The sequence below is a fragment of the Lactuca sativa genome, chromosome 5, assembly GCF_002870075.4.
Source record: "Lactuca sativa cultivar Salinas chromosome 5, Lsat_Salinas_v11, whole genome shotgun sequence".
NCBI classification, from domain to species: domain Eukaryota; kingdom Viridiplantae; phylum Streptophyta; class Magnoliopsida; order Asterales; family Asteraceae; genus Lactuca; species Lactuca sativa.
In genome coordinates, this window is record NC_056627.2 from 341436407 (window position 1) to 341508495 (window position 72089).

The following is a 72089-nucleotide window of genomic DNA, read 5'->3' on the forward strand; positions in this document are numbered from 1 at the left end:
TCATTATGTGTTCAGGATAAAAGTTCTTTATATACCACTTCAGCTCTAATATTTAAACATCAATGGCTGCTTCTAATCAATCTCAACAAATATATTCAATGCAAACCGCAAATAGCATGGGTTGCCCATCGCATTTACCATTGCTAGTTGTCAAAGAGTATGATCACTGGAAAGTCAGAATGGAGATATTTTTGGTTGGCAAAGAAAAAGGTGAAGAGATATAGAGGTCGGTGAAAGAAGGTCCTCATGTTCCTGTTAGGAAAATGGTCATAGATGTTGTTGCTACTCTTATGGGCCAAGAAGAGCTCTGGCCAACACCTCTAATCGCAAAAGATGTCGAGAAACTCCTTGCATACCAAATTGCTTTTTCCAAAATGGTGTTTGGTGTTCCACCATCTCTCCTTAAGCACCTTAACTTGTGTAAATCCACCAAATATATTTGGGATACACTTCAAGACTTGTTTGAAGGATCAGAAAATATGAAAGAGAAGCATCTGACGCCTGTAGTAAACGACTTCGACACCTTCACTACCATACATGGTGAATCCGTTGCCTCTACATCAAATAGGTACATAATCGTTGTGAATAACATGACTGCACATGGTGTTGTTTGCACTCTGCTTGAGTACAATCTGAAGTTTATCAATAGTCTCGGAAAAGGATGGGGAAATGTTAAATATTGTCTTTAGAGTAATGGATCTCTGAAGAAACTGAAGCTCTACCAACTGTTTGATGAACTGCAAGGCCACAAATAATGTTGTTCAAACAATGAGAGAACTCTCTGGAGGTCCTCCCGCTCTAGTCGGTTTGGTTAATCCACTTATTCAGAACCTATTCGTCTCGGATCCCTTCAGAGCTATTGTGACATCCTTAATTTCAAGACTATGAAATACTGATTTATTTATGCTTATATAAAATCAGAGTATCCTTTTTGAAAAATAATATTGTGGAATTTGTTCCCAAAAACATGATAATGATATTATCAAAACATTTCCAAAGAAATGTATTTATATTAAAAATGTTGGGATGTCATCATGAATACAATACATAAGCATAAATGGAAACAATACATGTCTTACAAACATTTGTAAGGTCTATAATCTATAAATCTATCATCAATCATAACACCTGTGCTCTCGTGCCACTACCTGTGATACAAGAAACTGAGTGGGTCTGGCTTGATAGATTGGTGAACACATAGGATTTTTAATCCACAAAATTATATTCTTTTAATTATATATTTTCATCAAAGCATTCAGCTTGATTACCTATTCCTGTTATCCTCACTTTCTGTCCCTAAAACATCTAATTTTGGGTACCTATTCTAAGGATTATATTCGGATAGACAATAATGTTGCGGGGGATTCCTTAGCACTATATGTCAATAAGGCGACCATGGGGGGTGGAGTACACCTGGTGAACACTAAGTTCAAAAACACATACAGGTTGCGAGCCTACTAGCGTTCCACTGGACTGTCTAGAATAGACGGTGGTCGTCATCTATACTCCATTAAACGCCTAGATCATCTTTAAAGTCAAGGACTCTCATCATCTATTTCATCTTTCATCTCTCATCATCTATATCTTCTTTTATCTACCCATCTCTACCCAATATATTTATAGGTATAAAATACATATACAATTTAAATCAAGTAAAAAATGTATAAATTGTTCATCTAGCATTGATATAGATAATAGGCACATATAGCATGTAATTATCTTAAATACTTTATATCTATGTGTAAGATGAAAGTAACTATGCATTCACTTATTTAAAGTGGATGACTAGAAAGCTGAACAACGCTTCACTTCAGCACTTGGCTTTTCCTTTGATATGACTTGGGTCTAATTATCTCTAAGTCTTAGTTTATTATCTCTCATGACTAATTAATAGTCTATATTTCTCAATAATCCCAATGTCTACTAATCTATACCTGATAAGAGACAACTAGGTAGGATCATATTGGAGGTAGGGTTTATTTGGTATACAAAGTATATTGTTTGGAAGTGCCAATTTAAACACCTCATTAAATCCAACCTCGACATTATCCTCGTAAGTAGATCAATCAGTAATATGAAGTTGAAACACTAAGGATGAGCTATAGAACCGGAAAACCGGACCGGCACTGGATTCAGACTAAAACCGAAACCAGTATAACTGGAAATATCTTAGACAACCCGGTTCTCGGTTCTAAAAATTGGCCTTGTCCGGGTTCCGGGTATTCCGGGTATGGGTCCAATGGTTACGGGTCCAACGGGTTTGAGAACCGCATTAAAAAAAACAAAACCGAATTAAATGCACCAGACCCGGTTTATTAGGCCCTGAACCAGAATTTGAACGGGTAATAAAAAAAGACGTTGTTGTATTGGGGATTTCGATCATTAATCCAGGTTGGGTTTGACGTTGAACAAACGAAGGGTTGCTGTGATCGGCATCGACTATTAGGGCTAATCAATATCGTTTTTCTTGTGTGATTAGTCAGTATCGTTTTTCATGTGTGATCGACGACAAGAGCAAGACTTCTAGAGGGACGTCAAGTAAAGCATTAGCATCTTATTCTTCTCTCTGTGATAGAAATTAAATAAGCATGCAAAGAATTGTAAGAAAAACCTAGACAATTTGAAAAACCAACAAACATTACAATTTAAAAAAGAACCAACCAGGGAGGGTAGTGTTAGCACTTGGAAACATGACGATAAACGAATTAAAAAGGTTGTGTTTAATTTGTTTGTAGTTGGTGGTCTACCTTTTAAGTTTGTAGAAAATGAGGCCTCTATTGAATACACAAACACACTAAACGGGAAGGTGGTTATACCTAGTCGAACAACAATTTCAAAAAATGTGTCACTTTATTATCTAGAAGAAAGAAATAAGTTGGTAACATTCTTATGTAATCCCCTTAACACGGTTCATTTGACCACCGATTTTTGGACAAGTACGAGTAAAAGGGTGCATTATATTGTCATTACCGCACACTTTATTGATAATAATTGGGAGATGCACAAACGGATAATCAACTCTAAAGAATTAGATAGTCAACGGGGGGAAGATATCGGAAAAGAAGTGTTGAAATGTATTCAAGGGTGGGGTATTAAGAATTTCATGACCTGCATGTTTGATAATGCAAGTTCTAATGACAAAGCAATAGAGTTTCTGAAAAACAAATTACCAAACTTGTACAATGAAGGAAAACACTTTCACATTAGGTGTACGGCACACATTATCAATCTAATTGTGAGAGATGGGATGAATAAAAATGACGAGAGTGTTAAATGTTTGCAAGATGCCGTAAGATATATTAGAAAGTCCACACAACAGATTGCTCTATTTAAAAAGTGCATGAAAGGCGTCGTGGTGGAATCAACCAAATTTTTGTGCAACGATTGTCCCACTCGTTGGAACTCAACCTATGAATTATTGAAGATCACAATGGATTTAGAAAAAGCTTTCTACGAGTATGAAATGGAAGGTAATTTTTTTTATTTTCTACATTGTCGCTGATTTTTTAGCCCTATTTAAACTGTCATATCTGCTTCATTAGGAGTCTGTTTGGGCTGATTTTTTTTTAAATTGTAGTTCACTGGTTGGCAATAGTAATAGACTCTTGAAACACCTCATTTACATATGTATTGAGTCACTTACAACCCTCCAAAAATGATATATCAAATCTGTTTTGAATCTATCACAACATTATTGTTGAATTTTTAGTTATCTTTAAACTGTCATATCTACTTCGTCATGAGTCCGTTCGGGTTGATTTTTTTTTAAATTGTAGTTCACTGGTTGATAATAGTTATAGACTTACAGTCCTCCAAAAATGATATATCAAATCCGTTTTGAATATGTCACAACATTATTGCTGAATTTTTAGTTACCCTTAAACTCTCAAATCTACTAAATTATGAGTCCATTCGGGCTGATTTTTTTGAATTGTAGTTCACTGTTTGACAATAGCTATAGACTCCGAAAACACCTTATTTGCATATGTTCGGAGTCATTTATAGCCCACCAAAAATGATATATTAAAGCTTTTTTATAACATTTTTTTGATAGATCGTTCCTTTGCACGAGATATGGCTACCCCCGGGAGTGAAGATTTTGTAACTTATCGAGCAATGGTCTCATTTCTTGAGAAGTTCAGGTTCAAAACAGAATTGGTGTCAACGAGTTCAAAACCATTGGCAAATCGGTTTTTTGGAGAAGTATGTGTCATTTACAAGCATATACGAGTTTGGTCGAAAAACAAACGATTTTCTTCAATTGGGAATGATATGATAGATAAATATGAGAAGTATTGGGGAGATTTTGAAATTTTGAATGACTACATGTACTTTGCGACTATCTTGGATCTGCGAATGAAGACAGAATTTCTTAGACATGCTTTTGAAACATTGATCAAGTACAAGATGCCGGAAAATAAACCCCTTTCCGAATTAGATATTACTGTAAAGGCTATGTCTTTAACAAGGATATTGAAACAAGATTTGAGAACTTTTTTAATGGTTACAATACCAACTCTAATGTACCATATGAAACAGGTGGTAGTCAAGATGCCAAACATATTGATGATGATGACGACTTTGTGGGTGACTAATTTGTTCAATCGGCGAACTCATCGGATTCAAAGGAAACAGAATTAACACGATACTTGAACGAAGGAAAAACCCAAGATGTTAAAGACTTTGATATACTGGTTTGGTGAAAAATAATGCATCTTGTTACCCAATTCTCTCATAGATGGCAAAAGGTATAATTTTAATTACTTATATTTTTTATTATAATGTAGTATAATTTAACATTATATGTTTATGTTATTAGATATTTTGGGCATTCAAATATCCACCGTGGCATCCGAATCCGCTTTTAGTACAAGCAGTCGCATAACTGATAGTTACCGAGCAAACTTGTCCACACCTATAATAGAAGCTTTGGCTTGCACCCAAGATTGGGTAAGGAAATCAAAGAAGCCGATTGTTGAAAACATCGAAGACATATTTAAAGATGATGACATAGCTAAAGGATACAAACAAATTCATTTTATTATCTAATAACAAAACATTGGTTATATGCTCACTTTCATCACTTTCACATTAATTTTTTTTCTGGTATGTATTAGAGTTGGAAGACACCATACGCACCCAAAACGGAAATGGAAAAAGGCCGATAGATATTAACGAGTAGTTATATTCTTTTTATTTTTTTTTGTTGATAAATGATTATTGGTTTGTAAGTGTTTGGTTGGGTTGATTAATGTTTTTGAACTTGAATCAAATGGTGGTAAAGTGATGACGTTACTGTTTGGAATATTTGAATTTATGTGGATAAGAAGATGCATTTGTTTGGTTAATGAAGATTTATACTAAATTGATTGCTTTCATTTTATATGTTAGTATTCTCTATCAACGATATAACATCCCAATTTTCAAGACCAAAAATTTCATTTTGATATAACGATTTAGAAAAAAAACATTTATAAGGAACATCGTCGAGTCACATCATTTCATAAAACCATAGTCACATGTCTCAAAACCATATCATAAAATAGTAAGAATGTCAGAGTACAATCCCAAGAATCTCATAATGTGGAAATCATGTGTGTGTGTGATGCGCTACTACCGTGTCGACTCCTTCCCCTTCGATGAAGAGGTACCTGAAAACTATAAACACAAAGCTTAGTGAGTTCCCCCATCATACCATATACCACATAACTAACATACTGTCGGACGATTCTAGGGTGCCCGACCTACCCTGTCTGGCATTTCTGGAGTGCCGGCCTACCATGTCTGGCAAATTCTGGAGTGCCGACCTACCCTGTTTGGCAATTATGGGGCGCCGACCTACCCTCCGGTTTATCTTATCCATCTACTACTACCACATAATAACATAACATAAACATGCTGTCAGACATATCTAGGGTGCCCGACCTACCAGTCGGTCCTTACGACCGTAACACGGTGACTATTCCCCCTACTACTTACTATTACATAACATCATATCATGCTAGCACATAATCATAACATATAGCAACATACCAGATAATTATCACGAAGACAATTATCTCTACTATGACTCTTACTAGTGGGCTGGCCTTGGTGCCTTAGATCCAGTTCTACTGGAAGGTAACTCACATCAATGTCGTGTTGTAACTAAACTGTCCTCGTTGTTAGGGTCAACTCCTCTCAAACTCCGACACATAACAACCATCCTTAATTACCATTTCATACTCGTAACCCTTTCAAGGTTCAACTCAAGTCAAAGTCAAAGTCAAAGTCAAGGTCAAGGTCAAGGTCAACCCCCTGGTCAAAGTCAACATCTGGTTGACTCAACTCGTCGCGTTGGTCCACCAACTCGTCGAGTTCCCTCCTACATAGTCGGGACTTTTACTCTTGTCTCGTCGAGTTCTTCTTCAAACAGAGTCGGGACCTTTTGCTCATGACTCGCCGAGTTCATCCTTGAACTCGTCGATTCCTGCTTCATATCAGTTGGGACATTTGTCTTGAACTCGCCGAGTTCATCCTTGAACTCGTTGAGTTCTTTGATCTTCAAGTCGATATTCACGTCCATCTTGTTGAGTCCTCTTCTAGACTCAACCAGATTTCTCAGAAACTAGAAAAGGTTGGGGAACCATGACCCGACTCGCCGAGTCCAATGAACGACTCGCCGAGTCTCCCAAAGTCCAAGTCCATACAGTCGATTTTAGTTGGGCTTATAGCATCCAAACCATAGATCTGGCCTCCTAGGGTCGATATAACATGTAAAGTTACAATCTTTATGTGCAGGCATGGGTGTTATGAAGCTAAAACACCAAAACTAAGCCATAAAGGAGTTCTAATGCATGGGATAGGGCCATTGCTTAATAAAGGTGGCAACGTTAAGCTTCCTGAGCTCAAAAGTTCCCAGATCTGAAGTCATTACTCTATTATGCACTCAAATCCCGAGAGCGACTTAGAAATGGCCCAAAATGACAATATGCAAGCCCTAAAGAAGATCTAAGTGATGGAAATCCAAGTTATAAGCTTTATACCTCAACCACGCTAGAAATGCAACCTAAGCTCTAGATCTATTGCCCTCCTCTTGAATCTCCAAGCGTTTCCTTCTTTCTCCAAGCTTCAAATCACTAAAATGGCACAAATAAGCTCAAGAACACTCACAAGCTGATTAGGGTTGCAAGAATAAGGTCTGAGGGTGATGGACGCTGGAGTGGAGGCCATATAAGGTGTTTAAATTGGGTGCAAACCCTAAAATTTAGGGTTTCATTCAGATAGATCTACTCGTCGATTTGGGGCTTCAGACTCGTCGAGTAGACTCTCCCCCCCCCCCCCCCCCCGTCCAAGATTCGCCCTTACTCGATGAGTTTGGGGTCTCAATTTGTCGAGTCCCAATATAAAAAAAATGCAAAACTCATTTAAAATATGTACCGAGAACCGGGCGTTACAACCAAGCATTCATTCAAATTAAAATTCTTAAACTAAAAAAAATACATGACTTTCTTCTATGAGAGTACCTAGTCTAACATTAAAAACAATTCAAATCAAAATTCTTAAACAGTTAAGAGCAAAACAGTACATGCTCCTTGTCCTTGACCATCTTATCTAGTTAACACATCTTCAATCTCTGTACATAAAACAAAAATAAACATATTTAGTATTGAAAAAAATGTTACCAAATAAATAAAAACACATTATTTGGATTTTTGGCACACATACGACAATTTTTAGTAACACTACTTGTACTGTGTCTCGATGGATCGGCCTAAAGTATAGCGAAGCAATACTTACACTTTGCTTGTCTTCGTTTAACCCCATCATCTTCTACTACCCACAACATATATGTTTGCATTTCTACTTAAATAAGATCTTATATCATCCAAATAGCAATCATTATCATGTATTCTCCCCCAAAATATAAAAGCTTTAAAAAAGGGACCGTAAGCACTCACCTTAATGCATGATTTGTGAACTAGAGTCGAGAGTGCAGTTATCTTTGAGAAGCACTTTGAGAAAACACAATCTAGGAATGATCTAAACCGGGGCTGTTTTGGACTTGATTTAAACCCACAAAACAAAACCAAAACTATATTATTGAACTATAAAAACACCACAAAATATTGCAACCCAAGGGACGACACTAAAGGTGGTGGAATGGTGGGCTAATGGTGGTGGTTTACCGGCGGTTGAAGGGGCTGCTCTGGTGGGGAGTTCTAGGCCGAGAAAGAAAGAAATGGAGAAGGAGAGGTGAAGGCTGATGAATTGTGAGGAAATGGGAAGCTAAGGGCTTCCTTTTATAGCATAAGTGAGCTCTCACATGTCCATGCATACCATGCTTTGTTAGAAAGTCAAACACTTAATGTGGCCATACTTTGTCCTTTAGAAGAAGAGTAAACACAAGATGTTAAGGTGGAAGAATAGAGGGGGGAAGGCTACTCACGTGGGCAAGGAGGGTGGGGTGCCCATGGCTGATTTTTATCACCTCTTGCAAGGATGGTGGGCCATGATGATGTCACACATAGCAAAAAGTCCCAAAATTGCTTCTAGATTTGCATGCCAAAATCTCGACACCTAATATTTTTTTTTAAAGTGGCTTATGATATAGTAGAGTTCAAGGATTCCAAAAACCCGAACGGATTAACGAGTTGTAGAACTTCGGGAAATCGTGTTTAAAGTTTCGCATCTAAATGACCCAAAACGCTCGATTTTTCGACTTTTGCAAATATTTTCACTAAAAATATTTCGAGTATAAAATTAAATATTAGACCATAGTTTGAGTCCAATAACGCTCTCAGAATTTCCATATGATGTGTGCAAGTGCCTCAAGGAATAGAAATGATTATAGCGGTTTAAAGAAAGTTAGTGTTATACTGGTTTGGTTTCGTATAACAGTCGTATCTTCTACATACAAACTCCATTTTGGGTGTTCTTTATATTTTCATAAATAGGTGAACATGTACTATGAGACTAGAGTTTTTGCTTCGTTCACAACTGCTTAATACGAAATTTTAGTTTTTCAAACCTATTAACTAGGGTTGCTGTTTGAGCTGTTTGATTCGTTTGTGATTTTACACATTTGGAAGTAAGATGCCATGGTATCTTATAATAGTTGTGATGACACTATATATTATTCAAAATATGCATTAAAGCTAATAGGTCAGATTACAAAGAGGTACACGGTGAACTGACTGTCTACAGTTTTAGACCTAAATTTTGGGATGTCATACTAAGATTGATAGACTACATAATTCTATTGATATGATTGAATCTAAAGAACAAATGACCCACAATTTTCGTCATCCTTGGTCTAAAGCACCTGGTCTTGAAAGCGAGTCTCCGAAACCTATTTCTAATACCCTGAAAGAACTTTAAAATTTGACATTTATGGGAGACATTTTGAACCATACTTATTCGGATATTGTTGCCTTACCATTGTCATCCCTTTAAGAGACTTCAAACAAATATCAGTCACTAATTTCTGACTTCAAACCAATCACTATTACATGTCATGATCCCATGCAACTTCCACCTCTAATATCCATTGGCCCGAATTAGTCTTCAAAAATTCCACATGGCACTGGGGGTACTAGAGTATATCTTCCCAACTTTGGTCCTCTAAAAAATTGCGTTGTTGAGGAAATCATTCATGAGACATGCGGACATGACTCGGATCAACCTAACTTATTTCGGGTGTCCATTGATAGTGATGTTGATAAATAAATCAGACGTGATGACGACTCTTCGTCCATCAGACGTGATGACGACTCTTCATCCATTTCGTCTATTCCACACTCTAGAGTTGTCTCAAAGTCCACATTAGCTCGAATTAAGCCATGTTTCAACAATCCATTTGTAGGAAAATATTCTAAGTCATCATATGACTGTAGGAAGAAGCCCTGGTTAAACAAGAAGGATAATGTTCATATGGAGATTGGGGCTCAAAAGGCTCTTGAACAAAGAAACTATGTCTAAACAAAGCTCTAGGTTCCTTGAGAAATCAGATAAGAAAGTGTCACAAAAAGTAGTTAGTTCCGCTACGAGGAATCACAATTCATTCATGCCGGTTAAAATAATTAATAGACCATATATTCCTGTTAGCTCGAATATTCCTACTTCTACAAAGAAACATTCTGCAAATATGTTAATATTGACTCATCACCAAAGAATAGTAAGGGGTTGTTTGTTTACCTCTTAATGCCTCTTAAAAACAGAGATATCTGAATTATTTCCATTAAGAGTGTTTTGCAGCATCTAATTGTTTGCCTCTTAATTTTTCAAAAGGCTCTTAATATTTCAGATGTGAGTATGCATTTGAAAAGAAAAAAGAGGCTCGCGTATTTCACTTTTCTTAACCTATCCTCTTCAGTCTTCACCCTCTTCTCTTTTTCTTGCAGCCATAAAAAATACCCGCATCCATCCTCTCTGTTGCACTTCACAGAGGACCATTGTCTGCCGTTGCACGCACCACCTCTGTCGCAGGTCATCGTCGACCCCACCGCCCCCTTCCTCCCACTCCGTTCTGCCTTCCTCTGGCTAGAGACGCTGCCTTTCTTCCCCTCGCACACCGACCGCCGCTGCCTACTCCTTCCCCTCAATCACAGTGAAATTTTTACTGTTTCTTTTACAAAAACATGGAACCAGTTTTAACAAATAACAATTTCTGATGATTTCGTTTATTCATATTGTTTCTTAATTCTTATGTAAATTTCTAGGTAGAAAACATGAGATTGCAAGGTTCCCAAATTATAAAAATGTTGTTTATTATTTCCATTGTCAAAAGATTAAAGGATACAACCTCTAAAGTGTTTTTTATAAATGTGCTTAGTTTTCACATAATTGTTTGAAGGTACTTGGTGTGTTGATTGTGTATGCAGGACTATTGGATTTTGTACAATGAATTCTGCACATGAGGTGTTCGATGGAATGCTCGAGAGAAGTTATGTATGTTATGGTGAAAAAATTATAACTATACATATGGATATGATTTGTGTGTGTGCTTTGATATTAATTTTAGTTTCAATTGACAAAAAATTGCTTATATATATTATTAGATTTCGAAACATGTCAATTTTATATGTATTTCAAGTTGTTTTTGTTAGGAAGGTAAAATGGTTATTTTTATCATTTGACACAGAAATTCAGATGTTCCAAACAAACAACATTTTATAAATTCAGACCCTCTTAGAAATTCAGATCTCTTAAAAATTCAGATCCTCCCAAAGAGCCCCTAAACTCTCTTCGAAAAGTGTCCTCTCCAGTATTTACTGCCACCTCAAATGGAAAAAAATTTAAGCAAAAAAAAATCTCCAAATGTGCCTACAAGAGATGTGAATAAAGGAAAAGATACTCATAACTTTTATGTTCGGAACCCCACAAAAGGTCCAAATCTGAAATGTGAATGGAAGGCTAAAGGGAATGGAAATTCAACCGAGCAATTTGCCATTCTGCATACTCAAAATCAAAAACGACTTGGTACAATTTCAAGCCATTCTATAATCCAAATCATGAATTCAGACCACTAAACCTTTCAATTTGATTTCTTACAGCTTTGTTTTTGTGTCGTGATTATGTTGCTTAATAGTGTTTCTTTTCCCATGAATTCTGCAAACGAATTTGGTTTCTAATGAAATTGCCACTCTTCTAATGATAAGAACATTGGTATGGACCCTTTGAATATGGAGCAGAATTTTGTACATGATGATGTTCCCCATTAACTTTACTTAAAACGAGCACATACAATGTTATCAATCTTTTGATTGAAAAGACAGAAGATGTCTATCAATGGAGTTAACTAAAGCATTTTATATATTTTTTTTCTTATTGGAAATCTTGTGTTTACTAATCTTAAAAGTTCATACTTTGTTAGAATATGATATTTTTTTATCCTTGTAGTTTCTCAATGTTTGTTGCCATTAATTACACATTGATGTTTGACTTTGACTGCTACAATATAGAATGTAGAATGTTGTTGCTTTTTCTGAAGTTGTCAAAGTTTGTTGTCATTTATGGAGGTTTGGTGTTTGGATGCCTCCTGCTTCTAATTCATATAGATATCTCAACATTCATTGGCTTCTGAAACATAGTAGACCTATTCAAGACTCAAACCTCATACGGAAGTAAAGGAGAAAATCACAAAAGTTGGTGGGCTGAATTTTGACCTTCAATGTCAAATATGTTGTTTTTTAACTTTGAAATCTTTAAGAAATACTAAAAGAACTAATCAAACAGGAAGGTGAGAGATATTATAGACACAATTCAAACAAGTGAAAACCTCAAGTTTCTCTGATAAAGATTCAATTTCATAAACTATCATCTTAGCCATCTCTTCATCTATGTCAACATTTTTTTGACAAAACTGACAAAAACAAGGTAACCACTTATGATCTTAGCCATCTCTTCATAAACAATCCTTGAATCCTTTGTATGTTGCTACAACCTAGTAGTTCAAACTTCAAACTTGAAAGCATGTGAATCTTATTGTTCATGATTAACAACAATTGCAATAAATAGCAAACTACTTACATTTATTTGTTTACCTTCAATAATGATTAACATTCTCTACAAACAACTATTTTTCTCTAGTCCTCTTGTTCCAAGTTCATCGTATGGAATCTGCAAGATCACTCCCACTACATACACTAACAAAACTAACCCATGAATGTACATATGAACATAACTTTCCATGCAGATCAATCGTAAAAGCAAACGAGTTTTGTACCATAATTCAAGATGTTAACAACTTTTGAAAAGCAGTGAAGTATGTAAAACTCATGGAAGTTTTGTGTAGGCTAAAAATCAATGGACAGATAGGTACTTTTAAATTTTAAACTTTTCTAAAAGGGAAATATTGTAACTTTATGAAAAGTGTTGTAGTATTTAAACATCTTATACTTTTTTTTTGCTTGTTGATCAACTCATCAAGTTCACGGAGAGCAAGGAACAAGCATGAAAGAAAACAAAGAGTCAATTTTGATGAGTTGATAGGATGCTCAATTTTTTGGCACATTGGATCTTAATTTAGTTTTAGTTGTAGTTTAATTTTGGGTTTTGGTTGATTTGAGTGAGGTATTTTTGGTTTAGATGATGAAGGAGAAAAAGACGAGGACAATTTAGTCATTTCACTTGGACTTCACGGACATTTTGCAACACCATCAGCAGTTGGTACAAACCTTACAACAAAACTATACTTTTTTGACCACTTGTGCAACAAATGAAATATCTAGATGAAAACCATAACTTTTGAAATATCAAAAGGACGAAATACTATTGTCTGTCCCCTGGGGTATCCAAAAAATATCATTTTCCAGGTAAATACTCTGCAACATGAAATTGCAATAAATATAATATGTGGGTCAGGGTGATAGAAGTTGGAGGGCAAAAAAGACATTTACATGTCACTGGTTTTTGATAGTCATGTACTCTGATGTTAACTAAGACAACATACTGCCTCTCCTCTCTGTGTATGTTGAATCATATGAATAAGATCCCATGAAAAATGGCCAAACCTAGAATAACATGTCATTAACAGATTTAGTTAAAACTAGCCAAAAGGGTAAATGTGTAAATTGTACCAAAATATAAAAGCCTCTTTTTCGCAAGTGTTCCACTCCCTCATCGAATATTCACTTTTTTAATGCATCTGGATCCGTGACTCAGCCTTCATAATCCAAAAAGCTTGACCTCTGAATAACAAAAGAGCAACTTGCTTATTCTGTTTACATTGAATATAGACAATGCACTATTTTTTTACCAAAAAGAGCAGCGTACTTACATTTCTTTACCAATAGAAGCAATGTATTTATACTTTGTTCTTTATCCATAATAGCAGCATACTTATATACTTTTACCTGTAATAGCAACATATTTTTATTTCCCTACTAAAATGAGCAAAATGTACTTTATTTGTTACATATTGCTAACTATTGGTAAAGAGATCCAAGTATGTTGCCCGTTTTTATAAGTTTAACATCTAGGTGACGACCCAGGTACCAAACATGTTATGAAAACTATGACAATAACACTTTAAGAAAATACAAGACATAGAGGATCAAAATTAAAAAAATCAGCTACACTCATGGGCCAAAATTTAAATATTACTAAAATAAGCTAGATAAATCACTCTTATATTGTTATTTAAATACTGTTACAAAATCATTGATATTCAGTAATGAAAAATATCCTTTAAGTACTAATAGTAGAATAAAATTATGTATTAAAGTATTAACATTTGATCCAGTAACAAAAATTGCCACCAGAAAGAATGAGATGAAATCCATAATTTCTTAACATTATTGGTTTGGCTAAAATAAATAGTAACAACAATAAGTTGCTTGTTCAAGCTTCACAGCTGAATGAAGAGGCTCTTGCAAAAAAAAAATGAAGTTTTTTAACAGTATTCTCATATATAATATGTTTATTCACAAAAGGGAATTGATTATTACCTCATCAGAGATACAAAAGTAAACACCAGCACCCTCTTAACATCGTATTAAGTGTGTGTTAATATGTTAGATTTTGAATGTATAATGTCATAAGGAAAAGTATCATCCTCCTTAATAAATGAAGGTTTTTTGACACTTGTCATTCTCTCATGAGATTTGACACGTATCATATATATGATATTAAATTGTAATAAATACGTTTCTTTCTTTCTTATTTTAAAGTTGTATATTAAAAAATATTTTATTTTTATACTTTAAGTTTAATCATTTTTTAAATCAACCCGTATAATATACGGTCTCACACCTAGTGTTATATTTAAAAGTACAATCTTAAAAGTAAATAAGTGAAAGATCTATCCAATTATTGCACAGTTAGCTTTTTTCTTATTAGAAGATTCTTGCTTATTAGGATATTACACAAATAAAAGAAAATAAGTTGTTTATTGCATTTAGCACTAAATATAACTTACACTTTAAGAAAATCCATGACATCAGGAGACAAGGGTGATGGTTGTTACTTTTCCCTAAAAAGCATGAAAGATTAACTCAAATCAAAGAAACTCATGTTATTGGGGATGTTTAAGTCTGTTAATGTGATATCAAGACATAGTAGATTTTTGAAAATTAAAATGTTTCTAACACCATGATCACGGATGTTTTTATTTTCTTAAAAAGCATGCTACTGAAACACTAATTGGAAAATGGAATGAAAAGAGTTTTTTAAAATGAGCAACAAAAACAGATGCAATTAGACTACCTGTGCATTATAAGCAAGCCTCTTCTGCTGATGAAACCAGATAACAGGGCTTGTCTTCAAGAGACAGAAAAAAAAATTAAAAAAGAGTACTTACATTTGTTAAAATAATTCTTTAGCCGGATGTTGTGCTTAAATTCCATCCTACAAATGCAACAAAATTTTTGCATTCACTTTAACTGATGACTACAAACCACAATTTCCAACACGTGTTTACTTCCCACATCAAACATATACAGGAATAGTTTTCATGGAACGACATAAATTTTGTTGAAATTTCATCATTCTCCTTGAAAATGGAAATGGAAGAGATGAAGATGACAGGGACATAATAGTCATTTTCATAAATTTAACATCCAGGTGACGAACCAGGTACCAAAAGCATTATGAAACCATGTAAATAAAGATCAAAATTGAAAAAAAAAAAAACAACCCTTTTAGACCTAAACCACCAACCTGACAATAAGAACATGTTGTTTTAACTGTAGCAAGAAACTCCTCCACTATAGAAGTAAAGAGGAACCTGAAATTAGTAGATCACATTTGAAAATTCATAAATATATTTTGCCTTCTGGCATAAACAAATGCATATGAAAACCTCATAGATGTTAATAACAATGAAAACAAAATCAAATTATAGCACAAAAGACTGTAACTTAAAGGACAAAACTAACCTTTCTCAGATAGCCATGGATTTGAATTTTGAGCTTTAGCTTTTTTAAGGTATCCATGTCTATTATGTCAAAAAGAAAGTATTATCTTACTACAATAACAAACAATCTAATAGAACATACATACATTACAAAAAACTAAAATAATACTTCAGAGGAATAGATCATTTCCATAAATAGTGAAGAGCCTTGTTTGATCAACTTCAAACCCCCACTGATCCTCTCTGTGGCGTATTGAGTTGGATGAACTAAAAATATGTTACCAATAGAAGCAATGTATTTATACTTTGTTCTTTATCCATAATAGCAGCATACTTATATACTTTTACCTGTAATAGCAACATATTTTTAGTTCCCTACTAAAATGAGCAAAATGCACTTTATTTGTTACATATTGCTAATTATCGGTAAAGAGATCCAAGTATGTTGCCATTTTTATAAATTTAACATCTAGGTGACTACTAAACCTGTTATGAAACCATGAAATCAGTAGCAAAAATTCAGAAAAGTATATGTTACTACTATAATAAACAATCTAATAGAACATAAATACATTACAAAATACTAAAACAGTACTGTAGAGGAATAGGACATTTCCATAAATTTCTTGATCAACTTCAAATATTTTGAATATAAAACGCTATAAATGTTAACCAAAATGAAACAAGTTCAGATTTTTAAAATACAAATCTAACTAGGTTAGATTTTTAAAATGCAATGTCTTGGTAGGAAAAAAATTATATGCACAATGTCTTAATAGGAAAACAGTAGAAAGTACAATTAACTTAAAGGAAAAATAGTTGTCAAAAATATTGAACTATAATTGGCACAACCGGAATCAAACAAACTTAATATTATGAAGGCAAAAGGTCTAGATTTCTATATGCTCTTCTTGACTGCTCCAGTTATCCTATCAAATAACCACAAATTAGTAGATGAAATACATAAATTAAGATTTGTTAGGCAGCTTACAATCTTCAGAAATTCATATAACATGGGGAAGAATCTATGTGTTGATAAGTGTCGCAGATTAGATTAGATGACCCTAATAATAACCATACAAATACAAAGCGATTTCACTGCTTACATAGGTAAACTTTTTCGAAAATTAAAAATTAAAATTGGTGTCCACTTGTATAACATATTATAGAAACATCATCAAAGGGTGATGATTGTTACTTCCCTAAAGCGCACCGATTCATATGGCAAACAAATCAGTAATATAAGAATGGGTAGAAATCATGAAAGATTAAAAACTCAAATCAAAGAAACTCATGTTATTGGAGATACATGTTTAAGAAAATGATACAAACTTTAACCCCGGTTTCTGATGGAAGAGATGCAATTGATAAGAAATGATTAACCATCATACCATTATCAAACCCCCACAGAAGGAATCTCTGACAAAAAGCTCATCAGCAATTGAAATGTCAAAGTGATTGATTAGCAACTAATATCACAAATTTAAGCGTTTGAAAAATATGGCTTTGTGCAGAAATCATGTTGAAAAATATTGATTAGCAACTAATAGCAACTAATTCACATCATCCAGACCTGCAAGATCAAGATTGGGCATTAATTTCAGTTTACTACATTTGCAGCATAAAGAAAGATGATTTATGTCAATGTTTTATATTCAGTTTTAGTGTAGAAAGCCTAACTAATGTGAGGATGATGAGGAAATCCAGTGACTAGCTTCAAAGGATAATCTGTCACCAAAAGAGAAATATGTCAAGGTTTCATATTCAAGCAATATCTAATGTTTGATAATGAACCCAACAAGTAAACACTCCACTTTCATGTCTTCAATTTCTTTGGAAGATCAACATTGTACCCGTGTTCTACCACTAACATATCAACAAAATAAGTAACGATGGTGTTAAATGTAGAGCAAAAGAAGAGGGTGTATTTACATTAGAATGTGTATATGAATATGAAATCCAGAGTTGATAAAAAACACAACCATGGAACAACAAAAATGTACACTGATTTAGGCAAATGTCTCTTGATTTGATGACTGAAACAAACTAATATCAAATCCTAACCTTCGTGAGTGTCCTTCAAAACATAATCCCCAAATGTGTGAAACATATCAACTATTCATGTCTTATTTTTACAGCTTCTCCTATTAAACTAATTTCGTTTCGAGTTTTCAGAAAGTGGACCACATAGATGCATTCAACAATTCACACATTGAATCCAAATATTTGATATGCAATATAAAACTTTTAGGTGTCTCGCTCGCTGATTCTAAAATATGCCACATTCTAAAGTAGTTGGTTATGTACAATAAATCTGTTTCGCGTGTAATTATGAAATTCAAATATTTATATTCAATATTTTTTACATCATAATAAAATTTATATAATTAAGGAGTGAAAAAACCTCTCTGATGATCCATCGTGGACCAAAAGAAAAAAAAAAGATCCACAAACATATTGATACCTAGGATCTGCATGTCAATTGAAGAAACAACAAAAAGGCCTGCACATTCATTATAATTAAAGACTTACATGTAACTAACTTAAATGGAAGAATGAGAAACAATGCACTTACATGTAACTAACAGGATGATCAAAGGCTTCATGGTCTGAAAAGGATACACATACACATATGTACACATATGCTGCATACAAGTTCAACTTCTTTATTGAAAAACTGGAACCATGCATGTTGATACAAAATCAGGTTGATAAGCTGCATGGGAAAGTAAATAAATACTGTTAAACTCTTACAACTGTGTGTAACTTTCATGCAGTATAAGCGTATAAGTAGGTGAAAAACTTACAGATGGTTATAGTTTCTATGCATCAGTAATAACATTGTTCTAACTGCTCCTTTGTCACCTACTTGAATGAAAAAAAAAACATTTCTCAGAAAAAACTACTAAACAAGTCACTTAATAGAAAAGCATTGTAACACTTGATGAATGTTGTGAACATCTAAACAAATAAATTTATACCTCAACATTTGGTTGTCAAACATCTGATGCATACAACATTCACAATTTGAACTTGTAGAGTCTGTAGGGGCCAAGTCATGTATAATTAATTAGTTTCTTGTCTACAAACTATGCATCTGTTAGATGGACCTCTTCTTTATAATCTAATAAAATTCAAAAGAGACCGATTTCAATTAAAAAGTCCAAACAATAAAGACAAAGTTTTTTTTAAATGAATTACAGCAGGAGTGGGGGAGAAAGTCCAAAAATATATATTATTTTTAATCACAAAAGAGATTTGATTATTACCTCATCAGTTGTACAATGGTAAAAACTGTGGGATAAGTAATTCTGACTTGGTCTTTTGTTGACCTTGTCTAAAGGAATAAGTGGTGTAGCTGCCACCATTTTAGGAGGACACGTTTTTACAGTTTTTTAGCTTAGCAGTTTTTCCCTTTTGCTTATTATTTAAAGCCTTGTAAGTCTCTTGTTTTTGATAAAGAAATTGAATAAGAAGAAAAGCTGGAATCTTTCCCTGCAACTCTGTTTTTCCTTATTTGGGCATACTCTTTTGATCAGTAACAGGCCCTGCACCAACACTTGGTATCAGAGCTTTCTAGCTTATGCCCAAATACATAAGGTACGACAACATGACAGGTTCCAGTCAACAAGTACCAAGAGATAACGGTGGGGTGTCGTTCCAATGTCCATTGTTGACTTCAACAAACTATACAACGTGGGCAATCAAGATGGAGGCTATCATGGATGCTCAAGGTGTTTGGGAATCCATAGAACCAACAGTCGGGGTGATTGTTGACGAGAAGAAGAACAAGATGGCACGAGCCTACATCTTCCAAGCAATACCGGAGGACATTCTCATGCAGGTAGCAAAGAAGAAAACCGCAAAAGAGATGTGGGAATCGTTGAAAATCCGTTACCTGGGGGCAGATAGAGTGCAAAAGGCGAGGTTACACTCACTCAAGAGTGAGTTTGATGCACTGAGGATGAAAGGAGAGACCATAGATGAATTCGCAGGAAAGTTAAGTGGTATTAACTCAAAATACATCAGTCTTGGTGCAACAATGGAAGACAGCACTTTGGTGAGAAAGTTGCTTGATTCTGTCCCAGAAAAATTTCTACAGCTTGTGGCCTCGATTGAACAGTATTCAGACTTGGATACAATGCCATTTGAAGAAGCTATTGGCAGACTCAAGGCCTATGAAGATCGACTACGAGTTCGGGGTGAAAACTCGAATGCTGAAGCGGGTTTGTTGCTGACTCGATCTGAAGGGCAAATGGGTCAAAAATCACAAAAGGGCTCTCCTAGTGCAGCAGGAAGAGGTCGTGGATCTTCTAATGAAAGGGGAGGTCGAGAAGGTTATCGAGGAAGAGGCTCAAGAGGTAGAGGCGGCCGAGGAAATCAACAATCATTCCGAGATACAAGTAATGGTCGAGGAAAGGGAAGAGATAAAAGTCACATAAAATGTTTTAATTGTGACTTGTTTGGACACTTTGCATCGGAGTGCCCAAATCCCAAGAAAAAAGAAGCTGATGTTAATCTCACACAGGTACAGGATGTAGAACATGCGCTATTGTTAACTGTATGGGGTGAAGATACAGATGAATTGGTGTTGCTCAATGAAGACAAAGTTTTCCCAGCAACAAAAGGGAATGAGAAGGACACATGGTACTTAGACAATGGGGCCAGTAACCACATGACAGGGGTGCGAGAATACTTTGCAGAACTTGATGAAAGAATAACAGGGCAAGTGAGATTTGGGGACGGATCCAAAGTACAAATCAAAGGAAGAGGAACAATTCTGTTGGAGTGTAAAAACGGGGAGCAACAGATAATATCTGAAGTATATTACATCCCTGCCTTGAAGAGTAATATACTTAGTCTTGGTCAAATGACAGAAGTGGGGTACATAATTGAGATGATCCATGAATTTTTGAGAGTTCATGATGAAAGAAATCGGCTGATCATGAAGGTACAACGCTCGAGAAACCGGTTGTACAAGATCGTGCTCCATACGTCACAACCAATATGTCTAAGTGCAAGTTTGGATGATGTTGTTTGGCTTTGGCATGCAAGGCTGGGGCATATAAATTTTCCCTTGATTGAGTCCATGGTAGAAAAAGAGCTGGTGATTGGAGTGCCGAGAATCAACCATCCCACACAAGTTTGTGAAGGATGTCTAGTCGCAAAACAAACACGACAACCGTTCCCAAAAGAAACTCAATGGCAAGCAATGAATCCTCTAGAATTGGTACATGCAGACCTCTGTGGCCCAATAACACCCCAAACTATAGGAGGTAATCAATATTTCCTCCTCATAGTAGATGATTGTAGCAGATATATGTGGGTGACGATGATCAGAACCAAAAGTCAAGCATTTGATGCGTTCAAGAAGTTCAAGACTCGTGTAGAAGCTGAAGGGAAGTTCAAACTAAAAATGTTGCGCACAGACCGAGGAGGTGAATTCACGTCTAAAGAATTCAATGATTATTGCAACCAGGAGGGAATTAAAAGACAATTGACAACGCCCTACTCCCCACAACAGAACGGGGTAGTAGAGCGTCGGAATCGAACAATTCTTGAAGCCACCAGGTCCTTATTGAAAGCAATGGATGTCCCAGAAACACTTTGGGGGGAAGCCGTTCGCCACGCGGTTCAGATACTTAATAGAGTGCCAACAAAAGGAGTCAAGAATATGACCCCATATGAAGCTATGCAGGGGAAGAAACCAACACTCGAACACTATAAAGTGTTTGGTTGTGTTGCTCATGTAAGAGTGCCATCGAATCAGCTCACAAAATTGAGTGATAGAAGTGAGAAGATGATTTATCTAGGAAACGAGGAGGGAACAAAAGGCTATCGCCTGTACTGCCCTAATCGGAAGAGAATTTGGGTATCCCGTGATGTTATATTTGAAGAGAAAAAGAAAGGGGATTGGGCTAAGCCCCAATCTCAAGGCCCAATTTTAAATGATTGGGTCAGATTTCCTAGTGAAGGTATGGCCCAAGAATGTGTGGTGGGGAACGATCCAATACAAGGGGAGATGGCAAGCCCTAATTCACAATCCAGTGAAAGCCACTCACAACCGACATCTCCTGGTCAATCACAAATTGGCAACGAAAGGGGTGAATCACCAAACTCATTTGCGGGCATCGGATCTCCATCCTCAGACGAAGGACTTAGTGCAGACAGAGAAACATACGATGACACACCAGTTCGTGGCTTTCGGTCCTTGGCTGATATATACGAGGAAACGCAAGCCCTACAAGAAGATTCAGAAGTTTTAATGTATGCTGGAGAAGAACCCACTACCTATGAAGAAGCCTCGAGTGAAGAAGAATGGATAAAAGCAATGAAACAGGAGTTGGAATCCATTGAAAAGAATGATACTTGGAAGTTGACTCACCTTCCTAAAGGTCAAAAAGCAATAGGTTTGAAGTGGGTCTTTAAATTAAAGAAAGATGCTGAAGGAAACGTGACCAAATACAAAGCCAGAATAGTCGCCAAGGGATATGTACAAAAAAAGGGTATCGATTTCGATGAGGTTTTTGCGCCGGTAGCACGTCTGGAAACAATACGGGCGCTGTTGGCCTTGGCAGCAAGTGGAGGATGGAAAGTTCACCATTTGGACGTGAAATCGGCATTTTTAAATGGGTTCTTACAGGAGGAAGTATATGTTACACAACCAACTGGATTTGTCATTGAAGGAAAAGAGAACATGGTGTACAGGTTGAACAAGGCACTCTATGGTCTCCGTCAGGCTCCGAGAGCTTGGAATGATAGACTTGACAAAACTTTGAAAGAGATGGGATTCAAGAGATGTCCACAGGAGTATGCTGTGTACAAACTCCATAAGTCAAACCAAGTCTTGATAGTTGGAGTTTACGTGGATGATCTGATCGTAACAGGAACAAATGAAGAGCTGGTGAATGAGTTCAAAAAACGAATGCTGAATATCTTTGACATGAGTGACTTGGGAATTCTGTCCTACTACTTGGGGATAGAAGTTCACCAAAGCAAAGATGGTATCACAATAAGTCAAACAGGGTATGCTAAGAAGATTCTTAAAATAGCAGGAATGGGAGAGTGTAACCCAAGTCAATACCCAATGGAACCACGTATACGCTTATCAAAGGATGAAGATGGAGTGCCGGTTAATGCTACCGAGTACCGACGACTTATTGGCAGCCTTCGTTACCTCATACACTCAAGACCAAATCTTAGCTATTCAGTGGGAGTAGTAAGCAGGTACATGGAATCACCAAGGGAGAGTCATTTGAAGGCAGTCAAACATATTTTAAGGTACATAAGAGGAACAACCAACTTTGGTTTAGTGTACAAGAAAGGCGGAGATGGAAAGCTTATTGGATTCAGTGATAGCAGCTATGGAATGGACATTGATGGTAGGAAGGGTACAACAGGAATGATTTTCTACTTATCAGGAAATCCAATTACTTGGTCATCCCAGAAGCAACAAACGGTGGCTCTAAGTTCGTGTGAGGCGGAATTTATGGCTGCAGCAGCCACAGCATGTCAAGCTTTATGGCTAAGGAGTTTACTAAAAGAGTTGATTGGCTTGAAAGAAGAAAGTGTCAGGATGTATGTAGACAACAAATCTGCCATAGCCCTTATGCAAAATCCAGTCTTTCACGGAAGGAGCAAGCATATTGATACTAAATTCCATTTCATACGCGGATGTATTGAAAGGAATCAAATTGAAGTGAAGCACATTAGTGGTGAAGAACAGAGAGCAAACCCCTTGACAAAAGCCCTGCCTAGACTCAAGTTTATAGAGATGAGGCATCTCTTGGGAGTTGTGAAGCTTGAAGACAAAAATCAGAATTAAAGGGGAGCCTGTGGGATAAGTAATTCTAACTTGGTCTTTTGTTGACCTTGTCTAAAGGAATAAGTTGTGTAGCTGCCACCATTTTAGGAGGACACGTTTTTACAGTTTTTTAGCTTAGCAGTTTTTCCCTTTTGCTTATTATTTAAAGCCTTGTAAGTCTCTTGTTTTTGATAAAGAAATTGAATAAGAAGAAAAGCTGAAATCTTTCCCTGCAACTCTGTTTTTCCTTATTTGGGCATACTCTTTTGATCAGTAACAGGCCCTGCACCAACAAAAACTGACATCCTCATTATACTGACCACTTGTTTTTAATATTTCAACCCACAAAAGACCACACCATTTGGCATTTCCCTTCCCTGATGTCCTAATTTGCTACATAAAAGCACACTTCTAAAAAAATAAAAAATAAAAGAATCAATCAAATAACAATAATCTTTTGTAACGAATTACTAGGCGTACTCTGTTACATAATCCTAAAACACTACAGAATATAAAGTAGGTCTCAGTTATGCCATGTCATCCAACAATTTCAAGTTATCCTACACGAATGAAATTGCATTAATCATGTCATAAAGAAGCATTAGTTTTGCCATGATGTGATTAAGTACAATAAAGAAATCATTATCATGAACTTAATTCCGAAAAAACAAAAAAAATTGAGTTTCTTACTCTTTGATAAAATCCAGCTGAGCGACCAACCATAGTATGCCAATATGATCTGGTTGGACCTTTCATAAATGTGTGCCAAAGGAAGATAAGATACATATAATTGAAATAAGCATGGACAATAAATATTACAACAAAATAATGTTGAAACAATTGGCAAATACTTAATTTCAGGACTTCCACTAGAAAAAAAACATTTACAATTGGGCTTCCATGGGAAACTATAGTCCCCTAACTAGTAAAATAATTAAAATTATAACGCTATAACTTAAAATATAATGCTATGATTGATTAAAGTTTCAAAATGCAAAGCAATTTCACTGCTTCATTAGGTAAAAAATTTAGCATATAATGTCATCATAATAAGCAGCAAAAAAAAATGAAAGTACGATGCTATAAATGGGTGGATTATTAAAAGTATAATTTCACAATAAGAAGACACTTGGAAGTACAATGGTATGTATAATGGGGTAGAAGTTTCAAAGCATTAAGAAAAAAGATGAAAGGCTATAATTGGGTAGACATGTAAAAGTATCTATAATGGCCTACTAAAGAAAATAGCTATCTGTGCTAAAAAGAGATAAGTTCCACTTAGGAAAAGAAAAAAAATTCTATTTTGGTAGACTTTAACAGAAAAAAAAAAAAAAAGCACAGGTAAATTAAGAGATAGAAACCTCTGTTGTCCACTTGTATAACAAATTGTAGCAACAATCATCATCTGGTTTTGGTGGACGAAAAGAAAAGAAAAAGGTGATGGATTGGTTGTTACTTCCTTCAACTTCTCTTCAAGAACAACATTGTACACTTGTTCTACCACTTCCATAACAATAAAATCAGTAACTATGGTGTGGAATGTAGAGCAAAACATTAAGATGAAATCTAGAGTTGATAAAAAAAACAACCATGAAACAACAAAAATGTATGTTGATTTAGGCAATTGTCTCTAAATTTGAAAAATTGAACAAACTAATATCAAAATCCTAACCTTCATGAGTGTTCTCCAAAATAAGGACCAAATATGAAAAAATCAGCTACACTCACTGAACAAAAATCTTATATTACTCTAAAAGGATTAATAATCATTCTATATTATTACGGAATCATTGATATTAGATAACAAAAGTTATGTATTAAGTAGTTATAGTAAAACAAAATTACCTATTAAAGTAGTAAGATATGATCTGGTAACAAAGATTGCAATACCTGATAGCATTTCTTGTACAGATCAGAGATGAAATCCATACTTTATTGGCGTAAAGGAAAAAAGTTACTGAATAGGAAAGCATTGTAACAGATAAATTTATACCTCAACATTTAATTGTCGAACATCTCATGCTCAATTTGAACTTATGGAGCCTGTAGGAATGAAGTGTATAATTAGTTTCTTGTCTACAAGCTATGCATCTATTAGATGGACCTCTTCTTTGTAACCTTATATTCAAAAGACTGATTTCAATTATAAATTAAGCAAATAACAATGCACTTTCTTACCTTGGCATCATATATGGTCATTTAGCTTTTTTTTGACTGCTCCATTTATCCTACCAAATAACCACAAATTAGTAATTGAAATACATAAATTAAGATTCGTTTACGATCTTCAGAAATTCATATCATGATTCAACTTGATAAACAAACCAACAAACAACAATATGTTAAACCTAACACAATTAGTAAAATGCAAATCAATGAAAGAAAAACAAGAAAAAGCATTATTAGGTGCTGAATTCTTTCATGATCTTCATAAAAAGGCTGACAGAATCAAACTTGCAATTTTGTCTCTAAATCTAATTGCAATTTCCTTCACCATTGTATTTGTATCTTTCAAGTTTTACATTAAAGATTAGTTTATTATATCTTACCCATGAATATAATCTTTAAGCACCCTCCAGGTATGAAGCCAAACCATGCATCCTTCTTCTTCATCAATTACACAAAATCTTAGAAATGTTAACTATAAAATTGCAATTTTGAATTTGTGTCCCATTGACATCAGTCTAATGCATGCCAAAAGCAGAAGAGAAGAGAATAAGGATTATTATATTTATACATAACATACGTTTGCACTTCATCTTTGTAGTACACACACAAATGACACCAACAGGGTATGATGGTTGATCATCGGATGTATATTTCATCTTAGGAACATCCACATCTGAAACAGGAACATCATTCATTAATATTGGTTTAAATACAAGAAATACTAAAGTAGTTTCATTTTTCCTATTATAGAATTGTGCTTGAAAAAATCTACCCAGTTATAGCAATGTCATAAAGATACAAAGCAATTTCCATTGTATGATTGGATAGATTTTTCAAAGTATTAAAAAGAAAAATTAAAATTACAACGCTATAAATTCATGGAATTTTCATAATGCAATGCTGCCCTTATAAGGAAAAGTGTACATTACAATGTTGTAACATAAAGAAATGGAAGTACAATGCTATAATGAACAAACTCTAGAAAACTCGCCTCAGATCATCCTACTTTCAGTGATTGCTTATTATATATACAATCCTACTTTCATTTCATCTTATTACAACATTCTACTTTCAAATCTACCAAGTTTTAGCAAATCCATACAAATAGCTTAATTAGGTAAACTTTTTTTAGAGCATAATGTACTATTAAGAAAAGAATAATCAAAATATGATGCTATAAACAGGGTCATAGACTCAATCATGAGTTTTATTTAAATGCCAATTTCCTGGAGATAATACACAAGCATGAGTTTTAGGAACATAGGGGTATTTCTGGAAACACAAAAAACAGGGTCATAGACAGAAAGCCATAAACACCCAACACCCTTATTTGAGATTCAATGGAAAGCTAAATAAGAACATAAAAAGCATCAAGTGTTTTATAGTTTTAAGGGTAAAAACTTACATGTTGACACTTTGATTCTCAGGGGACCTTCTTTTCCTTTTCTCCACCATAACATAAGTTCTTTATTTGGTTTCTAAAACCTTTTCTTGTTGCAGAGTAATGAATGGAATTTGACAAACAAGTTGAAATTAAGAAAAACAATCAATCTCAGATTAATGTATGGAAGTGGTTCAGAAAATATTTTTGAAATGAATAGAATTTCTCAAATGAATTGGTATTTGTCATGTGTATGATTGATGCAAAAGACATAAAACATGAGAATATATAACTGGAATGCAGAAGCAATTAGACTACCTGTGCATTATTATTAGCCTCTTCTGTTAATGAAACCAGATAACATAACAGGGCTTCTCTCCAATGTCTTGAGCTGCACATACCATAACCTTTTTATTTTTCAAAGAGACTATTAAACAATGAAAAGAGAGCACTTACATTTGTTAAATAATTCTTTAGCTGGATTTTGTGCTTAATTCCATCCTACATATATGCAACAAAATTATTGCATTGGCTTTGATTGATGACTAGAAGCCACAATTTCCAACATATGTTTCATTACCACATCAAACCTGCCAAGAAAAACATACCAACTGTGTCAGAATCATTGATATTAATATAATTTACTAAAGTATTATATGATCCAATAACAAAAATTGCCACCAAAAAGAAAGAGATGAAATCCATACTTTTTTCAAATAATCGGTTCGAATGAAATAAAGATAACCATAAGATGCTTGTTCAAGCATATCACAGCTGAATGAAGAGGTTCCTACAAAAAAACAGGAAATTTTTAAACAATATTCGCATATATAATGATTTTATACACCAAATAGACTTGATTATCACCCCATCAGATATATAAAAGTAAACATCAGCATCGTTAAGAAGAAGAAGCAGGGGTAAATGATTCATGTTAAAAAGATCCACAAACTTGTTGATACTTAGGATCCATGGCAGTTGAAGAAACAACAAAAAGGCCTGCACATTCATTTGGCTATTAAACAAGTTACTTAATAGGAAAGGAAAGCATTATAACATGTGATGAATGTTGTGAACATCTATAAACAGATTTGGTTGTGGAAGTGGAACATCTCATGTATTTTAATTTAATTGGAAAGGAAACATAACTTAATTAAACAGAAACACACAACTTTTAGTTAGAACCAAAGTACACTTCTATTTCTAATTGAGTTAGAAACACAAACAATAAATTATCTTTCCCTAATTGAATTTCTAATAATTCAATAAGTTGTTTAATATTTTAATTTGGTTTGTGATTATTTACTTCTCTCTACATAATTTAATCCGGCAACATTTTTACCCTCAAAACAAAGCAAAACAACTCTTTAGGTTAATTAAGACATTACATCAAACAACAAAGAAATACTTTTTTTGGGTTTCAAAAATATTCAAATTTTAGCGACATCACCACTTGCTTGACCAGTCATCTTCGTTTGATGGATGCTTTCATGCTTTGGATTCAATTTGATAACAAAAATTCAAAAAACCAACAAAGAAAAAAATAGATGGAGGAGAAAGAGAAAGAAACCCAGAGCGAAAAAAGATCTGTGTTTTTTTCTTGATCGATGATGACCTTGAACCAAACTGACCGATGAATCCAGTAACGAAGAAAAGAGACCTGAAGAATATTGGCCTATTGAAAATACCTAACAAAAACAAATATAAAATCAATGATACAAAAAAAAGGAATCAAGAACGTTACCTAAGAGACGAAGAGGGAAACGCAGAGGATTATTGAACGCGGGAAAATGAAAAAATGAGGAAGCGGTGGTGTCGCTAGAAGAAAAAGAGGAGAAGGTTGTGCCTCCAAATAAAACCCTCTTCTTCTTCTTCTTCTTCTTCAAAGAAACATGTCTCCGGTGGTGTTTGGAGAACAGTCGGATGAGTGAAGAAGGTATATATTAAGCGCCAATACATCGACCCAACCCTTTCGACTTCCGAATTCCAACGGTTCTTTTTTATAAAACCTTTCCAAAATTACGATACTAACAAACAAAACTTTTCCATTTATCTTAAGCCACATAACCCCTCCCCTAACTTTTGACTCTTACCATTTTAAACTATAAATTTATCCTTTATTGCAAAATTGGTACCTTACTTTCTCATTTTACATTTTAACACAATTTTTTTTTATCTAATTTGGTCCAAACTTTTTTTAGAAAAATATCCAAATATCTTTTACAACTTTCTTTATATATATATATTTCTTAAAACTTAGCTTTTTTTAGTTATTTTGTTACAACAATTAAATCATTTTTATAAAACTAGTTATTTTACTAAAAAAATGATTTGTGTTGTATGTATGTTTCTAAAATTCCTTTATTATTATAAATTATATTTTGTTAATTCGTTTCTTGTATTTACAAAAAAAATATTATTTTTACAAATTCTTAATATTTTTTTATCAAATCGTTTTATAAAGTAGTTTTTTTTAAAGTTATCTTTTACAAAGATTTAGATCTTCTCTGATGCATGTATTTTAAGATTTTTCCTGTATTTACAAATATATTTTTTCAAAAATCCACTTCTATTTTTTTGCATATTCATTTTTATGCAATTGTAGTTATAAAAATATGTTAAAAAGTTCTATCTTTTTAACATATTTGTTTATAAATAAATAAATAAATAAATAAACTAAAAGTGCACCATAAGCAATGCACTTTCATGATATAACTTAATGTGTATAGTAAATTACAATTATGTCTTGTTTGTTGCACATGTTAAATTTTCTACAACGTATATTATACATCATGCAATTTCCTTTGTTTTACAATTTTTGACCAATTTCTTTTCAAATTTTTGCAAACCCGGGTTATTTCTAGTGGCATCATCGGAAGGGTTCCGAGTGGACTTGGGAGCCGGAGTCTGAGATGCGCGAGCAGTACCCTAGTTATTTCCAGAAGATGACTTCGAGGGCGAAGTCTGATTCTAGTGAGGGAGAATTGTAACATCCCTATATCAGGTGTACCTTATCAACCCTTGTTCTTTTGGTAATTGTCAAGTTTGGTCCTTTATTAAAGAAAAGGTGGTAAGTGAGTACGCGGGGCGTACGCGTGTGTACGCTCAGTGTGCTCATGTGCGTGTTTTTGACGCGGAAGCCACCTAGTACGTTGCGCGTACCAAAGGGTACCCTGGTCGTACTAGGCCTAGAGTGAAAACCCTAATTAAGGGTGTGTCTATATTTAAAGGACATGATGGCCTCATTTTTGGCCACCACTCCCATACCTCAACCCTCTCAAACCCTAATTTCTCGTCCCTTGAGCTTGTGTGTCCATTTGTGAGCTATTAAGTGCTCTTGTGGTTTCTTTGGAGTGAAGAAGGAACTTTGAAGAGGAAGGAGTGGGGGTCCAGGCTTTGGATTTGAGCTTATATGTGTTGGAGCTTCAGTTAGAGGTATAAAGCTCAAAGCTTTCTCATCCTTTTGATTTGTGCTTTATGTGGTCCATTTTAGGGTTTTTGGTCCCAAAGCTTGAAGCTTTATGAGTTGTTGAAACTCCAGAGCCTAATATTTGTCCCTTAGAGTGTTTTAATGGAGTGGTTTCATAAAAATGGAGTCTTGGACGTCAAAACCACCCCATGCATAAGATATGAGCATTCTTGAGAATAGAAAAGCGAGAGTTTTGGTGTTTGTGACTTTTTCAGCCATGCAAAGGCTTAAAGTCACAGACTTTATGGAGTGTGACCCTTTATGGAGTCCAAATCTAAGATTTGAGCTAAGGTCATAACGAATTAAGACCAAATGAGTAGGAAGAGAAAAAAACGGGGTGTACGTTGAGCGTAATCCCAATACACGCAGCGTATGGTTGAGAATCCTCGATGCATGCATGGCGAAGGAGTACGCCCAGCGTAGAGGGCTTGTACGCGCGGCGTATGCGCTGCCGTTGACTTTTAGGGTTTGGTCAATTTATGGACTATTACGGCCATGGAAGGGTAAAATGGTCTTTTATCCTTTTGTGAGTTTGTAGAAGGGTTTAGTCTAGCTTCTTTGAGAGTGGTTATTAATTAGAGATAATTATCGTATGTGTTAGGCGGAGGATAGACCGGTGATTTGAATTCGAGGTTATCCGATTTCTTACGAGGTGAGTCTTCTCACTATACTTACCTAGAGTGGTAACTTTGTATATGACTGAAGGGTCTTATGTGTTTATATTGAGTATTGTGATATCCTGCATTATGTCTTTGTGATTTATGTTGTGTATTATTCTGAGCTTACTGAGTTAGGACCGGAGGGTCCACCCGAGTTGTAGGACCAAAGGGTTCCGTTGAGACACATTTACCATAGGGTCTTATTTGAGTATAGCCATGAGAGGCTAATTGTTCTGATGCCATGCAACCCAAATGGACCATATGCCAAATCGGATCAATTACATACCAATTATAGTTATGGACTTAGACACTAATCCAACATCAACATATCTTCAAGTTCAGTATGTGCTATGTTCCTTTGGTCTTTGGGTATGTTTACCCTCAATAAAGGTGGTGTGGAATTTTTGTTCATAGTCGGCTCAGGTTTTGGTAGCATTCAGGATCACCTTGGAAGTCTTCATGAGATGGTTGTGCATTGGTGGAATCTATTCAGTCTCAACCAAGGTATGGGGTCTTGTTCCAATCATTCATGGGGATATCTTCTTTTAGTGATTGAGTTTTGCCGTTTGATAGAACTCCGGTATTTCTCTCCTTTTTTGGATAATGTTATGGGGTAATTCATTATATGTATTTCCTAGAGGGGTGTATGCTACTGGACAAAATAGAATTGGAGCACTTGGTTCGAATTATATGCATGGTTCTTTTGAGGTTATGGCCTTTGAATTGGATCAAGAATATGTCCATTTATCCTATTATCGGGTCGTGTGTGGCCATGATTTCGTCATATTTTGCGTTGATAGCAGCGTGTTTTGTGAAAGGAATTGTGTGTGGTTAGACCATGGCGGGATAAACGTGTTGTAAGACTGTGGGGTGTGTAACATCCCGAGTTCAGGAGTGCAAGTTCAGGGTTCAAAGTGAAATTGTGAATGGTCAACTCGACGAGTTCATGGGTGGACTCGGCGAGTAGGGTTGCAATTCTGGTCGCGTGTTAAGTGGCCAACTCGGCGAGTTGGTGCTGTATGGAGAAAGCCCTAATCTCGGGAGTTGTGCCCTATATAAAGAACATAACACCTCTTCCCCAGCCTCTCTACCTTCCCTTTGAGTTCCAGAAACCCTAGATTCGCGTGATCGAGCTTTCCTTGGTAAGAGATTAGAGCCTTGGAGGAAGGAATCTTGGAAGGAAATTGAAGAGCAAGAAGATTGGAGCAAGGGGCTTTGCATGGATTTGGTTCATTCTTCAGTTGGACCTTTCTCTTGAGGTAATAATCTATTGCTTAAGCTCCTTAATCCTTTGTTGCTTGAATTTTTGGGGCATTTCTAGAGTTATTTCGGGTTTGGGGGTTGGATCTGAGGTTGCTACCTCAGATCTGGACTTGAGATGGTCCAGAAGATCATAAAGTCCCTGTTCTTAAGTTGTGGGTGAAGCTTTCTTGTCCCAAACCCTAGCCTAAGAGTGGGTATGGCTTAGATCTCTTTGGATTCACGTAAAGTTTGCCACTTTACGTGATGGGTGGCTTGTAGGAGAGTAGATCTATGGATTGGAGCCTTGCATGGCTTGGAAAGCCACTGTATGGATTAAGAACTAGAGATACTCGTCGAGTCACGTGGGTGAACTCGGCGAGTTGGATGAAGATGGGCAGGAACTCGACGAGTTGGAAGAACAACTCGGCGAGTAGGTTGAATGTTTCCTTGGACTCAGCGAGTCTGTTCTTGGACTCGGCGAGTTTGGTCGTGGAGTCCTAACCTTTTTGGGTTGAGTTGTGAATCGGTGAGTCGAGGGACGACTCGATGAGTTGAGTGGGAAAGGACTTAGAGTTTGTTGGACTCGACGAGTCTTGGGGCGACTCGGCGAGTTGAGTCGCGAATTGGGAGTTCTGAGTATAGGGACTCGACGAGTCAGCGGGTTGACTCAGCGAGGAGAGTCAGTCAGGAAGGTTAACTTTGTCTGAGGACTTTGACTTTGACCAATGGTTGACCGGTTGACTTCCAGGGGTATTTTGGTAATTATTGGTATTTATTGAGTTAAGTCTTTTGGTATTGATCAGTGGTGGAGTTCGTATCGGAAGTTAGAGCAACATGATCTTATCTGTTTAGTTAGCAGTTGCGAGGTGAGTTATCCTCACTATATCGACAGTGTCTACGGCACCAAGGCCGACCCTTTATCGGATTGTAATCCGGGTATCGTTGTTATGTTATTGTTTTGCTATTTTGCATCCTGGTAGTTAGGATGGTATATGTTAGAGACCTGGTTAAGGTCGGTGTCCTGGTATATAGGATGATGCTATGCTAGTGACCGGTTAGGTCGGTATCCTGGTTAGGATGATGTTATGTTATGTGATCTGCTAGATCGGTTTGATTGGATGTGAAATGTTATATGATTATATGTTTATGTGCACATGGTTTTTGGATTGGGGTTGGGTTGAGGCGGGACCTGCTTTGTGCTGTAGGCCAACACACCCAGGGCGGACCGGTTATCCCGAAGGCCCAGCGAGCGTTCCGGATAGGTTGTAGGCCCTAAGAGGGCGGACTAGACGTGTCGAGGCTCGGAGAGTGGACCAGGCCGACTGAAGGCCCGGTGCGGGCGGACAAGTCATACTGTAGACTCAGAGAGTGGACCAGGTGGATTGAAGGTCTGGTGCGGGCGGACCAATCACACTATAGACTCGATGTATATGGCTAGACTTGGAGGGTGGACCAGGTGGACTGTAGGCCGGTGAGGCGGACCAGTCACACAGTAGACCGGAAGTGCATGGTTGTTCTGTATCGATTATATGATATGGTTATGTTTTTATGGCGTTGGTATTTGGGGGTATCTCACTAAGCTTTTGGGCTTACAGTTGTGGTTTAAATGTTTCAGGTACTTCAGGAGACCGTGGCAAGGCAAAGACATGATCGTACCGCTCCTCGAGTTTTTATGTGATTACGATGTGGTTTCTAGGAAATACTCTGATAATAAATGTATTGAAAACCTTTTTGTAATAACTTTATGAAATTGGGTTGTTTTTGAAAAGTTAAAATTGGTTGGAATTTTTAGAGTGTTACAAGGTGGCCATAGCATTCACTGGATTAACAGATAGTATGGAAGTGTTGTAAGTCTGCAATGGGAACGTAGCATTCACCAGATTGAGGTAGACCATCGTTGGGGTTGTCGTAAGTATAAAGCAGGATCAGCTCGTGCCTTGGGCAAGGCGGACAGTGGGGTCGGAGAGCATATCTTTGTTATGGGAATAGGACCATTAGGGTCCGAGACGGGTTGGGTTTGTGTAGCTTTCATTGGGTGAGACCCGTGGGTAATGCCCGTATGATTACGGAAATGCAAGTGAAACCTGGTAGAGATCGATTAAGTCGATGAATTGGATTATGGTTTTAGTAGGATGATTATGTGGCTAGGGAGTGGCATAAAGTGGTGCACAGGCTAGAATAGCCTTATCTGTTGGACTCTCATGAACCTGGTGGCTAGACCAGGTGCGAGACTGGCAGTCTCAACGGTGGTTTAGGGATTTTATATCCCGCTTTAGGGAATGGTTGTCGTGAATCATAAGAGTTCGGGTGAAACGCAAGTGTAAATCCTTGGATCTCAGGTTATGGGTTATGTACCAAGTTGGCTATTGGTTGAGATTCGCATCGGGAATCGTTAGTGTATAAGTGCAAAATGTATCTCAACAAGTTATGGATTTAGGAATCTGTATGTCGGGTTATCAATTGGAAGGTTCAGGGTTAAAAGGATGTTTCAGTTATGATGGTAGGAGGAGACCCTTATGATTGTGTTTCAGAATGATTCTACCTGTGCGGAGGTCAGGCGAGTTATAAGGCTTCGAAATGTCTCCACTCATGGCTCCATCAATCCTTCTGTTACATCCGATCATAACATCCTGACAACTTGTCGCCATCGAATCAGATACGTAAAGTGAACACTACCAAAATATTGTAGTCTTACCTCATGTCCGATCTCTAGCGACCTAAGTAGTTAATATCGGCGATTTCCAGGTGATTTCCAGGTGGGATATCGGTTATCGGTACTTTTCAAAATAGCGGTGTCAAATATCGGTCCAAATTATCGGACTGCAAATATCGGTGATATTTATCGATATTTAACCGATATTTACCGATATTTCCAGGCGATTTCCAGATGGGATATCGGTTAAGTAATTTTACGTGCTATTTTTTAGTGTTAAGTCATGGCCTTAAGTCTTATGGACTTAACTTAACTCAACCTGTTATTATGTTAAGTACTTAATTGTTAGTCTTAGGTCATAGACTTATGTTTTAAGTATTAACCGATCTTATTGTTATGTTAATTGTTACATACTTAAGTGTTAACTTACTAGTTTCTATAGGTTTGATCATGTTGATGTGTTAAATACATAATTCTTAAATGATGATGATGATGATACTAGAGTTGATGTTGATGATCTAGATAAAATAATTGGATGCCTTGGTTTATGTGGACTTGGAGGAAGATTCCATGGCTTACGTAAGATTATGTTTCGAACATTGACAGTTTTGAATTTTGAATTTTTATATTACTTTTATATATGTTTTATGTTTATATATATTAATTAAGCATGATATAAAAAACACCGATATCCCACCGCGATAACCTATATCCCAAATATCGTCCCTTGACCGATATTTGATTTTGGACCGCTATAACTGCCTAGCTAGCGACCTACCGTTTCCTGATTCCAATCATGTTGTGGTCTGCCCTCTATCTTGCGAACTTGATTACCCTGACCTAATCATCTGAAAGAATCTGTGAATGCTACGAATCATTCCGCAGTCTCACAACACTTCCCACACCATCAGCCCACTAGTGAATGCTACAACTACCCCCGCAGTCTTATAACACTTCCCATACTATCTGATCGTTTGTGAATGCTACGGCTACCCCTGCAGTCTTACAACACTTTCGCTTTAACACAACCGCAGCCCGATGCCTTACCCTCAATCTATCAATCCAATTACCCTTAGAGTCTAACACACACACGACCGAACACCCGAATTGAATTCAATTCATGACTGGAACCCCAAACTGATTCCCCAAATTCTGATATCAAGTACCAAGAAGACGTATTTCTCATGCTGGGGAGTTTTACCGAACCCCCAACTCACACAACCCTCAAACCAAACAGCCACTTGGGCCGCCTTCCTCCCTAACGGAAATGCGAAACTTATCCCAGTTCCAAAACCGCTCCTGCTTCTGAATCCCGAGATAATTATCCCCCACTTAGATTCGACTAAGTCTTCACAATACATGAAAGTGGGAGAATTCCCAATCGTTCTCACTTTCCAACGATCGATCCGATGATAACCAACTCTTTCCAACTAGTGCTCCATTTCCATCCAATCCCAAATGATCACACGCTTCTAACAACTAGATGAACACTTCTTGAATCTCAGTGAAACCGACAATCCCTAATGCTTGAATGATCCCACACTCAAATCTTGAAGGCCAAAAGATAGATGCTCCAACTAATACCTCAGCAACGAGTTACTTCCCTTGGCGCTTTCATCTACCAATCAATAACGGTTATGAAAAATCACTTAATCCTAAAAATGTTGAATAATCATCCTGTAAGACCCTGTCCGCAGACCTCCCACATAATACCCATCTTCCCAAAGTGCTCCAAACAAACCTCCCGCTCTCGGGCTCTAGAAATCATGTCATTCAGGGTCTCTCACCCTGACTCACTCACCAGCTCAGTCGTCCACAGCTGAACTACGGTAGCTGAAGTAACCTCTACCCTAAACCGGGCTACCAACTACTCCCAAGACATAGTCTCTAATCCCAAAAGCGCAATAGATCGCACAATCAATCCTTACCGCCCGATACAAGAGATCCAAGGCAAATCGGATCTTAGATCTTATGGGTAAGGATGGTAATCGCGTACACCTCACAAGATACCCATGCCACATCGACCCACCCGAGCTCACCAGCGCTGAAATACTGTCGCCAACCCCTGCGACCAACTGACCCTGAGCTGGAATACAACCTAATCCTGGGTCACAAGCTTGCTCACTCCTTCGAGCTATAAAAAAAGGTACAATACTTGCCCTAGAAAACGACATTCCAATCCATCAATTAACCATTCTACTTCCAGCTACAAAGCTCCATTTGATCATAATCATCACTCCCTTCCGGAATCCCCGCGACTCGAATCCCGACCTCGAACAAAACCCCTAAAGCCTCAAATCCAAAAACTCCCGCACCACCCTCTTCCGCTCATCCCGCGGAATGTAACGAGTACGGAGCATCTCCCTGATCTCAAGTAACTGCAGCTCTCTGATCATCAGAATATATTCTAAGTCATCATCTGACTCTAGGAAGAAGCCCTGTTTAAACAAGAAGAATATTGTTCATATGAAGATTGAGGGTAAGAAGGCTCTTGAAAAAGAAACTATGGCTAAACAAAGCCCTAAGTTCCTTGAGAAATCATATAAGAAAGTGTCACAAAAAGTAGGTAGTTTAGCTACTAGGAATCACAATTCATTCATGCCAGTTAAAATATTTAAGAGCCCATCTATTCTTGTTAGCTCGGATATTCCTACTTCCACAAAGAAACATTCTGCAAATATGTTAATATTGAGTCATCACCAAAAAATAGTAACTATCTTCGAAAAGTGTCATCTCCAGTATTTACTGCCACCTCGAATGGAAAAAAATTTAAGCAAAAACAATCTCCAAATGTGCCTACAAGAGATATGAATAAGGGAAAAGATACTCATAACTTTTATGTTCGGAACCCCTTAAAAGGTCCAAATATGAAATGTGAATGGAAGGCTAAAGAGAATGGAAATTTAACCAAACAATCTGTCATTCTGCATACTCAAAATCATAAATGATCTGGTACAATTTCATGCCATTCTGTAATCAAGATCATGAATTTAGAGTTCAGACCACTAAACCTTTCAATTTGATTTCTTACAGCTTTGTTTCTATGCCATGATTATGTTGCTTAACATTGTTTCTTTTCCCGTGAAATCTATAGACGAATTCGGTTTCTAATGAAATTGCCACTCTTCTAATGATAAGAACATTGTTATGGACCCTTTGAATATGGAGCAAAATCTTTGTACATCATGATGTTCCCCATTAACTTTACTTAAAACGAGCACATACAATGTTATCAATCTTTTGAGTGAAATGACAGAAAATGTCTATTAATCGAGTTAACTACAACATTTTACATTTTTTTTCTTATTCGAAATCTTGTGTTGACTAATCTTAAAAGTTCATACTTTGTTAGGCCAAGCAATGTCATAAATTTTTCACCGGATGTATGTTGAGGTGGCTCCTTTATCGTTGGTAAACACCTGGCCGCAACAAGATTTTTACCGTCGGGTTTCTACCCGTGGCAAACGTGAGGCAAATGATGGTATTTGTCTTTCTCTCTCTACCCTCTCTCTTTTTTACCAACGGTTAATCCTCGTAGTTTCTCAAAGTTCTTTGCCATTAATTACACATTGATGTTTGACTTTGACTGCTACAATATAGAATGTTGTTGCTTTTTCTGAAGTTGTCAAAGTTTGTTGTCATTTATGGAGGTTTAGTGTTTGGATGCCTCCTGCTCTTAATTCATATAGATATCTCAACATTCATTGGCTTCTGAAACATAGTAGACCTATTCAAGACTCAAACCTATACCGAAGTAAAGGAGCAAAGCACAAAAGTTTGTGGGCTAAATTTTGACCTTCAGTGTCAAATTTAACTTTGAAATCCTTTAAAAATACTACAAGAACTAATCAAACAGGAATGTGAGAGATATTATAGACACAATTCAAACAAGTTAAGAACCTCAAGTTTCGCTGATAAAGATTCAATTTCATAAACTATCATCTTAGCCATCTCTTCATCTATGTCAACATTTTTTTTGACAAAACTGACAAAAACAAGGTAACCACTTGTCAAACAGATTCAAGGAAACCATAAACAGCTACAACCTAGTAGTTCAAAGCATGTATGTGAATCTTGTTGTTCATGATTAACAACAATTGCAATAAATAGCAAACTACTTACATTTATTTGTTTACCATAGCATCCTACATACAAGTCATGATTATTAAACTTTCAACAAGCCATTAACATAAACCATCAATAATGATTAACATTCTCAACAAACAGCTCTTTTTCTCTAGTCCTCTTATTCCAAGTTCATCGTATGGATGCTGCAAGATCACTCCCACTACATACACTAACAAAACTAACCCATGAATGTACATATGACCATAACTTTTCATGCAAATCAATTGTAAAAACCAAAAGTAAACGAGTTTTTGTACCATAATTCAAGATGTTAAATGTTTTTAGAAGCAATGAAGTATGTAAAACCCATGGAAGTGTTGTGTAAGCTAAAAATCAATGGAAATATAGGTACTTTTAAAATTTGAACTTTTCTAAAAGAGAAATAATGTAACTTTCATGAAAAGTGTTGTAGTATTTAAACATCTTATACTTTTGTTTGCTTGTTGAGCAACTCATCAAGTTCAGGGAGAGCAAGGAACAAGAATGAAAGAAAACAAAGAGTCAATTTTGATGAGTTGATAGGATGCTCGATATATTGTATTTCTTCATCTACTCAATCTCCTTCATCTTAACCAAACCAAAGTTGATCAAAACCCAAAAACTAAATACTCTGCAACATGAAATTGCAATAAATATAATATGTGGGTCAGGGTGATAAAAGTTGGAGGGCAAAATAGACATTTACCTGTCAAAATGGTCATTTTCATAAATTTAACATGAAAATGAAAGAGATGAACAAGACATTGGCAAGATGGTCATTTTCATAAATTTAACATCTAGGTGACGACCTAGGTACCAAGAGCGTTATGAAACCATAAAATAAGAACCAAAATTGCAATGTCTAAGTATGTTAAATTTTCATAGGGCATTGTTAACCAAAAAAAAATTCAAAAGTACAACGTTCATATATTTTGAATATAAAATGCTATAAATGTTAGCCAAAGTGAAACAAGTTCAGATTTTCAAAATACAAGTCTTACTAGATTAGTTTTTGAAAATGCAATTTCTTAATAGAAAAACAGTTGAAAGTACAATACAATGTTGGATTTAGAAAATACAATAACTTGAAGGAAAAATAGTTGTCAAAAAAATTGAACTATAATGCTGTAATTGGCAACCAAGTTCAAACAAGTTTGATGTTTTAACGGGAAAATGTCTTGATAGGTTAGATTTTTAAAATGAAATGTCGTAATAAGAAAAAGTAAAAAGTAAAAAGTCTTCACAGGTTAATATGAAATTTATAAAACTATAATGGGCAACCAAAAACAAACATGTTTAGTTTTTTCAAGTATAGTGACTTGATAGGAAAATAATAAAATTACAATGTCTTAAAAGGTTTTATTATCAAAGTATAATGCTTTAATAGAAGGCTTTATATCTTCGCATCTAAATAGCATTCAATTACAATATAAAAACTCATGAGGAAATATGGAAAGGATTTTATATTCTTTCTCATAAAATTGCAACTTGTGTCCTATTGACATCAGTCTCAATCTAAATTCTAATGCATTCCAAAATCAAAAGAGACGAGAGAAAGGATTATTATACGTTTAGACTACATACTGTTGATAAATAACCTGAAGGTGAAATCCATAAATGAAGCGTGTTTTTCATTTCTGCCAATATTTTAAGTTACTCTGTATCGTATGCAATTATGAAATTCAAATATTTATATTCAATGCTTTTTACATCATAACAAAAATGATAATTAAGGAGTGAAAAAACCTCTCTGATGATCCATCGTGGACCAAAAAAAAAAAACATCCACAAACATGTTGATACCTAGGATCTGCATGTCAATTGAAGAAACAACAAAAAGGCCTGCACATTCATTATAATCAAAGACTTACATGTAACTAACAGGATGATCAAAGGCTTCATGTGTGCAAGTTCAAGTTCTTAATTGGAAAAACCCTAAACCCTAAACTAAAAGTTCAAGTTCTTTATTGGATAAATACACATACACATATGGTTTGAAAAGGATACACACCATGTTGATACAAAATCAGGTTGATAAGTTGCATGGGAAAGTAAATAAATACTGTTAAACTCTTACAACTGTGTGCAACTTTCATGCAGTATAAGTGTATAACTAGGTGAAAAACTTACAGTTGAGATGGGTATAGTTTCTATAGGTGAAAAGCTCCTTTGTCACCTACTTAAAAGAAAAATAAACATTTCTCAGAAAAACCTAGTAACATTACATTGCTAAATTGGCTAGTAAACAAGTCACTTAACCACACACCTAATAGAACGTGAATAAGCCTTAATGATTGAAAAATACAATAAATTTATCATACCCAACATATCATATACTCTGTTACATAATCGTGGAGCATATTAGGTCTCAAATCCACCATCATCTCATCCACCAATTTCAAGTTGTTCTACATGAATGAAAATGCATTGCCTATTAAGTTAAAAAGAAACAGCAGTTTTGTATGCATGATGTGATTAGGTACAATAAGGAAATCATTATCATGAACTTAATTCAGACAGAAGATGAAATTTGATAAAATCCAACTAAGCCACCATAGTACACCAATATCATCTGGTTGGACCTTTCATATATGTGTGAATTTGATGGATACAACTTAATTTCAAGACTTCCACCAGCAACATTTGCAGTCAGGTTTCTATCCCCTAACCATGTAGGAAAAGGAATAAGTTCCACTTAAGGTAAGAAAAGATTAAACTTTGGTAGACTTGAAAAGAGAAGGAAAAAAATACACATTTGGTATCCACTTGTATACCATATTGTAGCAACATCATCTTGTTTTGGTGAGCTAAAAGAAAAGGGTAATGGTTGTTACTTCCCTAAAAAGCACCAATTCATATAGCAAATAAATCAGTAATCAAAGAATGGGTAGAAATCATGAAAGATTAAAAACTCAAATCAAAGAAACTCATGTTATTGGAGATAGATGCTTAAGTCTGTTATTACGATAACAAGATAGACTTAGCAAAAAGTTCTAAAATGTGATTCAACAAAAGGATTTGAAGTTACCTGAATAATAAGCTTAGAAAATGATACAACCTTTACCCCCAGTGGTTGATGAGTTCTTGAAGGTTGTAGCTTCATTTCAATAAAGAATCTTATCAGTGCAACCAATAAGAAATGAAGCAAATGATTAACCATCATACCACTATCAAAATATGTCAAGGTGTCATATTCAATCAATGTAACCTGTAAAAGTAAACCTTCCATTTTCATGTCTTCAATTTCTTTGGAAAATCGACACTCAACAAAATCAGTAACTATGGTGTGAAATGTAGAGCAAAAGAAGAGGGTTTACATTAAGCACGTGTATATGAATATGAAATCTAGAGTTGATAAAAAACACAGCAATGAAACAACAAAAACATACATTGACTTAGACATTTGTCTCTCCATTTGATGGTTGAACAAACTAATATATCATATCCTAACCTTCGTGAGTGTCATTCAAAACATAATTCTCATATAAAATATTTTATTCACAAAAGAGAACTGATTATAACCTCATCAGAGATACGAAGGTAAACACCAACACCCTCTTTATATTAATTGACCGCTTGATTTTAACATTTCAGCCCACCAAAGACCACATCATGTGGCATTTCCCTTCCCTGATCTCCCATTTTCGCTAAATAAAATCACACATTTTAAATAAATAAAAGACTTGAATAAATAACAAATATCTTTTGTAAAGAATTACCAGCCATACTAAATAAGTGCTGAAGGCCTTTTCATTGCAATATTCAACATCTTCTTCTTTTTTTTTATTGATTCTACATGAAGCATGTTAATCCCATACTTTCCTGAAGATAGATAATACACAAGCATGAGTTTGGAACAAAGGGGTATTTCTGGAAATACACAAATAGGGTCATAGACTTGTATCTTTTGTAATCAGTGGATAGAAGGCGGTAATTTGATAAAGGCATAATAACCCAACACCCTTATTGGAACTCAAAGTGTACCTTTTAACATTAACACAAAAGCTAAATAAGAACATAAAAAGCATCAAGTGTTTTATAGTTTTAAGGGTAAAAACATACATGCTAAGACTTTGATTCTCAGGGGAACTTCTTTACCTTTTCTCCACCATAACATAAGCTCTTTATTTGGTTTCTAAAACCTTTTCTTGTTGCAGAGTAATGAATGGAATATGTCAAAGGAATTGGTATTTGTCATGTGTATGATTGACAGGAAATCAAAAGGATTTCAATTCCATTCTTGTGTTGTTTTGTGTTTATTTTGCAAATCTATCAAAAGAATTGAAGTGAAACACCCTTTAGTGGTTCTTTTATAAAATATTATAATTGCTAATTACCGAAAAAGATTTTATACTATATACACATCAAACATAAATACTCCAAATTCATAAACATTAAACAAAAAAAATATGACACTAATGGTGAAACAATTGGCATTTACTTACACATCTGTTGGATAGAACATAACAGGGGTTGTCTTCAATGTCTTGAGCTGCACATACCATAACCTTTTTATTTTTCAAAGAGACTATTAAACAAGGAAAAGAGAGCACTTACATTGGTTAAATAAATCTTTGAGCTTAATTCCATCCTACATATATATATGCAGCAAAATTATTGCATTGGCTTTGATTGATGACTAGAAGCCACAATTTCCAACATATGTTTCATTACCACATCAAACCTTCCAAGAAAAGCATACCAACTGTGTCAGAATCATTGATATTCGATAATGAAGTTTATCCATTAATAGTAAAACAAAATTATCTATTGAAGTATTGATATATGATCCAGTAACAAAAACTGCCACCACAAAGAATGAGATGAAATCCATATATTCTTAGCATAATTGGTTTGGCAGAAATAAAAGGTAATAATAAGATGCTTATGCTTGTTCAAGAATATCACAGCTGAATGAAGAGGTTCCTGCAAAAAAAAAAATTGAAGTTTTATTGCAATATTCTCATGTATTGATATTTTTATTCACAAAAGAGAATTGATTATTAGCTCATCAGAGATATGAAAGTAGTACACACCATCGCCCTCTTTATATTGAACACTTGTCACCATGTGGCATTCCCTTCCCTGATGTTCCAATTCGATAAATATAAGGACACCTTTTTAAATAGATAAAAGAATTGACTGAATAACAAATATATTGTGTGAAAAACTACCAGGCAAACTAAAAAAGTGTTGAAGGCGTTTTCCGTAAATTTATACTCTGTTACATAATCCTGGAACAATGGCATAATACAACAGGTCTCGGTTACGCCATGTCATCCAACAAATTCAATACAGTGTAAAGTTTTAATTTGTTCCCCATTAAGTCAAATAGAAACAGCAGTTTTGCCATGATGTGATCAAGTACAATAAAGTTATCATTATCATGAACTTAATTTGGAAACAACATAAAGTTTGAGTTTCTTACTCCAACTGAGCCACCATAGTTTGCCAATATGATGTGGTTGGACTTTTCATAGATTGTTGGTGTGCCAAAGGAAGATAAGATTTATGTAACTGAAATAAAGCATGGGGAACAAATTAATGGTGACACAATTGGCATTTACTTACACATCTGATGGATGGAACTTAATTAATGTGAATGTGACTCAACAAAAGGTTTTGAAGTTACCTGAGCAATAAGTTCAGAAAATCATACACTTAACCTTTAACCCCACCCAGTTGTTGATGGAAGAGATGGGATCAAGCTCATCTAGCCCTTCAACCACCTATAATATTATATTATCATTCAATATGAGAATTTGAAGGTTGTAGCATCATTTCAGTAAAGAATCTTATTAGTGCAATTCATAAGATATGAAACAAATGATTAACCATCATACCCCACTATCAAAACAACAGAAGTTAAAAATTAAGTGAGTTCATAACAAACGCCCTCCCATAATATAACCTAAAATGACAGAGGATCTGCCTTAATTCCCAAAATACCCCTGCTGTCTTACTAACTTTGTAGTGCTCTCGTGGTTGTCTGTGGTCCCCTCTCCCATTGGAATCTTTTTGTGCCTTTTGTCTCTGATAGGTGAATTGCACAATAGTTATCTGTGACAAAAAGATCAGCAAATAAAATGTCAAAGTGATTGATTAGACACTAATAAAAAACTTAACCATTTGAAACTTACTATATGCAATGTCTGTGTGGCACACAAAATCTGGCTTGTACACATCATCCGGACCTGATTGGCATTAACTGCAGTTTCATACATTTGCAGCATAAACAAAGACAATTTATCTCAAGTTTTTATATTCAGTTTTAGTGAGTAAGTACCAAAATTGAAAAAAAAAACAGCTACACTCATGGACCAAAATTCAAAAAATACTTATAAAAAGATAGATAAATCATGCATATAGTGTTACAGAATCAGTGATATTCTGTAACACTTGTGTCTAAGGAGGGTAAAAAAGTAATTTCATCCAATTCGGCGTATTATATTAAACTTTAATAACTACTTCATTTTGAACTAACTTACTGTCCTATAAGAAAATGGATATGATCCCAAATATAACTCCATGTTGTTTCTTTTCAAAACAGAAAGAGTGTTTCTGTATGCATGAATGGCATGGTTTATCCTATACAAAAAGGCACAACTTCTCAGAAGAATATAGAGCACAAAAACTTAGAGAGCAGAGTAAAATATACATTCGGTCCCTGATTGTATACCTAATTTATGAATTTGGGTCCTTATTTGAGGTTCTGGTAACATTTCTGGTCCCTGTTCCAAGTAAATTGGCTATTTTTTGCAAATTTGGTCCTAAAATTGTTGTCATTTTAGTAGGAGAAACAAAGACCAAAAAAGTTATCAACCTCAAAAAAAAAAAAAAAAAAAAAAAAAAAAAAAAATCAGCTACATTCAGGGACCAAAACTTAAAAAATACTTTAAAAAAATAGATAAATCATTTATATAGTGTATTTAATTACTGTTACAAAATCATTGATATTCAATAATGAAAATTATCTATTAAAATATTAATATATGATCAAGTAAAAAAAATTGCCGCCGGAAAAAACGAGATGAAATCCAAACCTTTTTAAGATGATTGGTTTGGTTGATAGAAAATGTAACAATAAGATGCTTGTTCAAGCATATCACAGCTGAATGAAGAGGTTCCTGCAAAAAAATGATTTTCTTTTTGAACAATATTCTCATATATAATATTTTTAATCACAAAAAAGATTTGATTATTACCTCATCAGTTATACAAAGGTAACTACTGACATCCTCTTTATATTGACCACTTGTTTTTAATATTTCAGCCTTTGGCATTTCCCTTCCCTGATGTCCTAATTTGCTACATAAAAGCACACTTTTAAAAAAATAAAAGAATCAACCAAATAACAAGAATCTTTTGTAACGAATTACTAGGCATACTCTGTTACATAATCCTGAAACACTACAGAATATATAGTAGGTCTCAGTTATTCCATGTCATCCAACAATTTCTAGTTATCCTACACGAATGAAAATACAGTAATCAAGTCATAAAGAAGCAGCAGTTTTGCCATGATGTGATTGAGTACAATAAAGAAATCACTATCATGAACACTACACAATAAAAAGCACCGATTCATATAGCAAATAAATCAGTAATCAAATAGCAGAAATGATCATTTGAACCTTCCTTATGACCCCAAAAATCAAATTTCAATCTCTAAAATCCTGCAGCAAGAAAATTACAAACATAAGTCCAAATATTTTTGTAGCAAAGACAATCAAAAAACTGTTTCACATATGCAAACGCATCCAAGTGTATTTTAAAATAATTGGAAAGGAAACATAACTTAATTAAACAGAAACATACAGCTTTATGCACAACTCTTCGTTAGAACCACAACACACTTCTGAGTTAAAAATACAAACAAATACGTTATCTTTCCCTAAGTGAATCTCTAATAACCCAATGAGTTATTTAGTATTTTATTTTGGCCTGTGATTATTTACTTATCTCTACATAATTTAATCCAGTAACATTTTTACCCTCAAAACAAAGTAAAACAACTCTTTAACTTAATTCAGAGATTTCATCAAACACCTAAACTGCACAGAAAAACAATCTACAACTAAACCGTACTTTTTTGAATTCAAAACTATTTAATTTACCGACATCGCCGCTTCCATGACCAATCATCTTTCGTTTGATGGATGCTTTCATGTTTTGGATTCAATTTGACGACAAAAATCCAATAAACCAACAAAGAAAAAAAAAAGATGGAGGAGAAAGAGAAAGAAACCCAGAGCGAAAAAAGATCTGTGCTCTTTTTCTTGATCGATGATGACCTTGAACCAAACTGACCGATGAATCCAGTAATGAAGAAGAGAGACCTGAAGAATCATGGCCTATTGAAAATACCTAACAATAACAAAATTAAAATCAATAATACAAATAAAGGAATCATGAACGTTACCTAAGAGACGAAGAGGGAAACGCAAAGGATTCTTGAACGCGGGAACAGAAGAAGAAAAGAGGAGAAGGTGGTGCCTCCAAATAAAACCCTCTTCTTCTTCAAGGAAACATGTCTCCTGTGGTGTTTGGAGAACAGACAGATGAGTGAAGAAGGTATATATTAAGCGCCAATACACCGACCCAATCCTTTCGACTTCCGAATTCCAACGGTTCTTTTCTATAAAATCTTTCCAAAAAAATAACATAACGTCTTCCTAAATTACGATACTAACAAACAAAACTTTTCCATTTATCTTAAGCCACATGACCCTTAACTTTGACTTTTGCCATTTAAAATGTAAATTTATCCTTTATTGCAAAATTGGTACCTTACTCTCTCATTTTACATTTTAACCATTTTTTTTATCTAATTTGGTCCAAACTTCTTTTAGAAAGATTTACAAATATTTTTTACAACTTTCTTTTTATATATATTTCTTAAAACTTAGCTTTTTAGTTATTTTGTTACAACTATTAAATCATTTTTATAAAATTAGTTATTTTACTTAAAAAATTATTTGTGTTGTATGCATGTTTCTAAAGTTCCTTTATTATTATAAATTATATTTCTTTTAATTCGTTTCTTTTATTTTACAAAAAATAATTTTTACAATTTTTTAATATTTTTTTTATCAAATCGTTTTTATAAAAGTAGTTTTTTTAAGTTATTTTTTACAAAGATTTAGATCTTCTCTTTGATACATGTATTTTAAGATTTTCCCCGTATTTACAAATATATTTTTTCAAAAATCAACTTCTACTTTTTTACATATTCATTTTATGTATGTGTAGTTGTAAAAAGGGAGAATTTTGTATATACCCTTACTAAACAACTAAATATCGTATTTGTCCGGCCTAAAATCTAAATATCATATTTGCCCTTATTAATGTTTTATAATATCATATATACCCAAATGTATTTTTTTGTTAATTTTTATAGATTTATAATCCTTTTTTATAACCTTGAATCATTATAATTGACAATAAATATGAAATGGAAAATAATGTCCTTACTTGTAAATTCCAATACCACAGCTACTTACGATTGTTGCTTCTTATCTCACCTTAATTCTTATCGTTCCTTCCCTGTTATTACTTCCGATCGCAGCTTGCTTCCCCTGTAATTCACATCATGCTCATGCATAAGGTAAACAAAATGTGATTTATTATTTTTAATCATTTGGAATGCGAATTTCATTTTTAGGGTTCTTAGTCTCAGTTGTTCAAATTCTTTTTACAATTAGCTTAGTTATGTTGTATTTGAGAGCTTAGTTATGTTGGCTTTCATTGATTCGTCCTCTTGTTCATCCAGGTTATGCAATTGTTCATCTGATGTGCTTAATGTCCCAAGCTTGACAATTCTCATTAATCTCTTCGTGTTCCAGACTGATACGTTTTCGGGATTTAGAATATGGAGGTGATCAATTATTATCCCCTGTTCTTTTTCATCGTTTCTTGATGCCAACTGGTTGGGGTTGTAATCTTCCACTCCCTATCATTTTACCAAATTTTGATGGAAAGACAACTTCCCTAAAATTTAGAGGTAAGTGAGCACCTGCGTTTTGAAGCCTATGGAGTTCTGCAAGTGTCTTATCTTCTTCTATTTTATTGTTTTGGATTTCAGCCAATGGTGGGCATGAGAGTCAAGCACTTAAAGTGCATGCAACATCATTTGCCTCTTTCAAAGTAACCATATTTACTTTAATACTGCAACTGAAAAAAAGATAGTTGCTTTCTATATCTATTCATATTGTAACCGGTTGCATAAGGTTGATTGGATATTTATACATTTTAAATAGTTCTCTGGAAATGATAATCCTTCTATTCTTATTTCTTTTGCCACCACAAGCTCCAACTTTTCTGACATCTGAAGCTTCATCAGTCGGGGGTTTTTATGATGTTAATAGACGTGGGCAGGTCTTACTTGCCACTGCAAATGAATCAACTATTGTGCCTTTTGTTAGTGGACAGGTAAGTTCTTAATGTCATTTCATCATTAACCAATTTCACTATTTTATTACTATTAAAATCTTAATTTGATGTGTTAAACAACCTCGAGCTTGCTATCAATCTTGCAAAAAGAGGAAACCTACCTGGTGCATCATTGTCCAATTACCTGATGTGTATTGCTTGTGTGCAGCAACAAGGGAGAATAAGAGGTCGCTCCTTTGTATTAAGAGCTTGCAATAGGGAAGAAGCCAAGATGCGATAGGGAAGCCCAACGAATTTGTGATTGTAATGAGCCTCAACACATGTAACTGATCATGAGGAATTAAATGAATTAAACCTCGTCTGAAGGCAAATGAATTATAACTGTGATTTGTAAAGGAAGGGCGATATTGTCCATTTGATTGTTGTTTTTAGTTTTAATGATTTAAGGTTATAAAAAAGGATTATAAATCAATAAAAACTAGATTTGGGTATATATGATATTATAAAACATTAAGAAGGGCAAATACGATACCTTAAGGAATGCACTTTCATGCTATAACTAAATGTAACCCACCTTTTATCGTAAATTACAATTATGTCTTGTTTGTTGCACATGTTATATTTTTCACAACGTATATTATACATCATGCAATTTCCTTTTTTTACAATTTTGGACCAATTATTTTTTTTCAAATTTTTTCCAAACCTTATTTTTTACAAATTTTCCATAACATGTAACAAAAGAATTTAGCATTTGACAAAATTTTAGACACATTTGATAGTAATTTCAAGCAAAAGGGGATGATATTAATAGTTTCTAATTAACTTTTTCTTTATACACACAAAATTTTATCATTATACACAGATAATATTACTAGTTACAACTTATTATATAATCAACATATTAAATCATTTCTAAAACAAATAGATTTGATTAATTCTATTTTTTATTATTAAAAACTTAAATTTATTGATAATTTTGTTTATCCATAGTTTCTATTAATGTTTTAGGTTGCATATTATAATGTTTAAATAAACTAATATTTGGCTTCTATTTAACATGTATAACTAATTATGTTCGTAATTTTATTTTCTCTATATAATCACCAAAATAACCATATGAAATACCTACATATTTACTTTCAACCAAATTTTAAAGCGATTCTCAACATGACCACTTTGTATGATTTCGAACTGAAATGCTCTTGTATGTATTTGTAGTAATCTTTACATTTTAATTAATTTGTTTTAGATTTCATAGAACATCATTTTAAAACTAAACATTAAACACAAAACATGTATTCAAATAAACATCAGTTCAAAAACCTAAGATGTTTGTATGTTACACGTTCTTCATAATATTTGTGTGTAACGTCGACACTATGGCATAGAGCAATCAACGATGGAACTTTGTACGGTCATAAGTCAACATTTCTAAAAACGACATACAAAATCCCCCACACAACACACTGATGTGGTACCCTTACAATACTACTACGTATTTGAAGCTCTCATGTGACATTCGTAGGTTAGCACTAAATTGTAACATCCTGAAAATCAGGTATATTTATTATCTCTTGAAATTTTATCAAAAATGACACATTTGGTCCCTTGAAGAAAAAGTCTCTCCGATTTGGTCGTATGCAGGGCATACATATGAGTGTGTGCCGCGTACTCATGCAGTGTGCATGATCACGGGTGGCCAGCTAGTACGTGGGGTGTACATGTGGTACGTCGAGCATACTAGCCCAGACTCCAAACCCGAATTTCATGGGTTACTCCCTACATAAAGAACATTAAGTCCTTTTTTGGTCACCCTTATCAGCCTCCAAACCTTCCCTAAACCCTAATCCCGAGTTTGAGTGTTTGTGTGAGCCTTGCAAATTCATTTGGGTGTTTTTGGTGCATTTAGTTGAAGAAGGAAGCTTGAGAAGAAGAAGTGGGTGTTAGCAAGCTTGTAGATCCAAAAAGCTCCCCTCTTGTGCAACATTTTCAAATATAAAGTTTGTACCTTGACAAGTCTTTCATTAGATCTCTATGTTTGAATTTTAAAGAGTTTTGTCCCCAAAGATTGGACCTTTATGAGTTTGGGCCACTCCAGGGGTTTGTAGTTGTCCTTTCATGTATTATGGGACTTGTGGATTCATAAAAATGGTAGCTTGATCACCTCTTTTGGTTCATGCATGAGCAAAATAGATTAGAATATGTTGGGAGTTTATGAATGTTGCTTTGGGACTTTTTTCTAGACATGCACATGCTTAAAGTTGATGACTTTATGATTTTAGACGTCTTAGAATGGTCGGATCTATGTTTGGGAGTAATTGTCTTAAGGGTTTAAGACACAAGTTGGTAGAAATGGGAACAGACGGAGTACGTTGGGCGTACTCCTAGGCCCTGGCTACACCCCGCATAGTCGGTCCCAACCTCGTCATTTCACTGATCCGGTAGTTCGAGTGCTAGGTATTCATGTCGTCGGTATCAGGTGAGTCTCCTCACTTATTCTTACAAGTGTAGTAGGATAGTTCTATTTATGATGACCAGTTGGTTCTAGCCGTTATGGTTATGTTATGCTATTTATATGTGACCGAGGCTGCTGATAGCCAACCAGAGTTGTTGATAACCCACAAGACGTGTTGTTAGCTCGCTGGGACTGCTGATAGTCCTCAAGGTTGCGAATAACCCCTAGTTGTTGCTTTTATGTTGTGATATATTGTATGTGGTATCCTGGGGAACTCACTAAACTTTGTGCTTACAGTTTTTGATTTATATGTGGCAGGTACTTCACAGGATCGCGGGAAGGCGAATGTCTGATTGTACACACGGGCTGGGAGATTTACTACTGGGACATGTTTATGAACTCTGATAATTATGATACTAGTTGTTTTAGGATAACTATGTATTTGATAACTTGGTTGTGAAACTTTGATTTTGGTAATTTAAAAATGAAAATTTTGATCTAAAATCTGAGGTGTTACAATTCGGTATCAGAGCCCTGGTTTGAGGGATTTGGATGAACCTCTAGGTGATTTCAAACTCAAACTAAGGATCTAAAATTTTTTAAAAACTTAACAAGAAGTGAAAATTTTTACATGAGGAAAACTCAGAAAAGCAGTGTGTGCAATCAACCAGCGTTTGAGCGGTAGTTTCCCAAAATACCACAATTTATATTATAAGTAGTGCATAGTAAATATATCTATACTATGAGCTGATAGAATTGCATGCTAGTTAGTGGTAGGCTAAGGAATCTTGCGGGAATAGGATGATAAAGTTACTTGATTTGTGATTCCTTAGCCTAGGAGTTCGTTCTTCTGAGATTGAATTTGTCCTTACTACTTGCTTTGTGTATACTACATAGTTATACATAGTTAGGGTTTCATAGCCTTAGAATGTCTGATTTAGCCTTTCTTCCTGTTCCTTGTTTGGTTGTGGGTTTGGGGAAGAATCATTTATTCGAATGTCTATTGAGTCTCTTATTATGTACAATTGGCATACGCGAAGCAAATGGCGAGGGCAGCGGAGATCTTATGAAGGAGAGCAGTATTGAGAGCACTCTAGAATTAGAATGTAGATGCTTAGTGGTGACAAACACCACGTATCAGACATTGGCTTAGCTGCAGGCCAATTCCAGGAGGAAAGATATTGAGATGGAGACTCAAACTAGGGAGGAAAGGGAGACCCAGGGGAGAGATAGGAGGCATGTGCAGTCGCAGCCAGCGACTAAGCGACCCAATCCCACGGATCAGAGAATCGGAGGCCCGAAAGGCTGCACTTGCAGGAAGTGCGACAAGGGACACGAGGGACCATGTAGTTCGGGGTAGCTTGCTACCTGTGTGGCAAGGAGAGGCATTTGGCTAGGTATTTCCCCAAGGGATTTCAGGTTTGTTTCAGCTGCAACCAGAAGGGCCACGTGAAGGCAGATTGTCCACAGTTTGCATCTAACAGCATTTCTGAATATTTTTGGAATCTTCCTCCAAGTCTGGAAGTTTTATTGGGTTAGTTGTGCATTAGTAGGATGTGTTCAGTTTCAATCAAGGTGCACGATCTTGTTTCGATTGTTCATGAGGATGTTTCTGATGATGGTTAAGGTCCGTTTAACATGATTATGAGGACTTCAAATGGATTGGATAAGATATCATGAGAACACTTGGTTTGGCTTTCAGGCATGGTTCTCATCTAATTTATTGCTTTCTGGTTAGATCAAGCGTTCAACCATCTATCTTATTTTTGGTCACGCGCAATCATGTGTTCGTCTGATGATGTGTTGGTGGCAGCCTGGTCTGTGGGAATGTTGTTTGTTTCAGAATGGTATAACTCTTATGGTTTATTATATGTGTTGAGTGAGATATTTATTGGGTTCCTGTAGATCGATGGGATGATGGTTGTGTGCCTATAGTCCCACTCCCACTGGGTGTTGGCCAGGAGTCTTCATATTTGTGGTTGGGTGATGGAAAGAATGGTGAGGAACCGGGACTTCTCATTCCAGTGGTCGGATGGGGTCACGGCAAGTCGTGAACCAACATGGATTGCACTTACATGAGTTGGGACGGCAACGGTGTCACGGAGACCCGTGTGTTTGGTTCGTTAGTCTTTGGCATAGTTGGGGTATTTGAGCAGTATGGAGATGCTATTGATGGCTGAATAGCAGACAAGTTTGATCGCACTAGGATCGATTCTGAAACAATATATGTAGGATCTTTACCCGATGTGATCATATCTCTTTGGTCTTTATTTTATAACGAAATTTTAGTTTTCTAAACCCTAAGAAATACATCTATTTTGCCCAAAAATCTCATTTAGAGACTAAAAAATTATTCAATATGTTTGAAACCAGGCTCTCCAACTCAAATCAAGCATCACAACTTTATCTATTTGTCTTGAAGTGGGTAAGACCAACGTGACATGCCAATTAATGTCTATGTGATTTTATGTCGTTAATTGTACAAGAATTATGGTCACGGCTTAAAAACTTCAAATTGTGTCTAGATCAACATCAAAACATAATAGATGCTACAAAAGCTTATTTTAGTAGGATATTCTCATCCGATCCGGATTTCGCAAAACATCAAGCAATGTCATTTAAGTTTGAAAAATAAAAAAGTAAATGGCTGTCTGATTCCATTACCTAGAACAAAGAAAACATTTATAAAAAAATCTTGAACTGAAATCTGGTTTCTGGAAAATGTAGACATAAAAGTACTAAAAAAATGTTAAGATAGTTATATACACAATAACTAACATATCAAACGTTTGGACCAATCTTGTCCTAGAATTACTAGCATTTAAAGTAAGAGAAATTGAAATACAAGAAGCATGAGAAGAGAGAGGTTCAAAGTGACATTTTTGACTGAATAAGAAAACTGTTTTAAATACGATAAGATACGATACATAACAAGAACAATCCGACTCTCTGCCTAGAAACATAAACACCCACGGGCAACATTTTTGTACAGTCACAGTCACAGTCACGTCACAGTGTGTAACACTCATTTTTACACCCTTATAAATTTAGGAAACCCGTGTAGCCCCCTCGACTATGTATAAAACTACAGCATTTACAGTTTCTTCTAGTACATTTGCAAATCTAGGCTCATATATAATATAGCCTCAACCAACCACTATTTTCAGACAGAAAGGTGTATAGCTCTCAAACTAGCCTCTCAGTTAATTAGCTGTACATCTCTTCCTATGGAATCATGCTCCTAAGCACCATGTGACAACTGGGCTGCAATCCTCCTTTCTGCAATTGTCAATTTCACCAAAATTTTAAATTCTATTTACTCCAAAAGTTTTAGGTCAACATTTTGACTTTTAGAAACATAACATACCTCCAGCAGCAACAAGCTTCTCTACACGAGCAACGATATGTTTCCCATACGTGTATTTCTTCAGTGCATTCAGATGAACTTTGATTCGTGTCAGTATGTGCTCACGTTCTTGATCACTACAAGTTTCCAGTACCTTTTGCACCACGTAATTTGCAAACTGATCTTTCATCATCGCCTGAATCACATAATTACATTAACACCCTGTTTCTTGTTTTTCATCAACTGTTTCTTGTCTGGATATAAAAGATAATGTTTAAAAACTATCTTTTAGGAAAACAAACCTGAAGAGGCTCGTTTTCATCAGTAGTGCCAAGCATCTCATTCACAAGGAGTTGGCGTTCACTAGCATCACCAAAAGTCAAACATTTCTCAACAACATTTGATGCAAATTTCTGTTGACTCATCTGAACAATCTTTCCAGCCAACTCATGGATTATGATCGAACGCTCATATGGCTTTCCATGTTCCAATACATGCTGTGCTCCAAACACAAAATCCAAATATTTTATAAACAAAATATCATATAGAAAAATGAAATATTAGAATCAAAATAAGACCTATTTTGTATTCTGCACCTGTACAACATAATTTCCATACTGATCTTGTGCAAGCATGCTTACACATGCAAGAATCTCAGTCATCACCTTGTTTTGTGTTTCTTGATCCTCACAATGCTCGAGTACCCTCTGCAAAAACATAAATAAGAGTACATGTTTTTCTATTTCTTGTATTTAGCTTTTAAAAAGTTGAGTGAAAACAACTAAAAGAACAGAGTATCAACCTGGATGACACGACACCCATATGGATGGGTGGAAAGGGTGACAACTTGATCAAAGAAAGTGGTGATGATGAATTGAATATGTTGTTCAGGAACACATTCAATGCACTTTTGAATAACATGGTTTCCATTCTGATCACGTACACATCGCATGATATGTCCATCAAGTTCTTCCACCATTTTGATCTTTTGGTCCAAGTCAACAACCTCAATTGCCTAAAAAAGTCAAAACATTTAGACAAATTCAAGGACAAAAACTCATGTCAATTACCATTTACCAAATGAAAACGATAATTTACCTTCTGGATTACACGACAACCATACATCTGAAGGCTGAGTGTCAACACATGCCCTAAAAGCTTTCCAGCCAATTCTCTTCTTTGGGTTGGCATTCCATGCTCAAAGAACTGAAATAACAAAAGTCAATCCAAAAATAGAAAAAAGTCAACTCTGTTCCATCATGGGTCCCATCTTGAACGATATTATTATACCTTCTGAATCACATAGTTTCCAAAAACATCAGTCATCAGTGTAAGTGCCTGTGGAAAGATCTCTTGGAAAACCATGTTTTTTTCTTCTGTAGTTGCAGTTTCAAGTTTCTGTTGAATGAAACGACTCCCATACTGATCCGCACTGCTCATTCAAAACAATATCAACTTTTAATATAGTATTTAAAAACATCTACTCATTTTCATTTATAAACTTATATACATATATTTATATACAGATGTATACCTGAATTCAACTACATGCCCAGTGATTTCAGAAAGCTCAAAGGACTTAGTCTTATTGCTCTTAAATTCTTCAAGCAAAGAAGAAGCAAAGCTATTATCACCACCATCAAGATGCCAAGGCCCCATAACACCACCACCACCACCACCTAAGTTCCTCATCTGAGGGGAGAATCGTGCATTGAGTTCACCGAGTCGAATCGGGCTACCCGGCCCCCGAGGCGAGTTCGGAACCGGGCTTATCAATGGACTCCCGGGATACGATAATCCCATTCCATACCCGTGATTCCCATAATACCCATGGTGGTTTGGACTTGCAGACTTTCCACCAAACGGATACTGTGACTTCTGTGGTGATGATAAGCTTCCAAGATATGCTTTTTGAAGCAAATCCGTATACGAATTGCCTAAATAACTGTTCCTATCGAGACCCGGATCATTCAGAGCAGCTATCTGAGCTGCATATTCGGTTGTTCTCAGATACTGAAGATACATCGGGTCGATAAAAGGCGTGTTTCCCCCGATTCTGCTCTGTGATTCCATTCCGAACCTTGATTCCATTCCTGGGAAAGCCATGGCGGAGGCCGCGGCGGCAGCATTTTCAAAAAGTGGCGGGAGGTTCAAATTGCCGACTTGACCGGACACCATTTGTGACGAATTGGTGGTGTACGCGGTTGTACCATAGTTGGAATACGCTGGATCCCAGCCTCCATAGATGTTATTAGAGGATCCATCAACATACAGATTATTACTATTACTATTATTGTTACTGTTATTGTTATTGTTATTATTGGATGGATAAGCATCATGGTAATCTGGATTCTGATCAAAGTGGGCCCGATTCTTGGCTTCACCCATGCTTCCATTTGACAGGTTCATGCCAGATAATGCAGTCACCAGATCTTCTGACTCTTTTGAAGATGACCCGCCATTGAAGAGATTGTTTTGACCGTTTAGGTTTCTTTTTTCGACCCGCCCGCCTCCGATTGGAGTCGGGACCGGGCTTGGAACCCGGGCGATGTGTTGCGGGTCGGGGGTCCCGCTTCTTGATAAAGAAGCTGCTAATGCTGCAGCATAAGAGTATGATGTTGGGAGTGTGTTGTTGTCATCGTTGTTTTCAAAAGTGTTGCGGCTTGCGGGTCGAGATGGGTGCCCGGAAGGTGTAGTCGAACGGGTCAAATCATCCTGCATGTTTCATGAATTATATAATCAGTATATTGCGTTTGAACCAAAAGGGAGAGTGAAATTACTTATTTACCCTTGATTTATCTACTGCTTCTTTGAACAAACATAATTTGTCACAACATCAAACTGTGTTTTGTTATTACAGTTGATTAGCTGATTCTGATCACTCAATATCACATAATCAGAAAATGAGTGATCAACCTAAAAATAACATTGTTTTTAATTCATGAAAAAAATGATATAAAGATTCAAAAAGTCAACATAACGAGCAAGTAAGTTTTGAAAGCGATTATTGCAACTTGAACAATCAGAACAAGTAATCAGTCTAACCAATTTTTTGTGAAGCAACTTTTTACTGCTTCTCCAGATCTAATTATTTTTTGACTAAATAATCATAATCAACATTTATCAAGATACTCGAAACAATATCAGTTTAAACACACATCCAAACATCACTTGAATCTTGATAACAAGCGTCACAAAACCATTGCTACAAGCAACTTTATCATCATTCAGTGACATTAAACAATGTCTTCAAACACGTCAAATAGAAATCAGAAGATAAAAAAAAACTTCATAGAAATTGAAGAAGAAAACAAAAAAAAAAATATCACCTGGAAAATCTCAGCAAGGCTCTTCTGTTTGCTACCTAGCCCTAAACCAGGCAACCCAATCAATCCATCACCACCCCACTCAGCTGAAACCTTAACTTTCTCTGCCTCTGAAACCTCAGCCTCTTGTTTCTTCGAGTTAAAGCCAGGCGGCATAGAAAAAAGAGACACCCCACCACCACCGCTGCCGCCACCACCACCACCATCAGTCCGGTTGGATTTCCTCCTATCCCCAATCCCTCCTAAACCCACCCCGCCGCCACCACCACCACTTTGCATTCTTTGGGAAAACCGCCAGTCCTCTTTTGACAGCAATGGTGGCGGCAACCTAGGGTTTAAATTAACGTTTGAGTAATAGTAGGATAAATAAGCGGGATCAGCCCTAAGTTCATCCTCCGACATAAATCCATTGCCACCAGCAAACTCAGAGAATGCTAAATGATTGTTATTATTATTGCTTCCATTGTTATTACCAAATAAACCACCAACTGCGCTCAAAGAACCCTCCACAGTAGGTGGCGCTGAGCCACTTCTATACATGTTTAACTCCTTTTCATGATCATCAGCTTCTCGCCTGTGTTCGTGAAGCAACAATCCTAACTCGTTCTCCAACTCGTCTCCAAATGAACCATCATTCGTGCCGATCATGGGTCTCCTATTCAATTCAGATAACATCTTCAAGGATGAAAACTATATGCGCATACCCCAATTAAACCTATAAATCTAAAAAGAAAGATACCCAGATAAAAGAAATGATAATATACCCTAAACAATCATAACCCGGATGAGAATATAAAGAAATTTGTGGATTTAGCTAATAAAAATCGAGTTTTTGATCACTCACGTAATAAAAACAGACAAACCCTAAAAACCCTACAACAAAATTAAAAATTTGAGCTTCACTATGATCTAAAAACCTAAGAATCAATTCTTGAAACCCGTAAATATCAAAACTTTGATCAAGAAAACCCCAGAAACATGGTCACTCGTTTATAATCTACAGGCACGATACTCGATCGTCAAACAACGAACATAAATAACAATTAAAAAGCTACAGATAGAAGATACAATAAGCGTAATTTTGGCAACTTTTTATCACTGTTTTCACATTAGATTGCAAGAACAGCGAGTATAAAAGAAAGGGTTTCCAAGAAACTAAGAAAGATAGAGGCGAAAGAAGAGTGATAGTGATGAGGGTTTGTTCGAGTTATATGTATCAAGAAAGGTAAGAGTGGGGGAGAAGAGGTTAATCAGGCGGCGAATTGGTTCTTACTGAGAACCCTTTTTAGGGTTTTGTTTTCAACTGCTTATTGTAAGAATGACTCAACACAGTAACTTCGCTAAATTTCGTTGAGAAAATCAAGTAAATCTTGGGTTTCTATTTTTGGGGTAAGAGAATCAAAATTTCCCCCAACCAGTAACCAACACCACTTGATTTATTGTGGAACCTTGATATTTTGTAACTAATTATATTTAAATAAATGTGATAATATTACAACAATGAATAAGTATTTACAATAAATGTCAAACGTATTGTTTTTTCTTTTATCTATTTTACGAAATCTGAAGGAAATAACTCATTCATGTAAATGTAAATATAATGGATGATACTTGTTTACAATGAAATTTATATATAATAATTTATAAAGTTTCATATTTCTAGTTTGATATGGTTTAAGAGAGAGACAGAGAAAGAAAGTGATGTTTGTATGTATATATAAAAACGAAAATTTTGAAGAAATCGCCATATGAATCCTTTAGACTCTGCCCCAATACTATGTTGAGCCAAACACTTCCCAAAACTGAAAAAAAAAATGTGGTAATTGGTAGTAAACATGTGATGACTGAAATGCCAAAAATACCCAAAGTTGTTTATGTGATTTCTGAAAACTTCTTAGTTCTTTACCAAATTTTGAGCATGATTAGTAGGAAGGAAGTTGTCATATTTAGGATTTCATTTTTCTTTTGGTAGGCGTATGAATGTCAATTTTAGTATATTTTTTCAAAATACACATATATTATAAAACACACACACACACACACACACACACATATATATATATATATATATATATATATATATATATATATATATATATATATATAAGGGTTAAACTGAAATAAATCAACAAATTTCTAGAAGTTTTAGTGAGGCCCGGGGTATCTGGGAGTCGGGCAATTAGAAGTTATCCGGTAAGAGTTCTGACAATGTAATTTTTGGACTTTTGTCAGTAAAATCTGTGTAAGTTAAACTACATTTTTTATTGCTTTCAGTGTAATTTATATTTATATTCATAGTCGTTGTTATGAATTTATAAATAAGATTTATCAATAATTTCAAACATTATGATTATTAAGGAATCTAGACTACCATTAGTCACCATGAATATATGACTAAAACTTAATGACATTCGTACCTAGGTCACATCAAAGGAAAAGTCAAGGTGTTAAGCGAAGTGTTGCCAAATTCATTAGTCATCCACTTTAACAAGTGACTACATAGTTACTTCCTGATGGGTTTTGAGCATTCTAACATTCTTATGGTGTGTATGCAACCCTAGCAACATTGGATCTATGGTTTTTCTACTATACATGCAAACTTTGATTTTTCCAAGGTTTCATTCTAACTAGCATATCATGGGGTATATGTAATACAAAAATCTAGTAGAGTGACATACTTTTCTTGTAGCTTTGATTCCTTAAGACCTTGTGAGCCTAGCACCCCAAATGTGAAGCCTCAAATGTTTCACATAACACCACCAACAATTGGAATAACTTGAGAGAAGATTATATTGCACCAAAGTCGGCTAGCCCTCACTTGTGTATCCTTTTGTCCTGATTTTACAAGTACGAGGCTTCTTTATATAATGTGCTCATTAGGGTTACACCATGTAACTCATGTCTTTCCACATTCTTCATGATCCATGGGTTTTAACTTCCATGGAGTATCCATGGATCACCACATGGGTTTAGCCCATCATGAAGAACTATGGATCATAAGCCCACTTTATAAGAATGAATGATTTATCAAATCAATCCCCATTTATTTAATTAGTCTCTTTTGATCACAAAATTAATTCCAAACTAATTCTTGATCAATACTAATTAAATAATTCATATTAATATATTAGAACTTATAATATATTAATAAACCATAAATATCCTCTTCTCACAAAAGTTTATCCAAATTGTTCCGATGTCATGCAACCCAAATAGACCATGCAGAATCGGGTCAAGTACATACCAGATATAGTTATAGACTTAGACACCTTATCCAACTATCTCCCACTTGAATAATTCTAATAACTATAGTTGCAAGTACGACTTCAGGATCCGACCATCAATCGTAGCTCTTTCAAAGTCTCGTGGAACTAAGTTGTGTCATTTTAGATAAGTGATCATATAATCCTCTGTTCAAGATATCAGTCAAACAAATACATAGAACAACGTCGAACTTATTGTCCGACAGTTTGTTTCCCGATTTCCGATTTGTTTGACATAGAACTTAATCGAATACATCAATTCAGTTATGACCGGTCCCAACACATAAGTCAAAACAAAATCATCGAGGGGCCCAAGATATCACTTTTAACCCTCCAATGACGAAAAGGAACAAATAAGCTTTAACCCATATGCTTGTACTAACTCATCATCAAATTGTACACAACAGCATGTTTTATAACATCAAGTTGCTGATGCGTTTTCATACTCTCAATGTACAACCAACTCATAGTCAACAACTCATATCTTTTGGTTTGAAGACTTATATGATATTGCCGTCTCACGATCACTCGAGATAAATTCCATGAATCGTATCTCTTTCAAAGTCTCGCGGAACTAAGTTGTGCCATTTTAGATAAGTGATCATATAATCCTCTGTTCAAGATATCAGTCGGAAAAATACATAGAACAACGTCAAACTTATTGTCCGGCAGTTTGTTTCCCGATTCCCGATTTGTTTAACATAGAACTTAATCGAACACATCAATTCAGTTCTGACTGGGCCCGACACATAAGTCAAAACAAAATCATCGAGGGGCCCAAGATATCGCTTTTAATCCTCCAATGACTAAAAGGAACAGATAAACTTTAACTCATATGCTTGTACTAACTAATCATCAAATTGTACACAACAACATGTTTTATAACATCAAGTTGCTGATGTGTTTTCGTACTATCAATGTACAACCAAATCATAGTCAACAACTCATATCTTTTGGTTTGAAGACTTATATGATATTACTGTCTCACGATCACTCGAGATAGATTCCATGAAGTGATATAAGTGAGCGAGGGTTGAATCCAATACTCATAACATATGAGCACTCATGAATGTTGCAACAACAATTGTTATGTCTAATACAATTCAGACAAATCTACAAACCCAATTCGTGTCAGTCTTATTTCAATACCTACTTCCAAAGTATGATCGACTGTGGATAGTTTGAATAATATAATTATTATGGAAGTCAAAACATGCAAAATGAAACAATAGTAAATGATTGACACAAGACAGTACCATACTAGTAAATAAAAATACCTTTTATTTAAACATCAAATGTAAATTACATTTCAACTATTACAAGTTTCGAAATCTATCTAATTACTAAAACTAATAACATCCTTCAGCCCAATGCGCATCGCATGCTGTAAATGCTTAACCTTACACAATCCCTTCGTGAGGGGATCTATTGGGTTCTTCTCATTCGATGATACCCTCTTTGCCACGAGGAGTCCTCCTTCTATTCAAGGTCTAATGAAGTGGTATTTTCTGTCGATGTGCTTGGATTTTTCGTATCCCTTGGTTCCTTGGCTAAGTCAACTGCACTCTCGTTATCACATAAAATCTCCATAGGCTCCTTTATAGCTGGTACAACTCCAAGGTCTCCAATGAAGTTCTTCAGCCATACTGTCTCCTTTGCCGCCTCGCTTGCTGCTATATACTCTGATTCGCAAGTTGAATCAGCTACTGTCTCATGCTTGGAACTTTTCCAAGTAACTCATCCTCCATTTAGGGTAAAGCCCCACCCCGACTGAGAGCGGAAATTATCCTTATCAGTATGAAAGCTACCGTCACTATACCCCACTACTCTCAAGTCATCATTCCCACCAAGGGTAAGGACTCAATCCTTAGTCCTCCGCAGGTACTTGAGAATGTTCTTCACCGGAGTCCAATAAGCCTTTCCAGGGTTCCCTTGATATCTTCTAACCATGAATGAGGGCGAGTATAAGTCATAGCATACATGATCGAGCCTACAGCAGAAGCATATGGCACTCGACTCATTTCAGTTATCCCAGCCTCTGTACTCAGACTCTGAGTCTTACTCAGTTTGGCGTTACTCTGGATCAGTAAATCACCTTTCTTGGAATACTGCATGTTGAATCTTTTCAACACCTTATCCAAGTAGGTACTTTTACTAAGTCCAATTAGTATCTTACTCATGTGTCTCGATATCCTTATCCCTAGGATATAGGCAGCTTCTCCAAGTTCCTTCATAGCAAAACACTTCCCAACCCAGGACTTAACCTCCTGCAAGGTTGGGATGTCATTCCCTATGAGTAGTATGTCATCCACATACAATACAAAAAAGCTAACTATACTCCTACTAGCCTTAACATATACACATGACTCATCCTCGCTCCTCGAAAAGCCAAAATCTTTGACTTTCTCATCGAAACAAAGATTCCATCTGCGAGATGCTTGTTTTAATCCATATATGGATTTCTCAAGCTTACACACTCCATTAGGGTACTTTGCATCAACAAAACCCTCTGGCTGACTCATGTAAACATCCTCAGCCAACTTTCCATTAAGGAAAGTGGTTTTGACATCCATTTGCCATATTTCATAATCATGAAATGCAGTTATGGCTAGCATAACCTTAATAGACTTAATATTCGCTACTGGTGAGAAGGTCTCATCATAGTCAACTCCCCGGAGTTTGAGTAAAGCCCTTCAAAACCAATCACGCTTTATAAGTGTGTACCTTCCCATCCGTGTCGGTCTTCTTCTTGAAGATCCATTTGCACCCGACTGTCTTACAAACGCGGTACATTGACAACCAAGTTCCAAACTTGATTGCCATACATGGACTAAATCTCATTGTTCATAGCCTCTTTCCATTTGGTAGACTTAGGACCTGCCATGGCTTCCTTAAAGTTGTTAGGTCCATCCAATAATAGTGTACTATCACTGATAAATGCATCACCTTCTATAGTAATATGAAAACCATAATAAAAATCAAGTGTGCTCCTAACTCTTGTGGAATGCCTCATAGGTACGGACTCATCAATCGGCTCAACAGGAGTTTCCTCCTAAGGTTGATTGATAGTGTTTGAGGTTCCTTCACCGCTTGACTCTTGAAGTTCTTCAAGGTCAATTTGCCTCCCACTGTTTCCTTGGCTTATGAATTCTCTCTCACGAAAGACTCCTCTCCTCGCCACGAAGACAACATTGTCACTCGGTCTGTAAAAGAGATAACCCAAGGATTTTTGTGGGTAGCCGATGAAAATACACCGCTCACTTCGAGGTTCGAGCTTGTCGTGAGTCTCGCACCTCACAACCCTAATTTTTGATGTTGTCTAAAGTGGGAACTTTCCCAATCCACATATTGTGAGGTGTTTTGGCAACCTTTTTGGTAGGGATTAGATTAAGGATATGGGCGGCAGTCTCTAAGGCATACCCCTATAATGAGATTGGTAACGAAGCTCGATTGATCATGGAACAAACCATGTCCAACAAGGTCCGATTACGTCTCTCAGCCACATCATTCAGATGTGGTGTCCTAAGAGGTGTCAATTGTGAAACAATTCCACATTCCTTAAGACAGTCAAGGAACTCGATACTAAGATACTCACCACTCTGATCGGATCAGAGCATCTTTATCTTCAGGTCCAACTGATTCTCCGCTTCTTGTTTAAACTCTTTGAATCTTTCAAAGGTTTCTGACTTATGATTAATTACAATATATATGATCAAGTAGACATAACCATATATATTGTAATTTGTAATCATTAGTAAAAGTCACATCGAAGCGATTAGTATCCCTTGTGGCGGTTCTGAAGGGCCCACACACATCGGTGTGTATGAGATCCAACAAACCCTCACCCCTAGCACAAGTACCAGTGAATGGTGACTTAGTCATTTTTCCAAGTAGACAAGATTCACAACTATCATCTGACTTTAAGTCAAATGACTCCAAAACTCCAGCCTTTTGGAGTTGGCATATGCACTTCTTGTTAACATGTCCAAGACGACAATGCCACAAGGATGCCTTATCCAAACTAGTGGAAGAATCAATATGCAATACAGTATTTCCTAAGTTGTCTACAACCGACACAGTTTCATATACACCATTACAATGTAATGCTTTAAAATAAAAAAACACCATTATAAAAAGCATTAATACCACCACATTCATTATCAAATGAAAACGTAAATTCTTGTTTGTACAAACCATGAAAGAAAATAATATTTGTCGCCATTTCAGACGAGTAACAACATTTATTCAAATCTAATATTATCCCACGATTAAGCAGTAAAGAATAAACTCAAATCTTGGTGACATGTGAAGCTTTCCTATTCCCCATGATCAAGTTTATCTTCCCGTGCTCCACATCCTCACTTCTTTTTAGGCCCTGCGAATCAGAACAAATGTGAATTCCACACCCTGTATCAAGGACCCAAGAATTAGTATGTGGTGAGTTATTAGACAATATAGTGTAAATACATGCATGGGTGGGTTTAACTTTCCCATCCTTAACATCCTGCAAGTATTTGGGGAAGCTTCGCTTCCAGTGCCCTTTTTCCTGACAATAAAAGCATTGTGCATTCTTCGGGTTGGAAGAGGGAGTAGCAGAACCACCTTTGGTTCCACTCGAAGACGAGTCATCAAAAGACTTTCCCTTGGTACCCTTCAAAGGGGTCCTTCCTCTTTTTCCCTTTTCCTTGCCCGATTGACAAAACAGGGGTTGTGGTATGAGTGGTAACAACATTCTTACCTTTGAGACTACTTTCAGCAGTCCTCAAAAGTCTTTGAAGTTTGCTAAGTGTGACTTCCTCCTTGTTCATTTGATAGGTCATGTGGAAATGATAATAACAGGAGGGTAAGGAGTGTAGAATAATATCTATTGCTAACTCCTCGTCAAAGTTCACATTTAACTCTAGCAAACGGACCACTAATCTTTGTATTTTCTGCAAGTGGCCCGTGATAGACTCTCTATCCATCATTTTTGTTGTTATCATGGAGGTGATGATTTCATACCTTTCCTGACGAGCACTCTGATGGTATCTTTCCATCAGGTCCTGGTGCATCTCATAAGGGTAGAAATCTTCATAGGATTTTTGGAGTTCTGCTGTCATGGTAGCCAACATGATACAAGATACCTTAGTGGCATCCTTATCATGGGTAGTGTACTCAACAATCTCCTCGGGAGTAGCAAATGACTCATCGATAACCTTAAGCTCCTTATCGAGGACATATTCCTTGTCCTCACAACGAGTGACCATCCTTATGTTCCTAATCCAATCATTGAAATTAGTTCAATCAACGATAACTCTCCCACAAAGGTTCATGAGAGAGAAGGAGCCAGTAGGGTTTGAGCCAGAAGCAGCATTGTTGGAAGACATCTGAAAAGGAAGAAAGACAAGTTTAGATTAGATATAGAATCCTTAATAAGACACCCAAATGAAATATTAAAGGCTAGGACCCAAGACGATATTTTAACTTGGAAGAGGGATGCCATAATCCAAACAACAGAATATTTGAAGGTAGGTAAATGATTATTTACCAATTTCCACCATGAAAAACGAAATAGATTATTAGGTTTTACTTGGATTGAAACTCTTAGATCTTTTGAGATTCATTGAACAATTCAATGGCATGTTTAAATCTCGATTATGCCCTTCAAGTTTATGACTGGGATACCGAGGATCAAAAACAAGGTGTAAATAACCATGCAAATTAACTTGGTACTCTTAATTTTATCACCTAATCGATGTGTCGGTTAACCACACACACTCCACCGATCTATGAAAAAACTTAAGCCACCTTTTGTCACCCTTGTTAAGTCCAAGTTAGTGTGCCAGTTAACCACACACGCTCCACTAACGACTTTAGCAAGGTGCAAAGTGTAATTTCATGGTTTAGCATCAATTTCACATTTTCCTAAAGCAACTAGGATTGAGAATTTATAAAATGTTTAGTTACTTTATATTTATCATTATACTTTTAATGAGAATTATAGTCTTTTTCCTACCCGTTCGGCTAACAACTCTCCACCAGTCAAGGAAGCGGTGGGTGAGAGTGGACACCCATTAAGCTGCCATTTTATAGACAACAACCTTATACCCCCCTTATAGACCGACTTCGTGAATGAGGTATACTAACTGTAAGACTGACTTGATCTTATATATATATATATATATATATATATATATATATCATACATACTTATAAAGCTAGCATTTTTTCTTGAATCTCATGCATTTGAAACCCCCATAAAAATTTGCCAACACCACATGCATTTGAAACCCCCACACCATTTCACCGTCAAAGTAATTAATCACACATAATCTCATTCCAAGAAAATCACACACTCTATAAGTTCAACACCCCATGTATTTCAAACCCCCACACCCTTTCACCTTCATTATATATGTAGTTATATTAGTACATTTTTCTTACAAAAAGTCGTCATTTGGTTGAAGATATTATGATTCAAAAGTTTCATATAGTTGAAGCATTCACTATCCAAATATGATGATTTGAAGAAATGTGCTATGTCGCATCGATGGTAATTGTAATATGATTCTTTCTTTCAAGTAAAACAAATGAAGCTTTTCTATTCTTTCTTTATATTCAATTTATCATTTGACCTTTATATATGATTTGCATGTATTATTCAATCTTGAATGTGACTCTCCAAACATCAATGTTTTGCTTGGAATATCTTTCTCATTCTTATTTTTCAAGAAAAACATTTTGATTGCAGGTTAGTGAAAAATTATCATCAAGTTTCTATGGTTAAATGGTGTTCAATAAAGAAAGAAGATTCAGAAAACGGATATAAGTTTTTTTTGTTTGAGCAAAGTAGACGAATGTTAGTTTTTTCAATGTATATTTATGTAACATTTTTATTTATATATTCAACAACCCAATGTTCTTATTTATTTGATTGTAATTTTTCTGTTTTGATTATGTTTATTTTCTATTATTTTTTTTGTTGGGTTATCCTACACAACATATTTACAAGACAATATTTAAAAGGTAACATAATTTTTAACATTTGATATGTAATTATGATGACTTATCATGATATGTTATTCGTATGAAACTAATTTATCAATATTACTACGACAAGAATTACATATGACATTTACAAAAATGTATATTATATGTGATTTGTTTAACATATATATGCACCTATTTATGTTATAGATTTATAATTAAATATATTTACTTTTACTAATTGAAGGGATTAAAATGATGCATCAAAACCAATTATTTAGACGAAAATAATAATAATAATAATAATAATAATAATAATAATAATAATAATAATAATAATAATAATAAATACACATTTCCAAGTACTGTATTCATTTGAAAATCACACTACAACTCAAGAATTTTTAACTAATGGTTATCAGTTAGTAATCACTAATAACTTTTTATTTTTCTTTCTTTCATAAGGTTGTAAAGTTTTGCTCATTAAAAACATTAATGTATTTGAAGAGATTTGTGATTTAAATATGAAAAGTTAATATAAATGTTATAATAAATGTTTTAGTGTTTTTATGTTATTAAAAGTTGTAGTGTTTATTTTTCATATTTTTCATTATCCGTTGTATATATATCTTTTTTAATACAAATGTTATAATAGATGTTTTTGTATATTTATGCTACTAAAAGTTGTAGTTCATATTTTTTATTATTCATTTGAATCTCACACTACAACTCAAGAGTTTTCTAATTTATGTATATTTATTTGTTACAACTCAAGAGTTTTTAACTTATGATTATTAATTAGTAATCACTAATAACTTTTCATTTTCCTTTCTTTTATAAGGTTGTAAAGTTTTGCTCATTAAAAACATTAATGTATTTGAAGAGATTTGTGATTTAAATATGAAAAGTTAATATAAATGTTATAATAATTTTTTTAGTGTTTTTATGTTATTAAAAGTTGTAGTGTTCATTTTTATATATTTTTTTATTATTCGTTGTATATATATATCTTTTTTAATACAATGTTATAATAGATGTTTTTGTATTTTTATGTTACTAAAATTTGTAGTTCGTATTTTTTTTCATACATTTTGTTACCCGTTATATATAGATTATCATATGATATACTTAATTTGTTAACTTCAATGTATAGTTAAATAAATAACCTACATTAATATATCAAATAAGCTTAAAAATTTAGTGTAAAATTTAAAACCTAAAGTAAAATATCAAATAATGTTTAAAAAAAATCAATATATATATATATATATATATATATATATATATATATATATATATATATATATATAAACATAGTTAAAAGGAAAACATTAAATATAATAATAATAAAACAACCTAAATTGATGAATCAAATTAACTAAAAGGTGTCCGAAAACAATATTCTAACAATATATTTTTAACATGCGTCGCGCAACGCGCAGGAATTCGTCTGGTATACTTATAAAGGAAGCATTTTTCTTTCACCACATGCATTTGAAACTCCCATGACTTTTCAATTTGTTTCTAATAATGATTATAAGTTGGTTAATAACTAATAAGGTTAAATAAATATAAAACCTAAAGTGTAATCATATATAAATTAAATTTCAATATTAAAGTGATATATTTACTTCTACTTACAAAGCTATGTCTTTAACTTTTAATATACTGTACTTAAGTTTTAATAATTTATTGTATGCAAACCATTATAATTTTAAAGCTACAACTTTCGAACAATATGGATAAATACTTAAATTATTAATTTGAATATAATATTATACGGTCAAATTAAATATAAATTTCAGTTCCACTTAAAAACCCTTAAATAATATCTTGTGAATAGCTAAAAGTGATAAATGCAAAAACTAAACTGTAATCTCAATTTAAGTAAATCATTTTCTAAAGATAGTTTTATAATCATTAAAAGTTTTCTAATAAGTAGCTAAAAATAACTTATAATAACAACAGTTAAAAATAACTTTGTATAAATGATTATATTGTTACCTTTAAAAAATAATAGTAATAATAAAGTTAAATATTTTAAATAATTACAATGATAGAAATTAAAATGTTAAGAAAATAAATTTTAAAAAAATAAAAAACAATAATAACAACTATAAATAACATTAAACCATATATTATATTTAATTTTTTTTCATGAATAACCTACGGTTAGCGATCATTCAAACGATTGAGATTATGCAATTTTAATATATGTATATATTGTTGTATAATTGAAAATAATCAATATATTATATGAACATGGTATAAGAAATATTAAATCAATTTTAACAACAATGTTATTGTTATATTTAAGAAAACATAAATTTGTAAAGATTTCAATTATATAGGTGTTTCTGCGCAACGCGCGGGTATTCGCCTAGTATATATATATATATATATATATATATATATATATATATATATATATATATATATATATATATATATATATATATATATATATATATATAGGAGTAGGATCAAATGAGAACACCTAAAAGGTTGAAAACGCAAGAACAGATCTAGACCATCTAAATATTCAAATCTAAGGCTATTATCAGACAGACCATTTATGTAAATTCTGAAAATTATTGGTATTAAAGTGTAACAAAAAATGGTGAAAAGGGTATAACAGTAATTGAATGTTTATTTAATTTCTATAACTTCTCACACACTGATATCTTTCCTTTTTAATTTGTCGTCTATCTCTCTCTCTCTCTACCCAGGGCACGCTTCGTCGCCTCCCTCATCTATACACCACCAGAGCATTTAAAAATGTGAAACATATGAGAGAGTACACGAGGATTCAAAGTGAGATCGAGAAGGAGGAGGGGGAAGCAGCGATGATGGAGTTTTGTTGGCGGCGAACAGTGGCAGACCCCAGCGATGACTTTCATTCTTCATCGTCTCGATGCAGGTATGTGAGCAAGAGAAAAAATGGCGAGACCCACTTCCTCTTCTTTTCTGATTCGAATCGCAACCCTTTTTCGTCAGAATCAAGTTTTTCTTTTTCATT

The 72089-nt window shown here is 35.0% G+C and overlaps 1 protein-coding gene and 4 long non-coding RNA genes across 39 annotated transcripts; 1 reads left to right on the forward strand and 4 right to left on the reverse strand.

Moving 5' to 3' along the window:
• Positions 1-12208: 12208 nt before the first annotated feature.
• LOC111907270 (uncharacterized) lies at positions 12209-14021 on the reverse strand. The gene is made up of 3 exons (XR_002855469.3): positions 14008-14021; positions 13760-13835; positions 12209-13670 (listed from the first exon to the last, which is right to left on the reverse strand). It is a non-coding gene; the product is annotated as an uncharacterized LOC111907270 (long non-coding RNA).
• A 12084-nt stretch (positions 14022-26105) lies between these two features.
• On the reverse strand, positions 26106-29185 carry LOC122198165 (uncharacterized). The gene is made up of 5 exons (XR_006192047.2): positions 28934-29185; positions 27897-28849; positions 27646-27779; positions 27214-27580; positions 26106-26481 (listed from the first exon to the last, which is right to left on the reverse strand). It is a non-coding gene; the product is annotated as an uncharacterized LOC122198165 (long non-coding RNA).
• A 10130-nt stretch (positions 29186-39315) lies between these two features.
• LOC111907286 (uncharacterized) lies at positions 39316-47974 on the reverse strand. Of its 35 annotated transcripts, none has more exons than XR_008223614.1 (19): positions 47742-47974; positions 47437-47658; positions 46954-46995; positions 46708-46787; positions 46525-46627; positions 46363-46446; positions 45808-45907; positions 45460-45527; positions 45287-45379; positions 44952-45048; positions 44748-44836; positions 44494-44553; positions 44356-44404; positions 43877-44245; positions 43765-43811; positions 43039-43588; positions 42348-42966; positions 41641-42157; positions 39316-41495 (listed from the first exon to the last, which is right to left on the reverse strand). It is a non-coding gene; the product is annotated as an uncharacterized LOC111907286 (long non-coding RNA). The 35 variants fall into 35 exon arrangements; XR_008223635.1 differs by having other exon boundaries at positions 42348-42416; positions 42485-42527; positions 42842-42966; positions 46525-46995; XR_008223633.1 differs by having other exon boundaries at positions 42348-42435; positions 42485-42527; positions 42842-42966; positions 46525-46995.
• Positions 47975-48791: 817 nt separating this feature from the next.
• On the forward strand, positions 48792-50202 carry LOC111907285 (uncharacterized). Its single transcript, XR_002855502.2, has 4 exons — positions 48792-48926; positions 49092-49322; positions 49404-49750; positions 49920-50202. It is a non-coding gene; the product is annotated as an uncharacterized LOC111907285 (long non-coding RNA).
• Positions 50203-55034: 4832 nt separating this feature from the next.
• LOC111907284 (pumilio homolog 1) lies at positions 55035-60158 on the reverse strand. Its single transcript, XM_023903070.3, has 9 exons — positions 58845-60158; positions 57050-58230; positions 56806-56947; positions 56614-56721; positions 56318-56530; positions 56112-56222; positions 55818-56012; positions 55537-55711; positions 55035-55448 (listed from the first exon to the last, which is right to left on the reverse strand). The coding sequence occupies exons 1-9, from the start codon at positions 59514-59516 to the stop codon at positions 55411-55413; spliced, it is 2835 nt and encodes a 944-aa protein (XP_023758838.1). The 5' UTR covers positions 59517-60158; the 3' UTR covers positions 55035-55410.
• Between the last annotated feature and the right edge of the window lie 11931 nt (positions 60159-72089).

Bases quoted from the DNA above. Each gene is read 5' to 3' on its own strand.
- LOC111907284 (XM_023903070.3), bottom strand. From the start codon at position 59,516: ATGTTATCTGAATTGAATAGGAGACCCATGATCGGCACGAATGATGGT. The intron at 56,948-57,049 runs GTATACATCTGT...TTGAATGAGCAG, and splicing joins GGGCATGTAGTTGAATTCAG to TGCGGATCAGTATGGGAGTC. The intron at 56,223-56,317 runs GTTGATACTCTG...ATGTTTTTGCAG, and splicing joins ATGGGTGTCGTGTCATCCAG to AGGGTACTCGAGCATTGTGA.